The sequence below is a fragment of the Ixodes scapularis genome, unplaced genomic scaffold (assembly GCF_016920785.2).
Source record: "Ixodes scapularis isolate PalLabHiFi unplaced genomic scaffold, ASM1692078v2 PGA_scaffold5__190_contigs__length_132052651, whole genome shotgun sequence".
NCBI lineage: Eukaryota > Metazoa > Arthropoda > Arachnida > Ixodida > Ixodidae > Ixodes > Ixodes scapularis.
Genome location: NW_024609880.1, coordinates 14,700,962 through 14,773,050, shown reverse-complemented (window position 1 = coordinate 14,773,050; position 72,089 = coordinate 14,700,962). Strand labels below are relative to the sequence as shown.

General features: G+C 47.0%; 1 protein-coding gene and 1 pseudogene across 1 annotated transcript; both read right to left on the bottom strand.

Moving 5' to 3' along the window:
- Positions 1-22,014: 22,014 nt before the first annotated feature.
- On the bottom strand, positions 22,015-23,121 carry LOC120836136 (annotated as a pseudogene).
- Positions 23,122-26,604: 3,483 nt separating this feature from the next.
- LOC121045552 lies at positions 26,605-66,253 on the bottom strand (the record flags this gene model as incomplete). Its single annotated transcript, XM_042294030.1, has 2 exons — positions 26,605-26,709; positions 65,705-66,253. Coding segments are annotated over 2 exons (654 nt in total), but the record flags the coding sequence as incomplete, so codon positions are not given.
- Positions 66,254-72,089: the final 5,836 nt, after the last annotated feature.

Sequence of the window (72,089 nt, the reverse complement as noted above, 5' to 3'; positions counted from 1 at the left end):
CTGGGAAAACTGATTTCAAGTTCTCAATTGAAGAAAAACTTTTGAATCCAATTGTAGAACTCTAGCTGTTAGAACTCTAGCAACTCTAGGTGGCAATTGAATCCAACTGTCTTTTTACTATTTTTTTTTTAGCTAATTAGTTCATAGTAATGTGCACAACCAGAAGTAGTGACCAAACTAAACTTCTACTTAACCACTTTTGCACGACAGTCATATCATCTGCAGTCTTGAGATAGATTGGCAAATTCCAATGAGTAAAATAGTTTTGAGTTGGCTTTTATAAATACAACCAGTTTGGAAAACTTCTTTAATCTTTCATAGGAAGAGATATGCATTATGCTATTCATAATGGTGATGACAATGTCTGCTAAAGTCCTACCGTCACATGACATTTCTATTAAATGTGAACCATTTCTGAGCGAATTCTTCTCACTCTGCGCGTCTGTCGGTCACTGGGTCGGCTCGCCGTATACGAAAGGCGTCACAGGAAAGAATTAACTGAGAACCACTGACGTAACCTGATCACATATCACGAAAACACATTATATAACCTTGCATGATTAAGTGACACATGATCACATTCTTTTACATGATTGTTGCAGAACAAATAAGTTTCTGGCAATAGTAGAGTGATACTTAGGTATTATAAAAAAGAAAAAGCAAAGGCCAGTTATGGTGGCTGAAATTTGGCGCTCTCTGAAAGCGTCTATTACATAGCAGGAGCAGCAGCATGTCATGGTAGACAACCGTTTCTGCTATTTGCCAGCTTTCGGCAACAAAGACAATGAAAAAACTATTTTATGCAGCACGGTAGGCCCTTTTTAGTTAGCAAAAACTGTATTGACCGAACACTAACTTGTTTGCGTTTGTTGCATTGCGTTTTTTTGGTTTTATTAAAAAAATATGTGACTCTGTAGCAAAATATTAATTGGGTAGTATTCCGACACCATAATGAATCGCCTGACAACAAAGAAAATAAAAACTTTGGTGGGTGTCAGTGTCCCTTTAATGAGCATCAGAATATAGGCAAGGTCCCTTAGCTGCCTTTGGTCGGTAGAGAAATTAGGTAGTTGTAAGCCAATACAAATGGGCACAGCTATGCTTGGTCATACTTTGCACAAATCTCTGAAGTTTTTTTCATGCAGTTATCCAAGTAAGAGAAGTATACTTAATGCATTCTATCACCTTTAATTCTTAAAGGATCACCCTCCTGTGTGGCTCGAGTCAACAGCCGCCTCCTCGCGATTAAGCCCCCTCACTGTGTAACAAGACTGCCTAGGTCACTGAATAAGCGTAGCTTCTGGAAAGCATCAGAATGGAGACACTGGCTGTTGTTTTGTGCTGTGCCATTTCTCGAAGACATCCTCCCTCTTGAGTACTGGAAGCACCTCTCGAAGCTTTCAGAAGCAATCCACATGTTGTTACGTGAGACCATCACACCCCATGATACCAAGCGTGCAGGTAAGCTTCGAACTTTTTTTCCCTTCCTGCCATGTAATGATACCTTCAAAGGCGTAAAGGGTCAGGGTTCCTCAAATGGGAGCTTTGCTGCCAATTCAAACATTTAAAAATAGCGTTTATGCTGAAAGACTGCATGCAGTTTGTTTTGTATAAAGTTTCAGTATGATCTGTGGGACTAAACCAAAGCTGTTTTGCACGTTAACATGTCTGCCATCTTGTACCGTGCTGTGACACCGGACTTGGCCGCAGAGCATAGCCGTCAGTGTTATGGAGCATGCAAAAACTTTGTGTTTGTCCCTCCTGTGGCACAAATGGGAGTATATGCATATGCTACACTACTGCTAGCTCATTGGTGACATTCTAAATTGCGAAATTCGAGAAAACTTGCTGCTTGCCAATCACCTGTCAGCATCGTCAGTGAGGGAACTAGCTGCGCCCGCTACCTGCAGGAACATGGAATCCTTTGCCACTCCAGAGGTGCAATGGTGCAAACACATTTCTTTTTCTCATGCTGTAAACAGCTCCAGTTTAACGTTTCTAGAACTCGCCGTGCCTGGAAGTGACTAGGAGTATATATTTCCTGACACCTATACTCTATAATGTTGGCTGTCCTAACTCTCCGTTCAATGCTCCTGACAAGCGACTTGAATTCACATGGATGTTCTAGAGAAGCATCCCTGAAAAAGCAGAGGGGGGCCGGGCGAAATGCTTTGGCGGCTGAACCTAACCTTAACCTCCCGTACCACCGAACACATTCAATACTTAAAGGAAAATACCACCGCCGGGTTCTAGTTGCTGCTGGGAAAGACCTGTGAACGAATGTGGATACCTTGGCGGCTTTTCAATGCAAGCTGCCAAGGTATCCACATTAGATAACGGATAAAGGCCGCGTTAAAAAGTGGGAAGTTACAAAGTACAAGTGGGAACGATTGACTGGCAGAGGGATATAAACTCCTATGATATGATGGCATCACTGAATTCTCGACCTGTCATTAACTATATAGCGCACATCAGAACTTTGCACCATGGGCCAACCTACTCTCCCGATATGCCCTCAATTCCCTGAGCACTCGAGCACCCTACTGGAAACTGCATCACTAATAGAGGCGCCCCCTCCTAATCAAACTTGATAGCTTCTTCTGGCGCGGTAAGACGTTATAACTTTTGCAGGAAATTTTAGAACCATTCAGCATATCCCCTTCCTGCTTAACACAAAATCAAACTCTTGTAGTGTGTGCAGGGTAATGAATAGAGCCTGAAAACGGTGTACTGTATTTTCCGGACTATAAGTCGCACCCTTGTATAAGTTGCACATCTTTATCTTGAGCCGTTTTCGTGGAAACCGAAAACGGCTCAAGACAATTCACATGTTCCATAAAGGAACGCGTGAATTGTGCAAACCTCTTTGCACAATTCACGCGATGTGCTTTTCATTTACGCGCATTGGTATTGCAAAATCGAGGTTGCGCACAATCGGCTAGATCGCACATACCATTGGACGCTTCTATATCTTAAGGTAACAGCGCAAGATCATGCAATCACACAAAACGACACACAGAAGGACAAACACACGCGCTGACTTACAACTCTTTTGTATTCTGCTACTTCTTTGTTCTCTTCATTGGGTTGACTCCAAATCTCCATGACCAGCAAAATAGCACGAATACAGGAAACACTTCTAAATATGCTTATCGGTCAACTTTGGTGTTTCGCCTCGCGAGAAATGCCCATAGCCAACGCTGTCTGGCGTGGAAGCCGAGTGTTTCGCAGCTAAATGGGAAGGTAGCCTACTTTATTCGAACGAACACTTGCCGAGCGAACGAAAGTTTTTTATGTTAGACACTCGCGAACCAAGCTTTGGACCACTAGGCCTAGCCTAGGTCAAGTGCTGGAGACGACGCGAGCATCGATGGACAGGCAGATAGATAAATCTTTACATACTTCTTTCGGTACCTCTAAAAGATTGACTAGCCACAATCTTTCCTTTCGCATGTAGCAACACGGCTGGAGCATGGCAGAAAAAAACTGTTCATCAAATGGAAACTAAGAAAGACGCAAGGAAATATTCTGCAATGCATGTATACCAGGCCACTTACCTTTCAGTGTTACTGGACTGAAGCAAAAGAATAGAATCATGGCTGAATTAGGCAACGTCGATCACGTGCCGTAAAAGCTTTGTTCTCACGGTCTCGCCTATCCACATTTAGCCGCTTCGGGGAAATCGTAAAATTTCTCGCTTTCAGTTATGAAAAGTTTAGAAGAGGGTAAACAAGTGCGGCGACAGCAGTGCCTCCTGGAAGGGACAACACCACCTATGGCTACATAGTTCCGGTGCTCTACAAAAGATGGCAAGCGGTGCAAAAAAAAAAATGGCGTCGCACCGTGGATGAAAAAAATAGAACGCACTTAAGTTGCATTGTTCTCTAAGACGCACCAATCAAAATGTTTGAAAAAAAAACGCGACTTATACACTAGAAAATCTGGTAACATGTAAAAGTGAAAGTTGGAATGAACTTGCTCCTTAAATACCTTTTCTAAAAGAATAGGCACATACTTTTTCAAGGTTTGACACTCTTAAAGGACCCATGAAACGAATTTTGGGCTGGAGTAAATCAGTTTATATTGGGATTTTACTAATAGCACATCGTTAAGCGGGCCAAAAGAACAAAGGTAGAAAGTCAGAAGCCTGACTTTCGCTACGAAAATTTGCAAAACATAGCGGACTATTTCGTACCTCCTTCCCTTCGTAAACTCTCCGCCTTTTCACTGTGATACATCCGCGGACCCCGCAGCGCGTCATCGGGCTACTAGCCACCATACCCGGGCCCCCGCAGCGCGTCACCAGGGCCCAAGCGCACGTCACACGACACCGGACCTCACTTAATCCCTTTACCCCTAAGCTGACATTACGGTGGAAGCTACGCGCTTGCCGGACCAATCAGCCGCCTCCCTTTCATCACCTGACCTCATTCTCTGCGGGTCGGTATGCGCGAGAGAGCGTGATCACGTGGAAAATGTATGGCTGGCCCAACGAGCACGTAGGTTCCACAGCACTGTCAGCTTCGGGGTGAACGGGGTGGGGAAAGCAACTAGTCGGAATTTTGAGCGACGGGCTAATCTTCTAGGGGGACAATGGCTGTGTCCGGCTAGCGAGAGCGAGATTCCGAGCAAGAGGGGACTCCCCCCTTTCCGACTTCTTGAACTGTTTGGTACAATGCGCGATTTATGAGTTGAGGAGGAAAGCTAAACAGAAAAAAGTTGAAAAAGCGTTTCATGACTCCTTTAATGTATAGCAATTTCACTTGCATATCTAGCTACTTTTGTATTACTAATTATGTGGATAGTATTTCTGGTAATTTGTCCTCAGCTAGGCTCTATATTAGATTCTCATTTAAAGATGCAAATGCTTATTCTTTCATTTTTCAGAAGAGCTGCTCCACGACTTCGTTGGTCGCTGCGAGGGCCTCCACGGCGTGGCGTCCCTGACCTTTAACGTCCACCAGCTTCTTCATCTGCCGAACTCTGTTCGCCAGCTGAGACTGTTATGGGCTCAATCAGCCTTCGTGTTCGAGGGAGGAAATGGAAAGCTCGTAGGGCTAGTCTCCGCAGCCAAGGGGCTTCCAGACCAGATTGTTGAACGCGTCGTGATGTCGCAGCAGCTTGAGTGCGTGCTAGCAAACCACGGCCTTGCAATCACTGCCAGCGAACGAAGTGTGTGCGAAAGTTTTCTGAATTTTTCACATATTCAGAATGCCCAGTACATTGATGAGGTGTGTCTGTTGGGACAGGAACAAGTCACCACTCTGACCACTGCTGAGAAGCGCTCGCTGGAAGAAAAGGGTGTGAGCGTTGGCGTGGCTGGCGAGTTCCAACGCTTTGCATACAAGGGGCAGATCTTTCACAGCATGGCATATACAAGGGCTCCAAAGAGTGACACCACTGTGATTTCGACTTGTGATAGGGAGTACTTTAGAATTCAGAGAATTCTCCTTGTTCCTCACCTTGGATGCACCCTCCTCTGCAGCCGGCTAGTGCTAAGAGAGGCACCCCTCTTTCCTGCTCATATAAAGGAATGCTTTCTTTCTCAAGTAGACGTCTGTGAAGTGCTGAAACCCGAGAGCATTATGGCCAACTGCATTTTCATTGAGTTCTGAAACCAAAGCAAGAGCTTTGTGTGTGACATGGCAAACAAAATTGAAAGAGATTAATATTGAATCGAGCACTCCCCGTTAAAAATTTCCATTTGATTCCAATTGGAATTTCCAATTGGTATCAGTTAGGTTTTCGGACAACCAATTGGTCACTGCAATGGGAACCATTTGAAACCCATTAGCTTCCAACTTGACAGTTGTTTCCAGTTGGGCCAGTGTGCTTTCACTTGGAACCCATTAAAACCAATTTGTTCCAATTAAAACCAGATAAAATTCCAATTGGTTCTAATGATAATTTTTATCTGGGCTGTCACAAATTCCAGCGTATTCTCAGTTTTATTTTTATTTTCTCGTGCTGTTATTGTTGGTCACAACCACACTTATCTGTTGAGCTTTAGGAGTTGCGAGCGAAATACAAGGCATCTCGGAACCATATAAATGCACTTATACGCTCTGCTAGACGTAATCATTACACAGAAAAACTTTATAACGCTCGTTTCAACTCTAGGGAAACGTGGTCCATAACTAACGAGCTTCGCGGTGTCTCTCGAAAAAGTGCCTCTGACCTGTTGGAAAAGAGCTTTGGAACCAATTCAGTCACCACAGCTACTTCTTTGCTCAACTTTTTGCCTCTTCCATTTGTAATAGCACAGGGTTTGATGCGCCCAATGCTTATGATTAAAATATAGTCTTGTCATCTGCGTTTCTTCCAGCGATTTCAAGGGCCGAGTTACTTTCCATTCTTTTTTCCTTTAAAAGAAATAAATCACCAGGAATCGATGGTTTATCTATCATAGACCTCTGTGATAGTTTTTGATGTGCTTGCAGAAGTTTTAGGAGCCACGATAAATGGGTTTATATGTTCTGGCTGTTTGCCTGCAGATCTAAAAACAGCAATGGTAGTACCTATCCACAAAGGTGGCACTCGTAACTTGCTGTTATCGTACCGCTCCATTGCGATACTGCCGTACATATCAGAAAATTTAGAAAAACATGTATTAGTTTTCATGAAAGGATTTCTCTATAAGCATTGTATAATCTCATCTTCACAGCACGGGTTTGTCACGGGGCTCGGCACGTCACGCTTACTAGACTTCCTTCATTCGTCTTTCAATAACAACTCTTGTGTATGTGCTCTTTTCCTCCATGTTAGAAAAGCATTTGATTCTGTTAATCATACAATTTTGCTTAAAAAATTGTACTGTGTAGGATTCAGAGGTTCTTTCTTCGCTCTGCTGCATGATTACTTATGATCTCGTTCACAGTTGATGTCCTTGGGTAATGTTCAAAGTAGCAAAGTTCCTCTCCTTTATGGATTGGAGTGCTACAGGGTTCCATATTATCTCCTTTATTATTTAATATCTATGTAAACAATCTTACGGCTGTTGTCATTAGTAACATGCTACAATATGCGGATGACACTCCGTTATTTACCAGTCACACCGATATTGAACCCGCCATGCGTATGCTACAAACGGTTGCTTTCGCAGTTATGGATTGGTTCAAAGAAAACAGAATAACTGAATTCTTCAAAAACTAAGTTAAGTTTTCGCAGCCCTTGGAAAAAGCTCACTGTCTTCCCGAACTTATTTTTACATTGCTCGAACTGTGTTCCTTGTTGCTGCACTTCTGTCCAGTATGTTAATTATCTTAAGTATCTTTGAATCTTTTTTGACTTCGATATGGCTTTTGTTGCGAGGCATCTCCGAAGTGCTTCATGCCAGCTTTACAACTTAAAAATGTTTCTTCCGTTTGCAGTGAGAAAGTTGATGATGCATTCTCTGGCCTATAGCGTGCTCAGATATGGCATTACTCTTTTTAAAGGGACACTACAACGAAATTTCGGCGCTCATTTTTTTGGTCTATATGTGTTCAAAGGAGCAGCATCACATCGAACATACCAATATCTTCTTGAAAAAGTCTCGAAAAGGAATTTTAAAACGAATTAAACAATTAGCAAAGAGCACCTGGTGGATGTCGCTAACGCCTCGCTTGTAATGCCCGTCTAGGAACCTTGACAGCCAGTGACGGAGGTTGTCTCGCCTCCGGCCACGACGAGAGAAGAGGGTCAGGAGGAACTCCCATCTTCCCGAGAATGCCTTTTGTGTGTCGCAGAAGTCGCTATTGTGCCCCTACAAGATTACAGAAGATTAACCCGTCACTCAAAATTCGTACAAAAGCAGCCGCTTTTGTGGCTGGAACGACTAGGCCATCCTCTCGACGTCAGCCTCGCCATAGCTTTGCTTGTCCTGAGATGACCTACGTCATGATTGTGTTGGATGTCACGTGGTCTCCGCTGGGCCTTCTCCGAGCGCTTGCCAGAGTGGGCCGTTTATAACGAAAAATACAGCCACCCAGGCTCAAAATAAAAACTTGCGATTGTCATTTACGGATATTGTGGATCATATTCAACCTATTTTTAAACATGACGGGAATATTTCAAATTTCGTTGAAGTATCCCTTTAAGTTCGAGTATATTTTTGTTTGAGCACAAATGGGCATGTGACCCCTAGTGCGTGTACGTCCAGAAGTGGACCCTGTTTACGTCGGTATCCCCGTCGGTTCGCTTTCTATGCACATGTTTATTTTGTTTCAGCCTGAATATGCGTGCGTGCGCGTCGGTTTCTATTCGCCAATGTGCGCGCTTGTATTTCTGCTCATGCAGCCGCACGGCTTTCTGTTCGCGTCTTTAAAAGTGTTTGATCCTGACATAGCAGCTGGCTGCTTTTCTGGTACAGCTTTGAAGTTCTTAAATTTTGCTGAATAATTAGATGAGCTAGACACTTCACAAAAATGTTCCGCAAGAACATTTGCCTGGTCTTTCAAGGTTGGCGAAGCCGAGGGAAAAAGAGGCGTTCTAAAAGAGAGGTAGTTACCCCGAATTTTCCTCATTCGGTCCCACACCTCTTTAGTAGAGACAAAACTGTTCACCTTGGAAACATATTTCATTCATGAGCTTTTCTTAGCTCATTTCCTTGTCCAACGAGCCTTTGCTTTACATTTTGTAAACTCTATCTTGTTCCAGACCGTTGGGTAGCGGCAGAAAGTGCCCCAGGCCCTGTTCTGACGTTTAAGCGTAACAGAACAGTCTTTGGTCCACCAACGCTTGCAGCGCTTAGGAAGATTTTCAGATGTTTGTGGAATAGAGGCAGAAGCAGTATTTATTATACGGTCAGTAACGTACAAGGTGGCATTTTCCGGAGTCATAGCTAAAATTTCGGCTGGGTCAAGCACTGCTTCCAATGCAAAAAAAGCCCAGTCAGCTTTGTCTCATTTCCACCTGGGGATACGTGTTGAAAGTGATGGAGGTGCTACAGTACTTTCTAAAAAGACAGGAAAATCGTCACTCCCAAAAGGGTTATCTAAAACCTTCCAAGAAAAACAGGGAAGTAAAGTTGGGGATGAAAGAGACAAATCGATGGAAGTGAAAGTATTATGAGCTGCACTAAAAAATGTAGGATCATGTCCATTTAAAAGGCAAAGGCCGGATGACAATAAAAATCTTTCAATGACACCACCACGGGAGTCTTGGCGAGCACTACCCCACATGGGGTGGTGGGCGTTAAAATCCCCCATGATTAAAAAAGGTTGCGGAAGCTCCGCTACAAGTCCATGCAGGTCATGTAAATTCAGTGGAATATTTGGTGGCAAGTAAAGTGAAACAAACGTAATAAGGCGGTCAAGAAAATACGAACTGCCACTGCTTCTAGAGAGGTTGTGAGAGGAACAGAAGTACAGGCAATACCGCTCTGCACAACCACAGCTGCTCCACCAGAGGAGTTGCTATGGGATGCACGGTCCTTTCTAAAAACCTGATGACGACGTAGAACATTTGTTTGTGTGTCCTTCAGATGAGTCTCCTGTAGGCATATAGCGACAGGTCGGAGCTCATCAAGAAAAAAATTTATGTCATCAATATTAGGGAAAAGACCACGGCAATTCCACTGCATAATACTATAGTTTTTTGCCATTTAAACGAAAAAAAAAATATATATATATATATATAAAAGTGACCTAAAAGGGAGATCCGTTAAGGTTTAAAATCTATTTTTACACGTGGGCTATTCTGCTTTTTAGGAGGATCTTTCTGTTTCCAAGTGGGTCACTGGCAACAGAAAGAGACGACTCCGATCCCGAGAGGGGAGCGTCCTCCTCGGCCCTGGGCCCACTTACGTCCATGGGCTCGTCTGTTGCCGCCGGCAGCTGACCCTTGGAGGTCGTCTGCTTCGGCGACTCCCCGAGCTTCCTCTGGGGAGCAGAGGTGCGAGGGGGTAGGTCTCGGCCCTTAGGGGCCGAAGGGCCAGGTGGAGCAAGGGGGGTCAGCCCCTGCCCTGAGGTGGATGCTGAGGAGGCAGCATCCACCTTACGATTCGAAAGCGGTGTCACTGGCACCGCTCCCGAGGGCGCAGGAGACCTCGACGGGAGGCGAAGATTGTCTGTAGACGTCTGTGTTCCAGTCGAAACCATTGGCCGTACCGGTCCCCTATGTACGACCTGGGCATACGAGCCTTTGGAAACAAAGGCAAAACGCTTTTTGGCATCAATGTAGGAAATGTTTTCATTAACCTTCAAGGTGAGAATTTCTTTTTCTTGCTTCGATAACGGTCAAGATCGGGAGTATGCTGGGTGTTTTCCTTTACAGTTCGTGCATTGAGCTTCGTTTTGACACACATCAGCGACGTGCTCCTCACTAGAGCATTTGGCACAGGTCTCGCTGCCCCGACAGTTGCGCGACCCATGGCCGAACCTTTGGCACTTAAAGCAGCGCTGAGGGTTCGGCACATAAGGCCGGACACGACACTGAAGGAAGCCTGCCTTCACATTAGTGGATAGAGTCGTGGAGTCGAAGGTCAGAATGACATGCCTGGTTTTACGTTCTATGCCGTCGCGACGGATGGTGACGCGTCATGCTGCAACCACTCCCTGTCCGGAGAGACCTTCAACCTCTGTCAAGTCGAGCACGTCATCTTCAGAGATGACCCCTTGGCCTAAAGGAAAAGGGGTACTAAAGGAAAAAGATAAATGGTATCATAAATGGACAAACATAAAAATAATAATTACTATTTAAGCCAATTTAAACATTTCAGGAACAGATCAGTTTCTATGTTGAGAAAAAGAAAGAATATTACTCAATTAAAATTAGGCAAGCGGACGGAGACATTAAAATAATTTGGGACACAGTCAATGATGCTATTGGCCTTCGTCCAAATAAACATGTATTACTGATTTAATCGAACAGAACACGGTAGACACTTTTAATGATTATTTTACTAATATAGGGCCTCTCCTAGCAGCTCAGTTGCCGCACGTACCCGATCCCCAGCAGTCATTGACACCAATTACAAATAGCTTTGTAATGCAAGAAATTGAAGTTAATGAAATAATATCAGTAGTTCGGAATCTTAGAATAGGTAAAGCCGCAGGACTATATACAATTCCTATTAAACTATTAAAAGATAATATTGATATTTGAGGTATTCATTTTTTACATTTGTTTAATCACACGTTAGAAAATGGAATATATCCTAACGAGCTGAAGATAGCTAAAGTAGTACTCATTTTTAAAGATGGAGATTCTTCGGCACCGTCCAGCTATAGACCAATTTCAGTTTTAAGTACAATTAACACAGTTTTTAAAAAAAATAATATGCAAACATATAAAGGAATTTATAACTAAATACTCAATATTTTGCCACAATCAGCACGGATTTAGACAAAATAGATCAACGTCCTCAGCTGTTTTTTTCCTAACTCGTCATCTCAACAGAGCTCTCCATGAAAGTAAAATTGCCGTTGTTGTATATTTAGATATAAAAAAAGCATTTGACACAGTTAATCATAGTATCTTGCTTTATAAACTCCATCAGTATGGCTTTCGGGGGAAAACGTCGGAGCTGTTTAATAGCTATCTCTCTAACCGTCAACAGTGCGTAGTAATGAATAATTTTATCCCTACCCCCCAAACGGTGTTAACTGGTGTGCCACAGGGCTCAGTTCTTGGGCCCATTCTTTTTTTCTCTTTATGTAAATGATTTTCCATCGATTTTAAAATATTCAGAAGCATTAATGTACGCCGACGATAGGGCACTGATTTTTGTTGGGGATACGTTAGGCGAATTGCAGGATAAAATCAATGAGGAATTGATTAGGGTACTGTCATGGTTCACAAGCAATCAACTTACAATCAACCTAAATAAATCTAAGTATACAGTGTTTGATTCCAGGAAAAGGGTGATTAATTACGACGAGATAGTTATAAAATTAGATAATACGGAATTACAACACGTTACTTGTTATAAATATTTAGGTGTTCTGTTTGGTTCTGATATGCACTAAAAAAGCCAAATTAAGCACATGTGTTCGAAAATTGCATATGGTTGTTATACATTATTAAAGGCACGCGAATGTTTTGATTTATTTATTTTGCGCATACTCTATTTTGCATTCGTCCACACTCAGCTGGTCTATTGTATTGAATCCTGGGGTAATACTTACGCTACATACTTAGATCCGGTAACTCGCTTGCAAAAACGGGCGATACGATTTATAACATTTTCAAGAAACACTAACCCTAGTAGACCTCTTTTCCAATCGCTAAACGTGTTGCCATTCAGTTGTATTTACAAATTAAAAATAGCTCAAACAGTTCGTAAAATCATAGAATCTAATGAACCCCTTTCTTTGAATTTATTTCGATCTCCCAGTAGACAAACAAGGGCTGCAGCGAAATATATGTTTAATTTACCGCCATGTCATAATGCATATGGACAAAGGCTGATAGAATTTTGTGGTGCTCCAGTTTGGAATGAGATACCTATTATTATAAAGCTGGAAAACAACTTTCTGCCCTCCTTAAAAATATTCTTTCGTGATTATGAAATGCAGTTAAGCTAATTACTTTCTAGAACGTGATTTCTTTTGTTTTTTTGCGCATTGTATGAGTCTATTGTATTCTGCCGCTTTTTGAACCTATATTACGATTGGACCCCGGACTAGCCTGAACGGCTATGGGTGCAAACCGTTTTTGTGTATTTTTAAAGCAGGTTTGAAAATAAAGCATTGAATGAATGAATGAATGACGGTGTTCAACTTTCGGTAAGGGTACACACTGACCTTGTAGTCTGAGACCGAGTTCAGGGCTAAGAGTGATTCACTTTGTTTCTTTGTATTTACCTCAACAAGGTCGCCTGATGCCATCTTTTTGGCGCTAAAGTTGGCACAGATAATACCTTTAAGCACTTTGGATACTAAAAATGGAGAAAGTTTAGCCAGTGGCTTTTCACCCTCAGCGTGCAAAACAAGAAACTTTGAGAATTTAAAAAGATCAGGGGTCTTAGTCGGAATGTCAAGGACTTCGGTGCGGGTCCTTTTCAGGGCCCGATCAGTTGGTTTAGTTCGAGAACCCATAAAGATGGGCAGGAATTTCAGTGCCCGGGTGCACCGCCCACCATGGAGCCCAACGAGGGGGTAGGTAATGTGCCATAACAAGAAAGGCTTGGCTGACACAATTACTCTACTAGTGCTGCCGGGGAACTATAACCGAGTGTGGATGCAGGGACAGGACCTGTTTCCACTCAAGGTTAGCCCTTGCCGCCTAAGAAGGTGAAAAAGGAAGGAAGAGAGTGCAGAAGAAAAGAGAAAGAGGTGGAAGGAAAAGTGAAAGAAGGAAGAAGAGGGTAGAAGAGGCGACTGACTGAATAGGATGCTCTGGAAACACCTGTTCAGCTGCCTCAAGAAGATTTTAAACCGGTTCTCAAAAAAGCAGTTTATTATGCCTGGCAGCAAGACTGGGACAAAGAAATAAATAATAAGCTACATGTTATCAAACCACGTTTGGAGTTATGGGAGAGTTCGCACCATAGAGACCGTCGCCATGAAGTCTTAATGTGTCGCTTGAGAATTGGACATTCACGTATCACCCATCGACATCTTCTTTGTGGTGAGGACACCCCAGTCTGTGAGCATTGCGGTGAATCGCTAACTATACTGCATATTCTATGGCACTGCAAATTTTTTGATCAGGAACGCCGGACGAGTTTTCCTTTACTTTCTGGATATCTTCCATTTCATCCAGTCTTCTTACTGGGAGATGAACCTTTAGTTCCTTTTGATCACATTTTAGATTTTCTTAAAAAAACTGGCTACCTGCACCAGTTATAGATCCTCTGCATAGTGCATTGCATAGTAATTCCTTCCTTCTACTATAGAGTCTTTTAATTATCTCTTTGGCGCAGCATGGCCTATGTTGCTTTTTGCGCCATTAAACACCTAATAATCAATCAATCAATAATCAAGCGACTGACTGAATCATCCTGGTCGGGCCAAGCCAGGACACCCGTCTACGAGAAGCAGGGGTCGAAGCGGTGTATTGCCTCGCCCGGGGGGCCCCGAAGGGTCCAGACATACCCCGGGCTCAGCTTAACCACCAGGGTCCCCTTTTCCCCGGACACGGGCACGCCATGCACAGCCAGACGTGGGTGGGCGAACCCACATGGCTCGGGGTTCGTAGTGACGCCACTCACCAAGCACCTGCTAAAGTAGGTGCCCCCTGCGTGCGGGTATGGTGGCCCACGCGGCTGGGGTCCGTGGTGACGCTACTCACCAAGCACCTAGCACCTAAGGTGCAGGCTCCCCCTGCGGAGCTCGGGGTCCGTGGAGACGCCATTCTCCAAACACCTGCTTTCACAGGTGCCCCCTGCGGGGGCCAGGTGCGGTAGCTGAGAGCACAATGCCGACGACTGTCATGAAGACGTGAAATGTGCAAATTGTTAAGGCAAGCACCCTGCATAATCTAGGTCATGTGAACACTTTAAAAGAGAAAAGGAAATTCTGACCCTGAAGGTGAAAGAAAACATCTCCTATCCCGAAGCAAAGCTTCGCCTCTTGGGTTTCCAGAGAGGCTTTTTCGCCGAGGTGGTGCGCCGGGGACCTGCACCGCCTATGGCGTCTGTGGGAACGCAAGTGTCTTATGGAGACCTTGCACAACCACTTAAGTCCTCTGGTCGCAAAATAAAGGTGCAACTTCCAGGGCGTGCTATCTCAGCTGCCCAGGCAGGTGCCCTTCCCAACCGTGCGAAAGGCTCGAATTCATCAACCGAGCAGACGGGGGCCACCCCGTCGCAGAAGAAAGGTACCTCTGGAGCAGTGCACACTGCTCCACCCCGACATGACAGGGTGGATGCTGGTCCGTCGGGATCCACTCGAGCACAGGGGCCTGCGTTCCCTGCACGGTGTTCTGCACCCCTACTCCTCCGTCCCAGCCATCGCGAGGTCGGGGACTTGGTCCCTCTTCCCCTGGTGGATCTCGGAGACTGGGGGAGCCGTCGAGGTTACAGGCCTCCAAGGAGGGAGCCCCTTTTGGCTCTAGCTGAGCCAATGGACGAGAGTGGGTCAAGGTCCGACGAGGACCGACCTCACTCGAGTTCCGAATCTCTACTTCCGGCCTCCTGTGGCACCACGGGCAGGCCGAATGACACCTCTCAAAAGAAAAATGCTCCGTGTGTAAAGAGAGACTTTTAAGTAGTAGAAAGTTTGCTTAATTTTGAGTTATTTTTATTTATATTTATTATAAACTTTATAATGTTCCACAATTTTAGCATTATGCAGTGGAATTGTCGCGGCCTTTTTCGTAACATCGATGACATACATTTTTTTCTTGATGACCTCCGTCCTGTGGCCTTGTGGCTACAGGAGACTTATCTGAGTGACACCCACACAAAAGTGCTACATCGTCATCAGGTTTTCCGAAAGGACCGCATTTCATCAAACCCCTCGGGTGGTGTAGCAGTGGTTGTACAGACTGGAGTTGCCTGTGCTCCAGCCCCTCTACAGACTCCACTTGAGGCAGTTGCAGTTCGAATTCCTCTTGACCGTCTCATTACCCTTGTATCCCTCCACTTGCCACCCAACACTCCGCTGCATTTGCAAGAACTTCAGGGACTCGTCGGCCAGCTGCCCGAGCCCTTTTTAATTCTTGGCGATTTTAATTCCCACCACCCCTTGTGGGGTAGCCCTCGACAGGACTCTCGTGGTGGAGTCATTGAACGACTTTTGTTATCATCCGGGTTATGTCTTTTGAACCAAAAAGAAGCAACATTTTTTAGTGCCGCCCATAACACTTTTACAGCTATTGATTCGTCCCTATCATCACCATCGTTACTCCCATGTTTTTCATGGAAAGTTTTAAACAGCCCTTTTGGCAGCGATCATTTTCCCATTATTTTAGAAAGCGTTAAACCGATTCCATCGATTCCGACCCGCCTTCCTAGGTGAAAGTTAGAGAATGCCGACTGGTCTATTTTTGAGTTAGAGGCTGTGATTGATCCATCTTTGCTTCGTACTATGAGCCCTGACAATGCGACAGTTTATGTCACTGAATGTATAATTAGTGCAGCTTCGAATTCTATTCCTCAAACATCTGGACATCTTCCTAAGAGGTGCAAACCTTGGTGGACTAAGGAGTGCACAACCACTCGCAAGGACCAGAATAGAGCCTGGGGAGTTTTTCGTCGGTACCCTACCAATCAAATCCTAATTGCATTCAAGAAAAGTAGGGCTAAGGCAAATGAGACACGAAAACAGGTTAAAAGGGTTTCATGGACCAAATATGCCTCTTCTATAAATAGCCTTGTTCCAGCGAGGGAAGTGTGGGACCGCCTGCGAAAAGCCCGAGGAGACTACCAACCCTTCCGAATCCCTCTTTTTTCCTTGCCTGCATGCCGTATCTCTCAAAAATCAGGCAAATGTTCTTGGTATGCACTTCCAACATATATCTAGTTCTTCCAACTTTAGTGTAAAGTTTAAGAAGTTTCAGTCTACTGCTGAAAAGCCATCAAGCTCGATGTCGGGATATGACCGGGCAGCTTACAATAGACCGTTTAGTATGTGCGAACTGGAAGTGGCGCTGGGTGTAAAAAAGCAGTCTGCACCAGGTCCAGACAGGATTCATTACGAAATGCTGAGGCACTTGTCCCCAGCATCATTAAGTCATTTGCTTATGTTTTTAATCATCTATGGAAAGTAGCTGCTTTCCCTCGATGCGTCCCATTTCGTTCACTAGTTGTCTTGGGAAGACTTAGGAAAGGCTCATCAACCGGCGTCTGGTGTATTTTCTGGAGGAAGAAAATATTTTGGACATTAATCAGTGTGGATGATCAGCCACAGATCATTTGGTTCGTTTGGAGACATTTATCCGCGAGGCATTTGTACATCGGCAGCATTGTGTCTCGGTATTCTTCGATCTGCAAAAGGCCTATGATACCACATCGAGGTATGGAATTCTTCGGGATCTGCACAACTATGGAGTACGAGGCCGCATGCTACAGTGTATACAGAATTTTTTTAAATGACCGGACTTTTCAGGTCCGCTTGGGTTCTACACTGTCTGATGTGTTCCCTCAGGAAAATGAGTCCCCCAGGGAGGAGTTTTAAGTGTTACTCTGTTTGCTATAAAAATTAACAGACTTGCGAGTGTGATACCACGTTCTGTGTTTTACTCATTGTATGTGGATCACGTACAGATCTCTGTTTCTTCTTGCAACCTCTCCAGCTGTGAACGACAACTCCAACTTACAGTCAATAGAATGAGCAAATGGGCAGATGAAAACGGCTTCACTTTTTCTCCTGAAAAACCTGTCTGCGTTCCATTTTCGCTCTGCCGAGGATTGTCCCTTGATCCTTCCTTGCATTTAAACCATATTAGCATACCCGTTCGCCAGGAACACAAGTTTCTGGGCATAATTGTTGACGAGGAGCCCACTTTTGTACTTCATGTGAAGGAATTGAAGCGCAAATGCTTAAAATCATCAAACATTCTCAAGGTGTTGTCCCACAACTCGTGGGGGTCCGACAGGCGTTGCCTCCTGCGACTCTACAATTCCTTAGTTCGGTCTCACCTCGACTATGGTGCAATTGTGTAGGAATCTGCACGTCCGTCTCTACTAAAGATGCTGAATCTGGTTCACCACCTGGGGCTCCGACTGGCTACAGGTGCTTTTCGCACATCACCTGTGTTGAGTTTGTATGCAGAAACATTTCAGATGTCTCTCGATAAGCGTAGACAGTACCTTAGCCTTTCTTATGCCTGTAGGGTCTATTCTAACCCGCAACATCCCATCCTACGCTACCATCCGTGCCTGTCGATTCTCTCAACTTTTTGAAAACAAGCCACATATCGTGCGTCCTATTAACTTCCGCATTCAAAGCCTTTGTGCCTCCCTCCAGTTTCGACTGAATGATGCTGTCATACTAAAGCACAAAGAAAAAGTTGCTCCGTGAGACGAAGTGCCGATTTTCTGCGACTGGTCACTCACGATGTATGATAAACGGGCTATTTCCCCTCACGCCCTGCAGCAGGAGTTTCAGTCATTGCAGGAGACATATAGAGATTATACTGAATTCTGTACTGACGGGTCGAAATCTTCATCTTTTGTTGGTTGTGCCGTATAATCTGGTGCCTTCGCAAAAGCTTTGCGAATGGATGGTAGGGCAAGCATTTTTCTGCAGAGCTTTATGGTGTCTCCCTAGCCATTGAACATATCATGAGTAACAACATATTAAAGGCTATCCTCTTTGTCGATTCACAAAGCGTGATACAGGCTGTTTCTTCTAGACTTCCCACAAAGAACCTTCTTGTACTACAAATACGGTCTGAAATAAACCGGGCTCTCGAACTCGGACACGCCATAATATTCTGCTGGGTGCCCAGTCATGTCGGAATTCCAGGGAATGAGCAAGCAGATAAACTCGCTGCAGGTGCAAAGGACTCGGCAACATCTCTTGGGTTACCCTATCAGGACCTCAGGCCACTTTGGAAGAAATCACTTTTGAAGGCATGGCAGTCAGAGTGGGACGCGGAGTGTAACACTAAACTTCATGCCATTAAGCCCATCTTGGCTCTGTGGTAGAGCTCGTTCTATAAGGAACGTCGACTGGAGGTTCTATTATGCCGCCTGAGGATTGGTCATTCACGTCTGACTCATCTACATCTGCTTTGTTGCGAAGACAAAAAGCTCTGTGCCCATTGTGAAGTACTGACAGTTTTACACATTTTATGGCATTGTAAATTTTATCACCAACGTCGCCGACAAAGTTTTTCTGAGCTTTTTAGAGGTAACCTTCCATTTCATCCTATTTTTCTGCTTGGTGATCATCCTTTAGTGTCACTTCACCGTGTTTTTGACTTTCTTAAAAAGACCGGATATATACATCAGCTGTAACTTTACCATGAAAACTTTCTAATATCTCCTTCCTAGTATAGCCGTCTTAAGTAATGTTGTCTGGCGCAATATGGCCTAAGTTGCTTGTGCGCCATAAAACCCCAATCATCATCATCATCATCATCGCAGTTAAGGTTAAAGAAAAGCTGTCGTACGCAGATGCAAAGAAGCGCTTTTTCTTTCTTCCTAAGGGAGGTTATGCTGAGGTGGTGCGCAGGGGTCCTGCACCACGCTCGGCGACAAAGGCCACTCGGGTCTCTCCTGAGATCTTGGTCTCCGACCTAAAGGCCCCATCCCCACAACAGACGCAGCATGCTGCTCCCCTGGGCAAGGACAGGCCGGCGATAGCCGTGCCCGCCCTCCCTTTCAAGACGGTGGCGAAGGGTCAGCAGGCTCATCCTTCTCGCGGAGAGGGCGCTCCAGCTGACTCTTCTGCTCAGGACAGGCCAGCACTGGCTGTACCTGTCAACACAGGCCACACTCCTATGGAGGAGAAAAAGCAAGTACCTCAGCCTGTCTCTGGAGAGACAGCCAGGAACCAAGGAGCTCCGTGGGTCGCATGCAGCTCCCTTGTCGGGAAACAAGGTGGAACAGATGGATGGGGTAGAACCCCTCCCCAGTTCATCAACCACCCTTCCACCCAGTTCTGGTCGTGGCTGCGGATCGGGGCCTCGCGGCACAGACCCTCCCAAGCCGGCAGGCAAGTCTGCCTGCAAGGCTCAGGAAAACACTAGCGCTGCCTTGTCTGCCCCCTCGTCGACTCCGGGTTCTGACCAGGACGAGATGGAGTGGCAGACTACTAAGAAACAAAAATCGAAAAAACCTGTAATTCCTCCGAAGTGAAACAACTGACTCACCTTTCCCTGTGCTCCGGTTTTTGTCCCTAAAATGGCTTCAATACTCGTACAGTAGAACTGCCGTGGCCTTCTAAGAAACCTGGACGATGTAGAGCATCTTCTGGAGGAGTACAAGCCACGAGCGCTGTGCTTGGAAGATACTCATCTGAGTCCCAGTCGCACTAATTTTCTGAGACGTTACCAGGTTTTCGGGAAGGATTGCCCGGGCTCTGGCAATTCTTGTGGAGTTGCGGTGGTCCTCCCGAGAGACGTTCCCTGCACAGAGGTTCCACTTTCCACATCACTTGAAGCAGTAGCAGTTCGGTTCATGCACCATAAAGCTCTGACAGTATGCTCTTTATATTTACCACCTTCTTTCACCTTGAAATGTTCAGATATTAACTCGCTGTTCGACCAGCTTCCAGAGCCTTTCCTTTTGATGGGTGATTTTAATTGTCGCAACCCTTTATGGGGGAGCACACGTCAGGATGTCAGAGGAAAAATTGCTGAGTCAATTTTAACCACACGAAGTATCTGTCTTTTTAATACGGGCCAGCCAACCTTTTTTTTGGTCCATCATCTTTGTCATCAACTTCCATCGACCTTTCAATTTGTTCTGCTATTTTACTTCCAGATTTTTCCTGGAGTGTGGATTCCAATCCACATGGAAGCGATCATTTTCCTACTTTTTTAACCTGTAGCGTAGCCCTTCCTTTAATTGATACACGCCCGCGTCGTTGGAAGCTTGACCAGGCTGGTTGGGGCCTTTTCAAGCAGGCATCGCTTTTAGCATATTCTCGTTTCGAAAGTCTCACAATTGACGAACTCGATCATCTTTTAACTGAGCGCATTACCACAGCAGCCTTATCCGTAATGTGTGCTCACCAGGTTCACCCTGGTGTGCATGTCAGTCCACTTTAGTGTGCTGTGGTGTGCACATTAGACTGGCCTGATGTGGCATAATGTGCACATCAAGCCATTCTAGTGTGCTGGGGTGGGCACATCAGACCAGCCTAGTGTATTTTAATGTGCACATCAGACCACATTAGTATGGTGTAATGGGCACACCAAACCAACTAACGCGTTCTAGTGGGCACACTAGAACACGTTAGGCTGGTTTGATGTGCGCACCAGAGCACTCCAGGCCGGTCTGGTGTTCACTCCAGAAAACATTAGAACACACCAAACCGGTCTGGTGGATTTTTCAATGCAGAAGTGTGCGAGCTGCTCAGCGGAGTACTTTTTAGGAGATTAAGATAGCATTGTTTTAGAGTGCAAATATTTTATCCAAAATTAAATGGCTCGATAAACAAATCTGATTCAATGTAGAAGTAGACATGGCATTAGTTTTGCCACAAAGCACCCTTGTATTGCAACGAAGTATGCTTCACAAAAAAAAATATGAATAGCTTTTCATTTCTGCAATATTTGATAATATTAAGGTGGTTATTGCACATTATGCCATATAAAACTACAGGATGCATTGTAAATGTGATGTAGTCATGGCATTAGTTTTCCCAGAAAAGATTTCTGTATTGCAATGAAGTGAACTAACAAAATGGGCAATATGAACAGGTTTTAATTTTTGCTTACATCCAGGTCCTCAGATCAAGCAAAGGTTGACGGATGTTATGTATATTGTGCGTTGTGTGATGTCAATGTTCATCCCAGAAGATTCTTATATATGTCCTGTGGGAAAGTATATATTATGGCACTATGAATAGACCTACTCATTGACTTTGAATTTGCAAAAACTGCTCGGGAGATCTATAAGAACCTATTTTATCGAATTATTATTGAGCACTTTACTTATTTTCAACATGTGAAGATGCCTTAAGTGTACAAGGATTCTACACAAGTCTTGTGATGAGTCAGACACCAAGCGAAATAGAGATGTAGTCAATCGCTTCGATGACGCCTGGAAAAGTGTGCATTGCATAAAGTTCGTGAGAAACGACCCCGTATCTTGTCGTTGCTGCTTTTCACGTTGATGCCTTTTGTATTCTGAGTCTTATAGGCATGAACCAGCTCTCCCGAATCGCGCTTTTGACTTAGCACCATCGACATGGTTACTGAGCTACGCTAATTATCAGTGCTGCATGTACAGCTGTCTCTTTTCCACCCAAGGTGTGGGAAGGTGCAACAGCATAGCAGAAGCGGTGCTTCCAGCACCAAAAGAAAGAACTGAAACAAGAATTGGGCAAATGCTCTTTAACATGTAAACAAAACAAATGTTCACACATGGCTTTGTGTGCAGTCGAGTACATAAGAGAACTCTCTGCTCCAACACAGTGGAAGGCATCTGCTGAGGCAGCTCGTGCTATGACGTCTTCCTTAAGCTGGAACTTGTCAAAAGAGAGCACCACTTGTGCTGTTTTGCTCCCTTAGCCTCGCTACACGGGCTCGCCTGGCAAACACCTGGTTGATGAGTGCTGATCTTGCACTGGTCCTGCCATGGTGCTCAGGAACATGCTCGACTACTACATCTGAGAAGACACGTCGAAGACTTGCCAACCTCAAGTCCACGGGTGGTTCGGCCAGCTGGAGCGCCAGGTTGAGGACCACTGCCATGGCCACAATGCTGGACAGTGCAGTCTCCAGCTTGATGCGGAGTCCGAACTCCAGAGCGGGAAAGCGGCGCTTCCACACGCCGTACTGCCTTTCAACAGTACTGCGTGTGGGTATGTGGGCTCGGTTGTAGGCTCTCTCAGCTGGCGTCTTCGGAGCAGCAACTGGTGTGAAGAGGTACCTGCATCTGTCCACTCTCAAAGAGTGCTTCTAAAGCACTGTTGCCAACGATTGTGCTGTCATGGACCGAGCCTGGCCACCGGACCACAATGTTGCGGATGCAGAGTTGATGGTCTGACACTATCTGCACAATAATGGAAAAGTATCCTGCCCGGTTCCGATACAGTTCGGCATGATCACCTCCAGGCGACTGGATGGGGGCGTGCGTGCAGTCAATTGCTCCAACGCCTGGGAATCCTTGCATGCTGTAGAATCCTTCGGAAACAATCCTGCGTTCCGCCTCAGTCGTGGGAAAAGAGATGAAGTCTCTTGCCAGCGCAGCAATGGCGTGTGTGACCCGCTTGACGACTTGACACACAGTTGACTTGTGCACACCCCACAGGTCGCCTAAAACTACCTGGAGGTGCCTGTCGCGTAGAATCGAAGAGCGACCAGGAGCTGGTTGATGGGCGACAATGGGCAGTTGCGAAGGCCGTAGAAGGCGATGACGTGTTCGATTCGGCTCAGCCGCCGGATGGTAGCATTCTTGGAGAGTCGGAATCGCGTGATAAAATCTACGTCATCGTACCGGTAGAAGGGGTCGTCCCTCGGCCGTACCTGCCGTGGTCTGCCGCAGCCCTGGATCCAACGAACATCGATGGAATCTTGGTAATCTTCCTGGTCACTATCCCCCCCCCCCCCCCTAAAAAAAGTCGAATCGGCAAACATGTCGTCGTACAGTAACCATTCATATTTCGAGGAAGCACCTGCTAAAATGTAAATCGTGAAGTTGAAAATATTATTAAATAGAAATATGATATGAAATATATAACTAATGCGATACACAAGAACGTTTAAACATGTTTAAATAGTTTATTGTTCAAGCGAGATGTCTGCCACAATAAAAGTTCCAGTAGCAGACGTCGAGAATCAGCTGATCATTGCAATCGGACGTTGCTGCTAATCAAAACATCAATTGCAACGACTGGTCTCCGCTTCACGGCGAAGAATGAAAATACAAATATTTACACCTTGGACAGAAGATTCAGTAATCTTCCAAACTAAATACTTTCGATCGTGTACATACGCTGATTAGATCAAACACGAGTCGTGCAAAAAACAACAACCTACTTATGTGACCTGTCTCCGTGATCCCCGCTTTGCCCGGTTAAGGGGTTTAAGGAGCGCGTGCCCGGGAGAAATCCCGGGGATTTCTCCGCGAGGCTTTTGCACGTCTCAAAGCCTAACGTTTTCGTCGTAGGATGCGCGTGCCGGGGAGAAATCGCCTGGATTTCTCCGTCGTGTGAATCCCCTTTAGGGCTAACGCTCATTTTTAGTCGAGAGCGTATTTAAACATAAGGGTCAATAAGCACTTATCGTGGCCATATTTCGTATCCTTGGCACAATTGAAGATCATACTCTGGTCATCGTTACACAGTTGCAGCCTAAAACACACTTTAGGACCCCTTTTGTCCACCGCGTTGACCGCAACAAACCAGCCGCCATGTTTTAAATCCAGGATTAAGAAACAACCAAAAACTAAGCGCCCAATGTTGAGTGCTCACAATAAGCGTAGTTTAGAGCTAGGTTTAGCGATAAGCGATTTTGGTGCAACCGAACGAAACCGAAACTTAGCTTAGGTTCCCGGCTAAGCTCCGCTTTGCGCTAAGCGGCGTTGGTGCAACCGGCCCTAAATAACACTGAGTGTACTGCACGTTCAAAAGGCTGTTCAAAGTAATTCCACGTTTTACTCACAGAGAAGCTACAGCCTCAACCGCTACGGAATGCAATTTATGTTCACTATCGATTTGATACCTTAAAGGGATACTACAACGAAATTTTGGTGCTCATTTTTTGGTCTATATGTGTTCAAAAATGCACCATCAAATCGAACATACCAATATCTTGTTAAAAAAGTCACGAAAAGGAATTTTAAAACGAATTAAACGATTAGCAAAGAGCACCTGGTGGATGTCGCTAATGCCTCGCTTGTAATGCCCGTCTAGCAACCTTGGCAGCTAGTGACGGAGGTTGTCTCGCCTCCGGCCACGACGAGAGAAGAGGGGCAGGAGGAACTCCCCTCTTCCCGAGATTAATGCCTTTTGTGTGTCACAGAAGTCGCTATTGTCCCCCTACAAGATTACAGAAGATTAACCCGTCGCTCAAAATTTGTACAAAAGCAGCCGCTTCGGTGGCTGGAACGACTAGGCCATCCTCTCGACGTCAGCCTCGCCGTAGCTTTGCTCGTCTTGAAACGACCTACGTCACGATTGCGTTGGATGTCACGTGGTCTCCGCTGGGCCTTCTCCGAGCGCTTGCCAGAGTGGGCCGTTTATAACGAAAAATACAGCCGTCAGGCTCAAAATACAAACGTGCGATTGTCATTTACGGATATTGTGGATCATATTCAACCTATTTTTTAACACGACGGGAATATTTCAAATTTCGTTGAAGTATCCCTTTAAAGGGATACTAGAACGAAATTTCGGCGCTTATTTTATGGTCTATACGTATGTGTTCAAAGCAGCAGTATCACATCGAACACACCAATATCTTGTTAAAAAAGTCACGAAAAGAAATTTTAAAACGAATTAAACGATTAGCAAAGAGCACCTGGTGAATGTCGCTAACGCCTCGTTTGTAATGCCCGTCTAGGAACCTAGACAGCTGGTGACGGTGAGTGTTTCGCCTCCGGCCACGACGAGAGAAGAGGGGAAGGAGGAACTCCCGTCTTCCCGAGAATCCCTTTTGTGTGTTCCAGAAGTAGCTGTTGTCCCCCTACAAGATTATAAAAGATTAACCCGTCACTCAAAATTCGTACAAAAGCAGCCTCTTCGGTGGCTGGAACGACTAGGCCATCCCCTTGACGTCAGCCTCGCCGTAGCTTTGCTCGTCTTGAGACGACCTACGTCACGATTGCGTTGGATGTCACGTGCTCTAAGCTGGGCCTTCTCCGAGCGCTTGCCAGAGTGGGCCGTTTATAACAAAAAATACAGCCACCAGGCTCGAAATTCAAACGTGCGATTGTCATTTACGGATATTGTGCATCATATTCAACCTAATTGTGAACACGACGCGGATATATTTAAAATTTCGTTGAGGTATCCCTTTAAGGCGAATGAACGACTAGAAGCCAGTGCAATCATTTTGCTTTCAAGTGTAAAGCTTCAAAGCGTTGGGTTCACGCTCCTGGCCTTCACTGGAAGATCAGCATGGGAGAGGTTCGGAAATATTCGCGTGACGTAAAGCTATTTGAATTACAAAGATCAAAGTCTCCTTGATATGTTCAACCACGTGCGGAAAAAAACAAAAAAAAAAAAGAACACTACTATATTCTACTTTTTTTTGTAGTTTCCTTGAACTTCAAGCTGAGCTTCTCAAGCAGCTGAACGAAAGGTTCCAGCCTCTTTTAGTTGACAAACTCTTCATCGTAGCAAGCATGCTCAACCCAAGGCAAAAGCTGAGAATCTTCCAGACAACGCTCGCGGAGTGTGTACACAAGCCAACAGAGGGAGATGCGGTGGGAGCTGTGAACAAGCTGCTCAACGATTTAGAAAAGGTATCATATGTTTGCATCCTTTCTACTCTGTTCAGTGAGTTGTTGCATGATTTTATGTTATTACAGTCGAAAAAGCGCCCGAGCCACATAAACGTGACTGAGAAACTAAGAAAAAGAAAAAAAAAAGGACGAATCCTTGCCATCGCGAATAAGGCGCGTTCACACCGGCGATGCAATCTAGTCGCGCGATAACTGTCATCGCAAAAGCGACCATTGCGGGCGAAAAGCGACGCGATTTGAGCAGTTGCTACTCGACCCGCCTTTTTTGCGACGCGATCTAGTCGTGGAGCGGCTGAGCCAATCAAGGGCGTTCGGAGCGAGAGTTTTCGAAAAGCGACTTGCCAACGAAGGCCAGTGGGAATGCACCTTTAGATCTAACGCTAACTGGTACTTGGATTTGGAAGCCACATTCTTCGATCATATTCAGCGCATGAAACTGGAATACTCGATAGGCTTCGGAAAGTATTCGAAAAAGTAACCATTGCTCTTTTAAGTAGTGTCCAGTGACTTTCGTGGCCCAAATAACAGCGAGTAATTGTAAGTCTAAAAAAATGGTTTCAGTAACATGTACAATAGTGAGTGACGAGCCGTACTAGAACAAGGACTATATTGCAAACGTAACCTGATCAAGAAAACTTTGCACTCTCGATCAGTCACTCAACACTGATGTAAAAGTAGGAAGCTTCCAAATTAGGTGTTCGTTTAGTGTTCCGACGTGGAGCGGCAGTGCCGTCCAGTACTTTGGTCGATACAAGTGCCTGTAAAAATGCTAAATGTTATTAATGCTAGAGTAACCTTCCTGGAGCGACGTAGATAATTTTATTTTTGACCAAGTCAGATTTACAGGAAAGGCATCCGACATAAGAAACCCACCTGCATGTTGAAAACTTTTGTGCGTGCAGCCTTTGCTGAAACTTTCTTTTCTTCCTTTCTTAGGATCCTGGTGTCGCCAGTGTTCCTCAACCTGTTGCTTCCACCAGCAGCAGCGGCACGCAATCAGGAGCTGCTGTTACTGCTCCACCGCTTTTGGATGCTCATGATATGAATGAGGTTTTGTACCTCATTAGCCCAATTCAGACGGTTGGACAGTAGTCTGAGCAAAATGCTTATCTAAAAACTGAATATTCAAACGAGAAGATCCTGCAATTCTGGAGAAAAAAAATGAGACAAACTATCCGAAGCTCGCTCAGTTGGCAGCAGCTTGCATAGGCATTCCCGCATCTTCTGGAGCAGTAGAAAGGCTGTTTTCTACGTCCGGTTCCCTTCAAAGAGCGCGGAGAGCGTCCCTGAACCCGCAAACAGTTGAACAGATGGTAATGGTGCCTGAGAACGTGAGAGCTAATCAAAAATAGAATTCAACGTCGAATATGAACATCACTGTTTTAAAGTCGTGTTATCGGTTCATACAATTTATTATGTTTTTTTTTTTTCGAATATGCGAGTGTTTGTGTTTGTGAATAACCGAAACAAAATCAAATGTGCCAAAATATCTTGCTACTTGAACAATTGTTTTCCTATATCTCCAATAGGATTTTATATGCTCCTATAACTTTTTGGCACAAGTAAGTAATCTTCAACGAAGACCCGATTTCAAGTACCCTGTTTTAGGTCCAAGGCTCTCTGCATGCACAGGCGCCTCGCCTACAAAAGTTCGAGCTCCACGCTCTTGCACACGCGCGGAGCTCAAACCTGGCGTGTGCAGCAAGCACGAGCTTGTTTGTTAGCGAAGCAGAGTAGAGTAGGTTTAAAGGTCCCTTACAGTAAATTGATACCAAATTTTGACTTTACTAAATAAATGCGGCATAGTGAGAGTCGGGCGAACTGGCAGAAACGCAATTATAACAATCAACTTTCGAAAATAAGATCTGACGTATTAGTCAAAAATTTTGGTTTTTGTAGCCAGTTAGTCGGAGAAAGAAATTCACTGATTCGATCATGCCCAATGTGCCAGGCCAAAAGTTGTTTTGCACTTATCGCTAATCTACAATTGAGAGAAGTCGCGCTCTCGACGACTGATAACGGAGTTAACGATAAGACTGATGGCGCAGGAGGGCTGGTATAGATTTACCATTTTTTTTAACCACCCACTAATTACACCTATCTAGGATTGTGGACATCAGGGCGATACCAAGTAATCTTCCTCGAGGGAGGAGGGGTTTGTGCTCAGGATGTTTATATATAAAGAGGATTTGCTGATATCTTCAGGCATTAAAAAAGAATTGCCCCATCAAATTTTGAAGATTAGACAGATTTTGTTTTGCCCACTTGTGTACGGTCCTGAATAGCAAGGAAAAGGGCTTCATTTTCACTTCAGTGCGCATAGACCTCCACAGATTGCGTTTTATACCAAGTTTCGTTAGAGAGATATAAGGTGTCATAGCCTCATAGGACAAATACACCAAGTGCGCATGCACACAAGGCACGAGGGTCATTCACAGAAACAAGCATGCGTATACAGGCACATCGAAAACAAGCATACCGAGAACACGAACAACCCAATCACGTGAGAGTACCATCGGAAGACAAAAAACTAACGTTTACAACTACTTTCGATGATTTTAAAACTCTTCCAACTACCCTCAATAAGTGCCACTAAACTCCGCCACCACTAGCCTGCACAAAGACAGATGTGCATCGCAGTCACCATATCAAAACTGAATAAAAGGTTAAAAAGCGCAAACAAACGAGGACAATAAAGAAACACGGACGACAGGACAGGCGCTTCTACGAAGCGCCTGTCCTGTCGTCCGTGTTTCTTTATTGTCCTCGTTTGTTTGCGCTTTTTAACCTTTTATTCAGTAATGGACCAACTAGCCCAAACCCAAGTTTTAATGCACCATATCAAAAATCACAATCCAAACATGCTCGATCACACAAGTCTATCAGCGCGCCGCGCATTCGCACCGCTGCGGCAGGGCAGAAGACACGCGAAACTTACGAAAACGCCAATCAACGCGCCCCTGAGACGCATTTAAGAAACGGTTTAGTCACGTACAGGACAAAAGGCAGGGACGTTCCTCAGTCTTTCCGCCTCCAACGCGAGTTTCCTACCTTTAGGAAGTTCGTAGACCGCGTTTCCCCCCCTCTGCTAAGCCCTCCGCAACGAAGCAGCCGCTACTGCGCTGGCGCGCCGATGGCCTTGACTGCGGAGTTCCGGCTAGCGTAGCAGGTTGCAGAGGAGTTGCGGGACAGCGGAAACGGTCTACGAAAACTCGATTTTGACAACACTACCACAACAACGCTTCGCGGAGTCTCGTGAGCTTCGCGAACGAAGGTAGTTGGTGTGGCGAGCACCAATGAAAGCGAACAGCGCCCCCCTCCCACCTTCTTGCAGCGTAAACACTTTCCCGTCGGTCCGGCCGCGCTCTCCGGCCCCCGTCTCATGAGGGAGTTTTAGGGTTTTAGTAGGCCGTGTTTCCCCCTCCGCTTACCCTCCGCTACGAAGAAACCGCCAGTGCGCCTGCGCGCCGATGGCCTTGGCTGTGGAGTTCCGGGTAGCGAGGGGGAAACACGGTCTACTAAAACTCGCTACCGTCACATACGACTACGAGGGGGCAGCGAGCCGGCGCCAAGGCGGCGGTCACTAGCGTAGCAGCTATAGTCAGTTACAGGTTAAGAAGGTAGCGGCAAATGCCCCTCAAAGGGAATCGGATATCCCTCCGCCACCTCCGCATCCAACAGCATCCCACCGTTTCCGTGACGTCGCGGCCAACGCGCGAGGAGGGTCTTGCGTTTCTGTACATATTTTCTTTATCTTTCGACTTTGACTTAGCATTGTGGAAGCCACGAGAGGGAGATTAGAGTTCTCCCCTACCGACGGAAACAAATACGACCTTCGGGGATTAGCTTCCCCCCCGACGGATATAAAGGCTGCTTTCAGGGGCTCGGTTCCCTCTCCGATGAATACAAAGGTCGCTTTCTTAAAAAGTGGGATCGGAGACAAGTGGGAATCCATTGAAGCGGGACAAGGAGGGTTTCCAGTGAACTCTTCTTTCGACTGCGGAGAGATTTGAAACGGGCGCATCACACTTGTGGGAGGAGCTTCTCCTACCTTCTTGACTTGTAACCGACTATAGTGACCGCCGCCTGCTACGCTAGCAGTTCCGGCTAGCGTAGCAGGCGGCGCGTCGAGTACGCGGCGCAGCCATATATCGTTTCCAAAGAGACGAAGCCGCCGTCACGAGCAGGCGCACCTTATCCGGCGCCGAGACCATATCACGTGACCTGCCAGTTCCGTGCGGCGGCGCACGGAGCACATTCACGTGACACGATAGCAGCGCGGCATTGGCTGGGTTGGCGCTCTATCAATGTGCCTTTGCGTCTTGCGCACTCGAAATACCCCACTTCCCCGACGGAGTCAGGTCCTGGTTTCAAGTGGCTGACACAAAAAGGCGCCACAGTCCTATTCCGACTCTACAGTCCTATTGCGAAAAACTGTTTTTTTTTTTAGACTTCCAAAAAGCATTCGACGTAGTCCCCCATAAATTATTATTGCAAAAGTAATGTCTACTAACCTTCCTGATTGTCTTTTTAACTGGATTTTAGACTATCTAAAAAATAGAAAAAAGGCAGCTCTGGTCAACAGGAAAGCATCAACTTACGTAGACGTAACGTCGGGTGTCCCCCAGGGGTCTGTGCTGGGGCCTCTTCTGTTTTAGTGTATATAAATGATATTGCTGTTGGTACTGGATCAAGTATTCGCCTCTAAGCAGATGACTGTGTCATATATAGTAATATTAGGACTGAATCGGACTGCCTGGCTTTGCAAGAAGACATTAATAGAATTTCACAGTGGTGCGAAAAGTGGCGAATGAAGCCTAGTATCCAGAAATGCTCCCAGATGACGTCCACTAGGAAGCGCCAGCCAGTAACTTTTGCGTACTCGATCGGCGGCGTTCAACTAAAGAAGGAGGAAGTAGTAAAGTATCTAAGTGTTAAATTTTCTCATAATTTTCATGGAGCCCACACATCGACTTCGTCGCGGCCAAAGCCAACCGCATGTTAAACTTTTTGAAACGTAATTTCAGGGACTGTCCCCATACTGCGAAAGCAACTCTTTTTAAGACTAACGTTAGGCCGAGACTGGAGTACGCCAGTGTCCTGTGGGACATAAAAGAGAGTTACTTGGGGAAAAAAATAGAGCAAGTACAGAGCAGGGCTGCGAAATTTGTCACAAGAAACTACAATTACAGAGAAAGTGCTACTGCTCTTAAAAGGCAATTAGAGTGGGAGCCGCTTTCCTCCAAAAGAAGACGTCTTCGTTTGAAGTTTCTTCACGCAATTTACCATGATCAAACCGGGATTAATAAATCAAAGTTTATTCAACCCCCCAACTTCGTATCTAGGAGATTAGACCACTCGAAAAAATAAGGTATGGGCAGCCCGAACCAACGTTCATAAATATTAATTTTTTCCGAACACTATTAAAGAGTGGAACGCCCTGCCAAATGACACCGTTTCTATCTTGTCAAACTCACTTTTCTTTGACAGACTGTCACGTGACAGCTGTTTAGACTAACATGTCTAGGAAAATGTTTTGATCCTTGCGATGCGAATTTCGAGTGATTACTGGGCGTGATACCGTTGTATGTTTAGTTGTTCCTACGTCGAATATTTTATTACTCTTTGAACGAAGTTGATAAAACAACATCTGTGTATGTGATTTGTTTTACTCCTGTGTCACGCAACAAGTGATAGCTATTTAAGTTTGCTGTTACGGCATATTTTCCTCAGCTGATGCTTTTATCTGGCACGTACCTGGAATGCGAGTAACCGATGTTTCTTTTATCAAATTCTGGGCTTGCTTTCAATTGAGTGTGTTTTCCTGTGGGCTTGCACTCTTTTCTTATTTTTTGGTACATATGGCACGTGTGTATTTCTACCCTCACAACTATGTACCCCCCCCCCCCCCCCCCCCCTTCCCCTGCAATAATGCCTTCGGGCGCTGCGGGGTAACCCGAAATAAATAAATAAATAAATAAACTTTTACGACTCGGACACTACCAGTAACGAGTATTACGATCTCTAAAACGCTCAAAACTTGAAGAAGAACGGAAAGAGGCTCTAGAGACGTAGCCACAGGACAGGCCTTCCACCTTCGAGGCATGGCTCAAGCCGGTAGGAAAGGACGCGAGAAGACAGACCATTCTGGGCAGCTTACTCCTATTTTTGTTAGTATCTGACCTGGACATTCACATCTAATGGCGTGAATGCAAGGACCCTACTACCCACTTGCTTTACGCTTGACGCACACGCGTGCAAGGCGCGTGCGCAAGCAGCTTCGGCAAGCTTCCTCGCGTGGCTTGTGACGAGCCAACGAAAGTGACAGTGACGGAATCTTCAGCGCACCACCGGCGCAGCGTCAAAGCTTGGGGTGTGCTGGGCGAGGCTTGAACACACAATATCCCCCCCCCCCTTGCAGAACCCTGCTCTCCATCCCGCTGTTTTATCTGTTTCCAGGGGCCTCCAGGAGGCGCAGACAGTTAGAACTTGCGAATTTTTTACGCGTAGAAGGGCAGAATACAGACAGCACAGCTTGATCGTTACATGTGTCATCCGTCCTTCTTTATGATTCTTTCGCAAGATGTCACACATACCAACACACTCCCCTCAAAGCAATTAAAGCTCACATTAGGCATTTACTTTTTTTGTTGCACATAGAATAGTCGCATTTGCATTGTGTGTTCCTTTTTGTGTATTCGTAGAGATTCTCACCCATGAAAATCCCTCCAACAAACCTCGGGGACAGGGAACCCCAATAAACTAAAGGTAGTGTCCGTGGTCACTTTTTAGAGAACCGCACTTGTTTGCTGGCCAGTCCATCAAGCTGAATATGTAACCATCAGCATGCTAGGTTCTTCCATAGTGATCTATGCAGTCTAATCCAAGGTGAACTGTAACGCAAAACAAGAATGGCTTGCGCAAGGAGGATGATAAACAAAGGAAAGTCTTAAAAGGATTGTCTGGTAAATATTTGTCTTTGTTAAAACAGTTAAATCTTGTTTTAACTGTGTTTAGGAACACCCTCCGCGCAATATCCGAATCTTTCATTCTCCTCCATGCCAGAAATTGGATTTTTAACTCTTTCCAAGAAGCGTCCTAAGAAAAGTGCATTTTTGTTGGACGTGTTTTTGAGCTGCGGTCGACGTACGAGGCTAGGTACTTTTTTTCTTGGTATTTTTTGGTGCTTAAAGCGTGCATGGTATATTTGAAGTATGATTTAATTAGCGGCAGGGAGCGAGATTTAGGTTAGCCTGGGCGGCCGGACGGACCATGAGAAAGTAGAATAGGGTCGGTCTTTGTGTAGATTTTGCTGGGCTTTCTCTTTGTGATAGGCTCGCGGGTTCTCGAGTAGCTAGTCGATGAGTAGAAAAGAGAGGAAGATCAAGGGGCACCTGAACTGGTGCAGTGCGGAGTGTGCAAGCGGTGGTTCTTTTTAGAAGAAATAGAATTTGGGAATGTAGCTGACGCAGAAAAAAAAGTACCTTCGCTTGCCAACTTTGTGAGAAGACAGAGGAAGGTGCTAGAAGGCTAATACGAGAGTGGAAGGAAAAATTTGAAGAGATGAAGTGGGAACTGAAGGAAGAGCGGGAAAAGTAGGGTCCTGCTCGAGATGCAGGTCACTGATTTGAAGAGGAGGGAGCTTGAAGTGGGGTGACGGAAGCTTACCAAGCACTGTGAAGGCAAGCTAGATCCCATGGGGGCTGAGCATAACGAGGGAATGGAGAAGCAGGCTGAACTTCAGAAGCAGGTGGAGGAGCTCAGGCTGGCGGAAGCGTGGAAGGCAGGGCTAAAAGAGCGAAAAAACGAGTGCGAGGATAGAGTGGAGCGTGTCATCGGTGTGACTAGAGAATAGAAGGGGAAGAGCGAGGAAGGACAAGCAATGATGGCAGAATTGCAGGGTATTCTCAGAGTAGAGGTAGAGAAGAGGGTCGACCTAGAAGCACAGTGGGAAGAGATGAAGAGGGAGTCGACAGTGAGGGTAGTGCCATTGGTGCAAGGGAGCAAGGAACGAGCAGTGCGGGCACGAATGAGGTTTTTAGGGCCTGTAGTGAAGCCGCGCAAAAAGAGAAGGAAGCAGCGGAATTGGTAGAGCCCAATCTGCTATCGGTGGTAAATGGAGGGTATAGCAGCATAGTGCCAGAAGAGGGAGGGCAGCCGTCGGCAGGTAGGAGAGTCCTAGTAGTGGGAGACTCCAACGTGGCAAGGATCATAAAGGGAATGCTAGGACATGTGAGAGAGGAAAAGAGGGTGCGAGTAGAGGCCCAGCCAGGAAAGTACATGGTAGATGACATTGCTAAAGCGAAGGAGGTATTGTGGGACAGCATAGAGGGGGGGGGGACCTAGTATTGATCCGTGCAGGACTCAACGCCCTGTTGAACTGGAGGAGCCAGAATCTGGGAAAACAGAGAGATGCAGGACTGGTTAAACTAAGAGCGGTCAGTGAGTTGGTGCATGTGGAAATATACACAATTCCACGTGTCTGGGGACAGCCTCTTGACATCGAGAGGCGGATCACTGAGGCTAACCGGGGGATTAAGGGGATGAGCCGACGGCTTGAGTACGGCGTAAAAGAGATAAACTGGGAAGCTTATGCGGCTGGCTCCTGCCCTTTTACACAGGGCGGTATCCACTACAGTTAATAAACATGCAGTAGAATGGGAGAGAAGCTGGGTCAGCCTATTGCAGGTTTTGCGGGGGCCCAGAGAGCCCGGAAGGCACCGGTGCAGATGTAACAGAACCATATGTACCGGTACTAGAGTCAGGGGAAGCTCCTGGGTGCGAGTACCGCAAGAGCAGCAGGGAGAACAGGAGGAAGCCCCGTAGAAGTAAAAGAAAAAAATCGGCTGAATATAGTGTTTATAAACATGCAGGTAGGTAGACACAATATAAAGTGGGAGGAGATTGCTGAACAATTAGAAGCTGAAAATTTCACAGTATATGGGGTAGCAGAAACGAACCTCACTGGTGAGGAGGAACCACCATACGTACCAGACTACTCCTGGATGGTAAGCAACCGGAGGGGAGGTAAACGCAAAGGCGGAGATCTAGGCATGTTAGTTAAACATGGAGGTGGCACGCTTGGCGACATACAGTTAACACTAGTGTTAATCACGCAGGTACTTGCATCCCTCGAAGCAACTGCTCCGCTCGGCGCGGTCAGTAAAGGGGATGCTTTTCCATACTGTGGGCACCCTGGCGGCTCCCAGCCCAGTTGCCCGACTGCGAGGCAAAGGTGCCGAACTTTTCCCGCATGGCAGCAACGCACGCCAGCCACACGCACATCGGATGCGCCGCCTTGATAAGGCAGATCAGAGGCGGCGCACAGGGAGTCGCTGCCTGGACTCAGGCGCCGCTGGTAACCATGTTAATCGTCTCTTCCATGTTCCATTGAATTTAGTTTCTTGTTGTTGAAACCGTTGGCTCCGTGTTATTCCTCCGGGTCGGGTATGCAGCAAGGCGAACCGACCACAATGGCGCCCAACCGTGGTATGCTACCCACTCGCAGGGATTTCACGGGGCTTGGTTTCTTCTTTCGGTAAACTTTTTTTCCACACCCCGTGTTTCTTATCGTCGTTCCGTGCTTCCGTCACGTCCGCGTTTGTTGTATTGGCGTGTTTCTGACTGGTGGTTTTCTGACCGCGGCAATCGTTTTGCGCGCTTCTGTTGGGTTTTTGGGGGCGTTTCCTTTTTATGTGCTTGCAGGAATCCTCACGCGGGAGCAGGAAGCCGCGATGGCCGCAGCAGCACAAATGAACCTGCTCACGAAGGTCGCGGAGATGTGCGACTCCGTGATGCAGCGCCTGGTCCACACGCCTGGCCAGCAGGAAACTCCACCGCGAGAGCCCAGATTACACTTGACTGTTCCGGTCTACATGGGCTACGGCGACGTCAAGTCCGTGGCAGACTTCCTGGGCGAGCTGCAGACGTACCACCTTGCCTCCGGTGCCTCAGAAGCCTTCATCGTGGACCGGATTGTCCCCCTGGCGTTGCAAACCAGCGCCAGGTGCTGGTTGAGGTCACAGGCCCCCTTCACCAGCCTGACGGACTTCCAGACAAGGCTTCGAGAAGAGTTCCTGCCTGCAGGCTACGCGACGCAGATTCTCCGAGAGCTCGAGGCGAGGACGCAGCACCCGGATGAAAGTCTGGTCCGGTACGTTCGAGTCATGTAAGAGCTCTTCAAGAGGGCGGACCCGAAGTCACCGGAGTCGGACAGAGTAGCTCGGGTCAGAGGACAGTGTCACCCAAGGTACCACATGTACCTCACCAACCGCACCTTTGAGACCCTTCAGGAGCTAGCCCGGGGCGCCCGCCTCATCGAGGAAGCTCTTCATGCCGAACGGAACTACGTGCCGCCGCCAGCAGCCAAGTACGCGCTCGAGCCGGCATGCGCATGGCGGGGCCCCGAGGCCTCCACGCAAGTGGACTGTCCGAACCAGCCCTCCCTTCCCCACCACGTCAACCAGGAGAGTTGGCGTGGCATGCATGCTGATCTCCCGTGCGGGATAAGCGCATGTTCGCCTTACTCTCCCTGAGAGGCCCCCGGAGGTCACAGCGAGGCCCGTGAGGGATTCGGGCGGGGGTCGCCACGACAGGTGGGAGGTCGTTGGCCGTGCCCTATCGCAAGCTGGGGTCCAACGGAGATCACCACCCAAGCGAACCATCTTCATCAGTCTGCTCCTGCAAGTGCTAGCAAAAACTGGCACGGTGCGGTCGCAAACCCGCAACTCAGCAGCATTGACCCCCGCCGCAACGGAACAAACCCTCCCCACAACAGCCAGTCGGAAGCCATTGTGGAGGCCCTTCCATAGTGGTTCCTTACGCGATCACTGGAGGCGGTCCGACGGGCACCTCGGTGCGGGTGGCCTAAGCAGGCAACTGTCGTCGGACTGCTGCTACGAGTGCGAGCAGCTCGGCCATCACCGAAAGCAGTGTCCAAGGCTTCTGGACGCTACAGACAAGAGGTGGCACGAGACGGCGGCAAAGGGCCGGAACCAATACAACCAGGGAAACTACTACGGCCGACGACGCTGAAACCAGACAGCCGCTCGCCGACGGCCGGTGCAGTCCCTCGGGGCGGTCAGGCCGCGGCATAGATTCCATCAATATGTCGAATGCAGCCCGAGCCTTACATCATTGAACCGCGCATGACGATATCACTGCTTGATTTTCCCATTGCCGCACTTTTGGATTCTGGGGCCGCTATCTCGCTTATAAGGGATATCGTTTTCGAACTCTGCAAAACGAAACAGATAAGCCTCCGGGAGTGCGAAACCCATTTGCAGCTAGCTTCTGGTACAGCGATAACAGCTGGAGGAGCCGTGAGGTTGCAGATTTGGTTTAATGGAAAGAGGCGGCATCATAGATTTCTTTATCTGCCAGGACTCGGGGTACCTGTGATCTTGGGCCGAGATTTTATTACAGGCGAAAGCATGATGCTCGATGTTTCTGGTGGTGGATACCGGCTGGGACGAAAACCGGTGCTGACTCCGTTTACCAAACGGGAGTACTCTATCTCTAACCCGACCACTGCAGCCCACTTCACCACGGTGCCAGACGTCTTGCCTGCCGGCGTTCGAGAATCGTTGCGCAAGTGCCTTTGCAAGCAGCCAGCAGAAGCAGGAGCTGCAAGCCGTCCTGCAGTCTTTCTCACCGATGTTCACGGAAACACCTGGAAAGACTGACATTCTGATGCACCGCATGGAAACCGGTGACGCGCCGCCTTGGAGGTGCAACCCTCGACCGATCAGCGTCCACAAAAGAGCACTCCTTGATGCGGTGCTCGAGGAAATGATCGACACAGGTTCAGTACGTGAGTCGAAGAGCCCCTGGGCATTCCCCGTTGTTCTCGCTCCGAAAAAAGACGGAACAGCAAGACTCTGTGTGGATAACAGCACGCTCCGCCCCAACGAAGATAAGTTGCGCGCGCTAACGGAATACCCAAGCCCACGTGACGTAAAGAGCCTCCAAAGATACCTCGGAATGATTGCATTCTACAGAGATTTCATCCCACACTGTTCCGAGATATCGTAACCACTCAATCACCTTCTAAAAAACGGCGTCAGGTGGTGTTGGGCCGAACAACAACAATGTACATTCGCAGCCCTTTCAGAAGCCGTGACCGACAACGCTTGTTTACAGCTCCGAGACTTGAACAAGCCGTTTTTTCTGCAGACAGATGCAAGTGACTGCGGCCTGGGTGCTGTCTTGCTGCAGGAGTATGGCGGTGTGCTTGGGACAGTTTCTTTCACGAGCCACACGCTAACTCCAGCCGAGCGCAACTACAGTGTCGCAGAACGTGAATGTCTCGCCATTATTCATGTTTTGAAGCGCTTCGATATGTACCTAGATGGCGCAACGTTCCAGATTCAATCTGATCACTTCGCGCTATCATGGCTAAGGGTACTAAAGAATCCGGCTGGACGTCTTGCTCGTTGGGCGCTTACGCTACAACAGTACGACTACTCCATTGTGTACCGCCCGGGGTCAACTAACAAAGTTGCTGATGCGCTTTCTCGTGCTCCACTTCCCGAGGAACACTCGCAGGATACCCATGGCTTGGTGACCGTCGCGACCACGACACGAGGATCCCCAGATTCACGGTAGGGTACATTGGTGAGCCGCGAGGAGCTTCGCAAGGCGCAGCTGGATGACGGACTCTGCCAACGCGTGTCCGCTTGGCTGGCAGCAAGAGGTCCAGTCGACCGCCCATGTGACGAGGAGTTCGACTCCTACTTGATGAGCGACGACGGCCTCCTGCTGCGCTACATCCTCCAGGCCGACGACGATCCGGATGGCTTGGCGTTCCGGACCGTGATAAGCCGCAAGCTACGTAAGCTTTTAATCCGATACATGCATGACTCTGCCTTGGCAGGACACAGCAGTGGTAGCAAAACTGACGAAAAGCTATCCCTAACTGCTAACTGGCCAGGCATGAGGCAGGATGTGCTCCGATACGCTCGTAGCTGCTCGGTGTGCCAGAAGGCAAAACCACGTGGTGGTCAGCCCCCCGGTCTCATGCAACCAATCGCGAGTCAGAGCCCTTGACATATTTGTTGCTGTGACGTCATGGACCTCTTCCCACGTAGTACCCGTGGCAATGAGTACTTATTCGTGGCAACCGACCACTTCACGAATTGGGTCGAGTTATTCCCTTTGCGGAAACTAGATTCGCAAAAAATCTAGAAGTGTCAACTCAAAACATTCGCTAGGTTTGGCTTTCTGCACAACTTGTAAGTGATAATGCCTCCTATCTCACGAGTAAGGTGTTTGTGGACGCATGCGCGGTGCTGGGAATTAAGCACAAAAGAACTTCCCCCTACCACCCACAAGCAAACATCACGGAAAGGGTAAATCGGAACCCTAAGATGATGCTAGTGGCCTACACCGAGCGCCACAAGGACTGGGACGCGAAACTGCCCGAGCTGGCATTCGCAACCCGTACGACCACTAATCGGTCAACGGGTCTCACTCTTGCCCAGTTGAATTTCGGCAAGGAGCTTGCGTTCCCGCTTTTTAACAGTCGCCTTTCTACAGAGTCTGGGGGAAGGCTTCGCCCCTACGTGAAGTTTGCAGAGGACCTGCGAAAGCACTTCTCCGATAACCTTCGAGAGGCCCGAGAAAATCTCGACGTCACCCGAGTACAGCAGGCAGAGCAGTACAACCAGGGGCGACGTGACTTGCAGTTCGAGGTGGGAGATTTTGTACTCCGGCGTACTCACCCACTGAGTGACGCCTCTCGAGGCTTCGCAGCCTCCCTCGGGAACAGGTGGGAAGGTCCGTTTCGCGTGCATGAAAAGTGCTCACTGCTCACTTACAAACTAGTTCACTGTGAGTCTAGTGAGGAAACCGGACCTGTTCATGTCACCGACATTAAACGATTTTTTGAAGCAGAAGACGAAGATTCCTCGCTGTGCCGGAACGACACTGACGGCAGTCCCGTTCCGGAAACCCCCTTGTCTCCACCAAAGCGGCGGTATAACCTGCGACGTCGGTGACACCAAAGACAGAGGAATCTATTTTTTGTCTCCTTAGCCTCTCTCGCATTTTGGGGGTAGTTTCCTTCTTCCACGGATCTGCCCCCTTTTCAAGAGAGGGGGAAGAATATTGTATGCCCACCTCAGATCCGTTATTTCAAACTTTCTGGGAGGGGTGCGAAGATAACGTCAGGCTCAACCCTCAACTAAGCCCCATGTTGTCTGCTTCCTTGTTTTTCTGTGGAGCTGGCTCACGGACAACACCGTTACCACATCCGCCATTGGAACGACGCGGCGGCGGGTCTCATGTGGACCGGACCACCAAGGACGTCGGCGCGCCAGGGACGGTTCAGAGCAACAAGGTGGCCGCCAGCCGAGCCCTGACCCAGAACAAGGAGCTCAAGCGACAAGCTGGAGCTGACCGAGGCGCTGCAGAAAGAGCAGCATGTGACCAAGGAGCGGGGGAGAGCGGACGCCAAACACGTCAATCAACGTGGCGAGCGCGACCTATAACGGGGCATCGCACTCGTCCAGCAGCTGCTGGCCGGACTTGCAACGTCAGTCCGCCCACCAGCGCCTACCACCCCCTGACGCCCACAACAACGTCTCCGTCATCGACATGCCGGACGAAGTTTGAGGGGGGGGGGGGGGGATGTGTGGGCACCCTGGCGGCTCCCGAGCCCAGTTGCCCGACTGCGAGGCAAAGGTGCCGAACTTTTCCCGCATGGCGGCAACGTCACGCCAGCCACGCGCAAATCGGATGCGCCGCCTTGATAAGGCAGATCAAAGGCGGCGCACAGGGAGTCGGTAACCATGTTAATCGTCTCGTCCATGTCCCATTCAATGTAGTTTCTTGTTGAAACTGTTGGCTCCGTGTTATTCTTCCGGGTCGGGTATGCAGCAAGGCCACACCGACCACAATACGTACCCAAACCTTCCAGGATGGCTACTACCAGGCTGCACGTGCCAGCAAGCATCACCGAAGCCGATCTGTCAGTCATCACCGACTGCGACGGCTCCTTCGATAAGTCAATCGTCGAACTGGATTTGCCAATCTTTTTCGAGTAAGGTAAACCACGTGTCTTCGTCGGCGGGTATACAGGCTCACAGCACTTGGCTGCGTGGGATTTGGAGCAGGCACGCTTGGCGACATGCAGCTAACACTACTGTTGATCACGCAGGTTATTCCTTAGAGTGCTATCTATAGGGTGAAACAAGGAGACGCCAGGCTCTTTATATCGACCAAAAAATTCGGTTTCTTAACCTATCGCGCTACGACTTTGTGCAGCGTTGCCCACAGATGGTGCATTTTTTTTGTGAAATTCGCGAAGAGCGAACATACTTGAGGAAAAAGTAAAGAAACAAAAAGGCTTAGCTCCTTTGGAAACGCAGCGACGCCACCGGTCTTCAAACAACATGGCGCCGTTTCGCACGGGAGACAAGAGATAGCGTAACAAACGCCGCCAACCAGCCGCCAACGAACGAGCATACGCCGCCGAGAGCAGGCCTTTTTAGCAGACGATCTCTTCGACTCAAAGGCGGCTCGCGTTTTGCAGGCGGCGACTGCCGCAGAAACAAAAAAAGACAGGCGCGGTAACAGCAAGGAACTGCAGTACCTTGTCTGCTAAAGGGCCGGCTCTCGGCGTTGTTTGCTCGTTCGTTGGTGGCAGTTGGCGTCGCGACCGCTTGCGCCATCGCTTGTCTCCCGTGCGAAACGGCGCCGTGTTGTTTGCAGACCGGTGGCGCCGCTGCGTTTCCATAGGAGCTAAGCCTTTTTCTTTCTTTACTTTTTCCTCAGGTACGTTTGCTCTTTGCAAATTTTACAAAAAAAAAGAAGCACCATCTGTGGCCAACGCTGCACAAAGTCGTAGCGCGACAGGTTAAGAAACCGAATTTTCCGGTCCATTTAAAGAGCTTGGCGTCTCCTTGTTTCACCCTATATATTCGAAAGCTCCTGTTTATGTTGCCAGGATCTCCCACGTCAAGTGCTGATGCCGTCTGTGGCAAACGAGTGGCGTTGCGCATATCTCGCAAATATTTCCTCCTTGCAAGTCGCGTTCCTTACTTGGTTCTCTTGTTGTTACTTTCCAGAGATGTAGAACTCAAACCTGGCCTCCTCAATGTAGTAAAAATTTACCTTCTTAAAAGTTCGTAGAGCGGTCAAGCTTCCTCCATGAGCAAGCTAGACGCAATTGATAGTAGGTTTACAAAGCATGAAAACATGATCGAGAAAATAAATAAGAAGCTTGTTGTTACGGAAAGGCAAATTGGGGTCGTCAATAAATTAGTAACATAACAGGCAAAGCTAATTGAACTCCGTGTACGACAGATTAAGGAATTGAAAACAGGAATGTTCATCTGGAAAACAAAAGTCGTAGGTGAAACCTCGTTTTCTATGTTGTGGATGACACGAATAGCTCAGAAACGTGGAATGAATCTGAAAATTGTATTAACAGTATCTGCAAAGATAGTCTCGGTATAGACCTAGAAATTGTGCAATGGGCGAACCATGTAGGTTATTATAATGAAACGTTTACAAGACCAATTATTGTTAACTTTGCCTCGTACAAGAAAAAACAGGATCTTCTGTCAAACGCCAAAAAGTTCAAGGAATCATTCTACACCGTAAACCAAGATTATTCGCCGAAAACCCGTGAAATTTGTAATTTTGGAAGCATGTCAGAACCAGAAAAGCGGACAGTGGCAACCGTGTAAGGCTAAACTTTGATAAGCTTATCGTAAATGTTAGTTTTTACATGGGATATGGAAATAGAACAAGTTGTTCCTGTAACAAAAAACAAATCTCCATGGAAAAAAAAAGAGAAACGCGTTCGTCGTGACCTAGTTGTTGTTGTTATAAACTCCACAAACATTGTAAATAAAGTTGGCGATTTGGCAGGTTTTATCGACCCAGTGAAGGCTGATATTGTATTTGTAACTGAATGTGGTGACTGCAAAAGCCATCGTCTTCTTTGTCAGCAGAGCACGAGCTCGGACGCGGGAGCTCGTGCATTCCGTTCTTCGACAGCTGGAATCTTGGCAGCTGGTCATGTCTCTATGACGTGCTGTATTGGAATAAACCCTTACTACACCCCTCGACTCGGGCCTGCTACACTGGCGACGAAGGTGAAGACCACACCGGACTCAACGGGAGCACGGCAGAGCAGCAGCGAGCATGGTGGAGAACCAGATCCACCGCTTCCACGGTCCCGGGACATTCGACGCCGAAAAGGAGAACTGGAAACTTTGTCAGATAAGGTTTCAAGCTTGTCTCGACGTCGCTAAGATCACTGCCGACGCGGACAAGAGAAACCTATTGATCGCTTCATTTGGTCCCGAGACAATCAAGCTGCTCCCTAATTCAGCCACAGAGCTTTCTGGAGACTCCGTATCAAGAATCGCTCAAAAAGCTCGAAGAACATTTCGCACCTAAGAAATTCAAGGAATTCGAACGGGCGAAGTTGTTTTCGGCTCGCCAGGAAGAAAATGAGACAATCAAAGATTTCATAACGCGGCTTAGATCAATCCTCATTAACTGCGACTGTGAATCTGAAGCCGACGCCAAAAATTCCTCCCTTTTGACGGCATTCATCGTGGGTCTCTGTGACACGCGCGTCCGGGCACGTCTGGTGCTCGAGAAGGACCTCACTCTTGACGTCGCACTTCGCTTGGCCGAGTCAACCTTCACCGCCGAAGCAGAGTCCCGACGCCTAGACCGGGGAGACCACGCTGCGCTGCTCGTTGAAAAGGTGAAGCCGTCCACTTCTGCACCTGCCAAGTGTTTTCTATGCGGCAACACCAACCATTCGGAGAGTTTCTGCCGCTTCCGAACTGAGCCGTGCAATGCGTGCGGCAAACGAGGCCACATTGTAAAGGTATGTCGATCAGCGGAGCGTCAAAAGACAGCTGGCAAGAAAAAGGAAAAGGTGAAAACAATCGCCAACGTATTCCTCACTCCAAGATCAGATGGCGAATTTGTCACTTACATTATTCAAGGAACACCCGTAAGGTTGCTGGTCGACACAGGATCTAAGCTGACGCTCCTAGACACTGACACGTGGGGGAAGATAGGGAAGCCCACCTTGCAAAAATCCGACTACAACCTCTTCTGCTTCAACCAGAAGAAAATCACGGTCCAGGGACGGTGCATGCTTCAAGTCACGCTTGGAAAACGCTCCGAAGAGGTAGAAGCATTGGTGATTGACTAGCGACACACCAACCTGCTAGGAAGAACGTGGATCCACAGGCTGCAGATCGACCTCAACAAATTGTTCATTCAATCTGTGGAACTGGAAGTCGAAGCCTCGCTTCAGACAATGTTGGCTACATTTCCGACCTTGTTCTCCGGCGTCTTGGGCTGTTGCACTAAACTCAAGGTCCAACTTCAGTTCAAGCCTGACGCGAAACCAAAGTTCTTCAAGCCCCGCCCAATACTGTTTGCTATGCGAGAAGCAGTAGAGAAAGACAGCCAAGCAAGTCAAGAAGAACGTTCTGACACTCGTGGACTTCTCGCAGTGGGCCACTCCGGTTGTGGTCGTCCCAAAGTCGGATGGATCAGTTCGAGTCTGTAGTGACTTCAGTGTCACTGTGAATTTTCAGCTTGACATAACCCAGTACCCACTGCCACGTCCAGAAGAACTTTTCGCTAAACTAAATGGAGGCAACAAATTCACGAAGCTGGACTTGTCAGAAGCGTATCTCCAGCTAGAACTTGATGAAGAGGCAAGAACGGCTCTCGTGATCAACACGCACGAAGGCCTGTTCCGATTCAACCAGATGCCCTTTGGAGTCGCCTCCGTCCCAGCAGTGTTCCAGCGCACGATGGACAAGGTAACTGCAGGGCTCGAGGGCGTTGCCTGTTACCTCGATGATATCATTGTGACTGGGAGAGATACTCCTGAACACCTCCGGAATCTTGAACAAGTGCTCCAGCGGCTAGAGGAATAAGGCTTCACGCTCAAGAGGGAAAAATGCGCCTTTCTTCAACAAAAGGTCGAGTACCTCGGGCAGGTCGTTTCCGCCGACGGCTTCACGCCTTCCATGGCAAAGGTCTCGGCTATCCTGAATATGCCAGAGCCCAAGAACATCATCCAGCTAAGATCTTTCCTCGGCATGGTGTAGCATTACGGCAAGTTCCCTCCGAACCTTGCTGACAAATGTGCGCCGCTGAACAGGCTACTAAGAAAAGACACCGCCTGGCAATGGAGCTCCGAGTGCGTAGATGCGTTTGAAAACATCAAACAACAGCTGACGGCTACGGAGGCCCTAGTCCACTTCAACCCTGATCTGCCAATTTACCTCGCGGCGGATGCATCGTCGGAAGGTGTGGGCGCGGTGATATATCACAAGATTAATGGCAAGGAACGCCCCATAGCACATGCTTCTAAGACACTGAATTCGTCAGAGTGTGCTTGTGCACAAATAGAAAAGGAAGCACTTGCCATCATCTTTGGAGTCGGAAAATTTCACCAGTACCTTTGGGGGACGCAGGTTGGTGCTCTATACTGACCACAAACCTCTGACAACCATATTTGGCCCCATGAAGGGATTCCCGGTGATATCGGCGAACGAACTCCAGCGTTGGGCCTTTATACTAATGAACTACAGCTACACAATTGAGTACGTGCCAACAGCAAACTTCGGAAACGCTGATGGACTTTCGCGTTTTGCACAAAGTCCCGACGAGTGCTTCGACAAGGAAATGGCAAGCGGAGTTTTCACCATCTCCTGTGATAGAGAACATCTCTTTGCGCTTCGCACCCAGAGTTTGTCTAAGTTACCAGTGAAGGCAAAGGACATCGCCACGGAAAGTGCGTCAGATTGTCCTCTCCCAAGTACAACGGTACATCAGTCAGGGCTGGCCAGAAAAGGTGACGGACTCCGACCTCACGAGATTCCATAGACAGAGATCGGAATTAACCATCCTCAACGGTTGCAGCCTATGGAATTCGCAAACCGTAGTTCCACGCAAATTCCAGCACCAAGTAATGGAACGTCTTCATGAAGGACACGTGGGACAAACAAAAATGAAGATGTTGGCACGATCGTACATGTGGTGGCCACACATCGACAGACATTGAGCGCACGACACAGCAATGCGAGCCCTGCAGCAGTGTTTGCGACAACAAACCACACGTTCCTCTTCACCGCTGGGAAGCTCCGGAACTATCATGGCAGAGACTTCATGCTGACTTTGCACAGCTAGATCAGCAGAGCTATCTTATCGTCATAGATTCGTTCAGCAAATGGTCTGAGGTTATGTCGATGAAATTCATAGCAGCGACAGATACCATCAACGCTTTGCAGGAGATTTTCTCTCGTCAAGGCCTGCCACAACAACTTGTCACCGATAATGGGCGACAGTTCATCAGCTCGGAATTTAAAGGATTCGTGGACAGCGGCGAAATTACTCATCTCTTTACCCCGCCGTATCACCCCAAGTCCAACGGACAAGCAGAGAATTTCGTAAAGACATTGAAGATTGCTCGTCGACGTTCCTCTGGAAGAGAGAGGAAGGCAGCTATCCGAGACTTCCTGCTCAAGAACCGGATCACCCCCCACATCTCAACGGGAGAACCTCTGTGTCAACTGCTTACGAGCATGCCCTACCGGGCGGTTCTCGACTTATTGAAGCCTTCCAAGGTACGGACCCATGCCAAAACGGCAAATAAAGACAAGGGAACCGCTACCTCCACAAGCAAGCAGAAAGTGTGGGTAAAACATCCTCTCCACAAACAACACTGGATAAAAGGTGTTGTCACAAAAATAATTAGCAACGTCATCGACGAAGTTTCAGATGAAGATCACAAAACCCGTCAGGTCCATGCAGATCACCTGAAACCAAGGTTGACATATGACAACCCCGACACTCCAATATTCCCAATGGATGTGCCAGGGCCTTCTCAGGTTTACACCCAGCAGGAGGCCACCGACACACAAGTTACTTCGGGGTCTCCATTGCAGCCAGACTCCAGTAGGAGATACCCGACCCGCAGCCGCCTCAAGCCGGACCGGTACAAGCCTTTCTCAGAGGGAAGGATATGTGGTGATTGTAAAAGACCATCGTCTTCTTTCTCAGCAGAGCACGAGCTCGGACACGGGAGCTCGTGCATTCCGTTCTTCGGCGAGCTGGAATCTTGGCAGCTGGTCATGTCCCTCTGACCTGCTGTATTGAAATAAACCCTCAGTACACCCCTCGACTCGGGCCTTCTACACTGAATCATGGCTAGACGCTTACATAAATGATAGTAAGGTCTTTCCGAAAGAGTTTGTTGCTTATCGAAACGCTAAGTCACGCCTCGGCGGAGGCGTTTTCTTGTTGGCCTCATTCATCTCTGAGATCATCCATACTCAATTTTGGTCATGACGCCTTTTAATCAATCTGGTGCGCAGTCATGTTACCTGATAGCTCTTCCTTTGTTCTCAGATCGTAATACCGACCACCAAATTCAGATTTTAGTATGATCCGATCGCCAGCCGACATTGTGTAGAGTGGAGGGATGGCACTTGTGTATGCACAATTGGTAGCCGAATTGGTAGCCACTTTTTGTGCATTTGCTTGACAGTATTACCAGTACCCGGTCACTGCCGTAGACCCAATGGAGTCGATTTCTGGGAAAACTGGGCGCTCAGCAGCGCTGCCGTGGTCGGAGGCGCTCATTACTGCAACGAATCGAAGCCTCACTGCTCTATTAAAAGATTGCGAAACTAAAATAAGCAGCGATAATTATCTTCATAAAATGAAGCGCTAACGTTTTAATAATTACTTTTGACGCCGTCGAGCTAGCTGGAGCGGCTTCCTAGCCGCGTGCGAAGACGAAGCCGCTCAAAATCCTACATGGCGCAGCCCTTCCGCCGTGCCCTGCCGCTGCTCCCTACCGTGGTACCGCGGTAGGTTTTGTTGGGAAATTTACAGTTCGCGCGTGCCACACCACGTGTTATGGCAAAGAATTGTAAGTTCTGCTTGCCTACCTTGTGTCCAGCAGTTGACAGTCCGTTACTTGTCGTCAGCGTCTTCCAGGGAATCGAAACAGATGCAGCATTTTTCGCACTCGTTGACGCATTTATTCAGTCATTTGCATGACAAGGAAAAACAATTTACACTCACTTTATATAAGCGTTGCTGTGCGGAAAAAAATTAATAATGAGCGCAGTATCTACGTTAGCAAGAGGTGCTACAGTGAAGATACAATGTGCGACACTGTTAGCGCGAACATGACATAGCTTTTTCACTTTGAAAGGCTATCGGCGCGCACCAACTATTACTGCCTTAGTTCGCCAAGTGACTGCTTATAGTTTCGTAAACCTCAGACGCAACTATGGCGCGAGAATATCGGTCTTCGCGATTTAAAAACACAATAGTCATGTCTCGCTAACATGGTCGATCGTTTCGGTCACGCCGCTATAAATGTCATATTTTCGGGGACTGATATGTGTCCCCATACAATTCTAACTCGTCACATTAAATAAAGAAACCCGAAGTACGTACTATGGACAGCTTGCTTGGGAACGAAATGGATAAATACATGTTTTTTTTAAATCTTTTTATTGTAGTCTCTGTAAAGACAAACGCAAAAAAGTGGGGGGAAATATATTAGTGAGGCAAAAAAGAATGACGAGGGTAGAAAGTTGGGCGAGTTGGTGATTCATAATGATTAAAAAGCGCGACAGGGCAATGGTCACAGAAGACACAGCACTGTGTTGTCTATGTCTCCTTCTGTGTCCGTTGTCCTGTCGCGCTTTTTAATCATCATAATCATTTTCAAAAAAGAATAGTAAAGCTCTTTGGTTACGGAATTTACCCAGAGCTGCACATTTTTCAGATATGACAATGGTGACTCAATGGTTACAATTTTCAGGGGTTTCCAGCCTGAATCACTTGCTGTTCTTTCCCTTTCCCAGTTGCAGATGGCAAAAATAAACAACATACCACCTTCATTGTTTATTCTTTGTGATTTTGGCAGTGATTCAAGATGATGCATGACCAACATTATGGAGAATTGTTTTGGAAACTGGAGATGTCCATATTAAAGAGAAAATACCGTAACAGCAAACAGAAATGTCTGTTTCCGTGACATGAAAACACAATAATCATAATTTTTGATATGTGTTACATAGAAGCAAACCCAGTGTGAAGTAAATATGCAGCCTTGCCGGAGAATTGTACACAAACAGCCCTATTGGTGAGGCAGGCGCGTAGCCAGGGGGGAGGCCCATGGGGCCTGCCCCCCCCCCCCCCCCGAAATCTTCCATTTTGCTAGAACCTCTGCCCCCCCCATACAGCATTTTGTCATGAGCGCCCCCCCCCCAACGAAACAAAATGCTGGCTACGTGCCTGCAGTGAGGAATGTCTAAGAAGATATCTAAATGGTTGTAGGTTGTGGAATCTCAAATACCAACTAACGTATATTACGATAAAACATCAATTCTTCAACCTGTGTAATAAGACAATAATGCAAAATTTTAGTAGGTCAGATATTGTCCACCAAAACTTGCGATCTTAAAGAGTGAAACTCTCCAAATATGTAGTTTGAATTCTAGCTGCCAAAGGTCCTGGAATCACTGGTTCGAAGCAACAGATATTTCCCCCCTCGCCCTCCCACCCTAAAAAGAAAACTGCCTAGAGGTTGTTGGCCACCAGCAGGCTAACAACGTGTCTAAACAAAGTGGATGCTCAGAGGCTTCTGTTAGTCTATGACCTTGCTCCATAAAAATTGTGCAAGGAGCAACCTGCTGACGCACTGGACAACATTGTCTCTCAAGGGTCTCGAGAAGCACAGCCAAAAGATTTCATGCCTAGTTGAAAGCTCGTGTCATTCTGACTGGTCCATGCAAATAAACAGTTAACACAATGAATTGTAATTCGGGCAAACTTATTCGTTGCTTACTTACAAACTTGAACCAAAATCTTTAGAGACTTAATATAGTGTAGACCTAGCTCTCTCTAGATCACTTTGGTATTTCTCTTGGCCTCTTGGTGAGATTCCGATACCTGTCGCTTGCACCGTCAAGTTGAACCACGAGTTGAACCAGGTTTTCTTGGTGTGGCCACCGAGATCCTATGATGCCCATGGGATGGACCAGCCACTTCATTGCTCTTTCTCATTTTTGCTGTATGTGTGTTCTCTATCCTCTCAGGATCTGCACAGGGCAATGTAAGAACACACCAGTTTGTCTCGTCACAACACATACACTTGCACAAGAGAAACAGGGCTATGAAACATTGCAGAGGGCTGCTCCTACTATCCTTTTGTTTTTGTTGTAATTCTCTTTGCCCCAGCCACTCTCGTTTTACATTACAGTTGATCGTAGATTAGACTGCATAAATCAGTACGGCGGAACCTAGCATGCTGATGGTTACATATATTCAGGAAGCTTGATAGGTTGGCCAACAATCAAGTACACTTCACAAAAAAGTTACCACGGACATACCTTTTGTCTATTGGGGCTCCCTAACTGTCCCTGAAGCTTGTTGGAGTGATTTTCGTGCCTTGAGAATCTGTATAAATACACAAAAAAAAATAAAAAAAAACAATGCAAATGATGCTATTTTATGTGCAACAAACGAAAAAAAAATGCCTAACGCGAGTTTTAATTGTTTTGAAGGGAGTGCGTTGGGAGGTGTAAAAACTTTCGGAAGAATTACACATGGAAGGACGGATAGCACATCTCGCGATCATGCTCTGCTGTCTGCATTCCGCCTTTCTATGCGTAAATCTTTCAAGATTTTAAAAGTGTCTTTAAACATTATTTAACTATCCAGCTTTCTATTTATTTCTCAAAGAAATAAAACGTGGCAAAACTAGTCGCAGGGCTGTAAAAGAGTTTACACGAGATACATTAATAAAAACGGGCAGATATTAGAAGATGTGAACTCCGAAATATTATAAAACTGGGAGAAGAATATTTATATACAGACTACAGTTTACTCGACGGGGATTGACACTGCTGTGAACGAGATCGACGAGAGGTAGAGGAGGTGAAATTTCGCCAACAGTCTACAGACAATAAAATATTTGCAGGACGGTCTTCATCCACAAAACCGTGCTAAGAACGCTTGCCGAAATGGGTACATCGCAATGAAATCACGGTGACATTTTGTAAATTTCAAAAATGAAACGATATATTCAATTACCTAAAAGAGTACAAAACCCTCAAATGGTGCGATTTGTAGCTGGAAGATCAGCTTAGGAAAAGTTTCAATAGGGGTGAAATCTTTCAAACTCACCGTCTTCAGTTGGGATCCGAATGAACGGGTGCTTCTTGTCCCCGACGCTGCTTGGGCACGACTTTGCGTAACCGCACAAATGAGGTGGTTCAAAGTCCCGAAAGACTTTCCACTTGCCCGAAAGTGCGACGCTCGCGCAATGCGATGATCGGGGCGCCGAAGCTTGACGCTCCGAAGGCGAGCGAAAGCGCGAAAGCACCGAGCAGACCCACGGACGCCTCCACAACGGTCCACCGGTTTCAGAACGCGCAGAGCGCAAGCGCGCATGCGCACAGGCAGCGGTTTCGTTTTAGAAACGCAAAAAACAGAAAAAAAGCAAAATTTCGAGAGTGTGATGTTCACATGAACTTTTAAAAAAATATATTATGTTTTTAGGAATACGTAATTTGTATTTAGTAAAATAATATGCAATCATAACTAAAGTTGAATGAGGTTTGATTCATTATTGTTTTGTTTAGTTTTTAGTAGTGAGCGCCTCCGACCACGCGAGCGCTGCTGTACACCTCTATGGTGGCGCCATCCGTGTTCGAGCCGCACAACTCGCTCTGTGTCCGGAGGTTGATATTACTCACTGCAGATTCAGCTTGGACCTGGCATCAAAATGCGAGAGGCAGCATTTACACACGCCGTGGAAAAGGCTGCCACTCCTGGCCGCTTTCTCAGAATGGTCAGCCGATCACTGGGGGCCTGCCGACCCTCTTCGACAGGGGTGTGTCAGGGCAAGCCAGCAGGCGTCTCCTCTAGGATGGTGTGGTGGGAAAGGAGCCCCTACCACTCGAAAAAAAATGACGTTCTGACAGGTGGGTATTACTGATCAACCTGGAAGGGCACAATCTGTTGTGGCTGTGCTGTGCTTAGCTCTGAATATAATGTGTGTATAGTGTGAGTTATGATTTTCTATGATTTGAGATATTTTTAGAGCGCAGCTCTTAGGGGCCCGTTTCCGGCTTGAGCGGCGTCGGCGTCGCCGTCGCCGTCGGCGTAACTGCGCGCTGCAACAGGGGTAAATTTCCCCGCTAAATCTAGCGGAAAAATTTTCCCCTAAATCTAGCGTAAAAATTTCCCCCGCTAGATTTAGCGGAAAAAATTCCCCGCTATACCTAGCGGAAAAATTTGCCCGCTAAATCTAGCGGGAAAATACCCTATAGCGGAAAAATTTCCCCGCTAAACCTAGCGGAAAAAATTCTCCGCTAAATCTAGCGGGAAAAATTCCCCCCTAAATCCAGCGGAAAAATTTCCCCGCTAAATCTAGCGGAAAATATTCCCCGCTAAATCTAGCGGAAAAACTTCCCCGCTAAACCTAGCGGAAAATTTTTCCCGCCAGATTTAGCAGAAAAAATTCCCCGCTAAATCTAGCGGAAAAGTTTTCCCGTTAAACAGCGGAAAAATTTCCCGCTAAATCTAGCGGAAAAAGTGAAAGCCGTTTACACTTCCCTGTAACGCCGGTTAGAGCGCAGCTCTTGAGGAGGAAGATGGAAGCGTACTGAGGGATAGGTGACTCCTTGAGGTCACGTGACCTAAGGGGGCTCGCGTGACGTCAGGGGGGTCACGTGACCTCACGGGGTCACATGACCTCACGGGGTCACGTGACCTCAGGGGTCACGTGACCTGAGGCGGGTCACGTGACCTGAGGTGGGTCACGTGACCTGAGCGGGTCATGTGACCTGAGGCGGGTCACGTGACCTCAGGGGGTCACGTGACCTGAAGGGGTCACATGACCTCAGGGGGTCACGTGACCTCAGGGGGGTCACGTGACCTAAGGGGGTCACGTGACCTGGGGGGTCACGTTACCTCGTGGTTACGCCGACGGCGACGCCGACGCCGCTCAGGCTGGAAACGGGCCCCTAAGAGCTGCGCTCTAAAAATTCCGCGCTAAATCTAGCGGGAAAATTTTTCTGGGGGATCACGTGACCCCCCAAGGTCACATTTCCCCCCCCCCCCCCGAGGTCACGCGACCCCCGAGGTAACGTGCCCCCCCTCCCCCCCCCCGAGGTCACGTCAACCTTTCCCACCGAGGCCAGGTGACCCCCCCGGAGCATATTAAAGAATGAGGGGAGGAGGAGGAGAAGGAGGAGGAGGGGGAGGAGGAGGAGGAAGGGTCTACTCTCAACACCTCCTAGAAGACAAGGCCGTAGTGCTCTTCTCGTGACGTCGCAAAGGAAGGCCATCGGGGGCGCGCGTCGAAGCGAATGCAACGCGCGTAGATCGACCGTCGTAACGCGTTTTTAGTCATATACGCGTGTCATATTAGATAAAATGAAAGCTGCAGATAGCAACGCGTCTAGAAAACATTTTATTACACGAGCAAAATATTACACCGCTAAATAATCGGTACGAAATGGCACGAGGTATGCGTACAAGACGTCTATCGAAAAATGTGATTGTTTTAAGTCGAAAACATTGAGTCATGCAATTATTGTTGTAGGAATGCATATTTTATACAGAAATACTTCGACAAAATGGCGAGACACGCAGTGATTTTGAAACAACAAAACAGAACAGTTAAAAATCAGGTAGACATAGTCAACGCGGACAAGGCAAGACAAGCGTTTCTCACGATCATGTAAGCGACGTTATCGCGTGCAGTCACTGAATTCTTGCATCATACCCCGGCCACATGGCAAAATTAATGTAATTTCGATCGAATGACGTTATAGGGTCGACAAATCCGCTTGCGGCGCTCGTATAATCACTCAAGACCGCGAGCTGATTAAATCCTATATCACTGAATGAAAATATATTAACGTTTCCCTGTGGCAGGGGTACTAAACTTACTACTTAGTCTACTAATTTACTTCTCCCTATGGGCTCGAGCTGCCTTAGAACAAAACATAACTTGTTTTGTATATAATAATACTATCACCTTAATACAGTTAAGATTCTAGTATAAACGCGGAAAAGGCAATAAAATAACTTTAGTATAAATAAACACAGAACCACAAACAACTCACTTTCAATAATCACACAAACTTGATTTTCATCTTCCAGTGAATACTAGATTAGCGCGCATATTTACAAATGTCGACGCAACTGCATACGAACAAGGAACAAAATTGCAATTTATCATGCGATTAAAAAAAAAACGATTGCAGCATCTTACTTGCGTTCTACATGAACGAGAAAGCCCGTAAATAAGTTGTTTCTCACCTGTCGATCGTATCCATACGTCCCACAATATCCGTGACGAACACATTTGAATACGAACTCCAAGAAGCCTCTCTCTGTCGAGAGAGAGGTCTATCGATTAGTCGACCAGAGCCTTCGTTGGCTAGTTGTCACACGTCACTCAAACCATAGCAGGACTTGTTTCACAAATGCACGTAAATGCTGTAGTATCAAGCGAACACAAAAAAAAAAAAAAACTACCCGAGACTACGGTGATGACAGAAATACGACGGGAAACAAATCTCAAAAGTACCACACACGAGAGCAGCGGCAACGAAAGGCTTAACGTTGTCGACCCATCTCTTGCTGGTGTGCGCTCCCTGCGACAACGACTGGATTTCTTTTCGGTTTGCTTCCCTTCTGAGATGTCTCAGCGTTCCTTTTCAGACAGTCAGCAGCTCACACACAACGTAAATTTACCAGAATCGGAGCCATGTGGCATCAGCAGCATCGCAGCCGGCCCTTTCGAAAAGTGTGGGGTGCTGCGGAACTGCACGTAGTCCCGCGGTTACGGGAATACTCATAAATATAATTTTGGTACTCTCAACCTTGGTAGCGCGTTATATAATACGTTTATATTATATATATAATAAATTGTACAAGACTGCGCCTTTAAAACGTATATTAATGTCTGATAAACGCGCATGAACGAACACCACCGCGCCGCTTGTCAAGGGACATTGTTTTCACGTCGATAGCGTATTCTCACGTAGTTGCGCCATGGACTTCCTTCCTCCGCCATTATGACGTAACCTCTCAGAGCGCTCTGGCCTTCTTCTCTAGGAGGTGTTGCTACTCTCCTCTCAGTACCCTTCCCTCCTCCTCCTCAAGAGCTGCGCTCCAATTCGGCGTTACAGGGAGTTGTAAACGGCTTTCACTTTTAGAGCACAGCTCTTAGGGGTCCGTTTCCAGCCTGAGCGGCGTCGCCGTCGGCGTCGGCGTAACCGGGGGAAGGTCACGTGACCCCCCTCCCCAAGGTCACGTGCCTCCCCCCCGAGGTCACGTGACCCCCCGCCCGAGGTCACGTGACCCCCTGAGGTCACGTGACCCCTCCCAGGTCACGTGACACCCCGAGGTCACCTGACCCCCAAGGTCACGTGACCCCCCCCTCGAGGTCACCTGACCCCCCTCCCCCGAGATCACGTGACCCCGCCGGGGTCACGTGACTACCCGCAGGTGACGTGACCCCCCTCAGTACCCTTCCCTACTCCTCCTCAAGAGCTGCGCTCCAATTCGGCGTTACAGGGATTTGTAAACGGCTTTCATTTTTTTTAACCTATTGTTGATTTTGCCTTGTGCAGCACACATGTACAGTCAGAGGCACTATGAGGTCAGACAAGGTGAATGCGGGTTGACCAGGAGAAATGCAGCGTGGGGTGCAGCGCTTTCTTTGCACACTGGGAGTGAGGCCACGATGTTCGATCTACAGTCAAACCCGATATTATTGAACCCGGTTCATTTAAACTATTTGTAAATGGACTGGTAGCTGCAATAAAGGTGCAGAGCGACAAATTCAATTACATCGAACGAAAATTGCAGCGCCTCCCATAAACCGATCTGCCAAGATTGCTGTTTAGCTCTGCAAGCTGGCTTTCCCCCAGGAAAGAGAATAATCCTTGGGGGAAAGCCAGCTTGCAGAGAAAGCTGGCTTTTTTCTTTTGGGCGGCCGCGTCCACCGCCCAGGATGAAAGAAAAAAATCTCTTTTGCGGGGGGAGAGGGTGAGCCGGTAAACGAAGTAGCGGCCACTAAATAGCTGCGGTCAGCGTCCCCTATGACGTACAGATGCCCCTTCGAGCGTAAACTACTTTTCGAAATGTGGCGTGCTTGTTCGTTGTCAAATTCATTAAAACGTTTATAGAGAATTGCCCGTTATAGCGAAGTGGTAGACGGTTTTTTGAGAGTTCGATATAGTCGGGTTTGACTGTATTATGTTACCCACAGGTAGGGGAAAACAAATTGAATGCGGGAGGGCGGGCCGAGTGATAAATTGACTGATTATCAGGCTGGACACGACAGAACTTCTTTGTTTTGCTGTTGTAGTTGAGAGTTTAAATTTTTAAGTTTTTTGTGAATAACTGCTCTTGTATTTCTTTTTAACCACTGCAGGTTTTATCATGCAATACCACCTTGCCCAAGCCATCACTTTAACCATCCAGATGCGCTGGCGAAAACGGCATGGAAGAAAAGAGCCATGGACAGCCCTGCCTGCAAGGGAATATGTGCGAGTGGTGCGTGTTGGGAAAAAATAAAATAGTAAGTTTCATTCTTTTCGTCTGTAGTTTTGTTTCATGGCAGAATGAACACCTAAACTTTCGAAAAATAGGTATTCTTTTTGCACAATTTGCTAGCTGTTGTCATCAGCGGTCCTTTCTGCATCTAAATGATATTGTGCATGCATGACCAGGTCACCCCAGAAGACACTAGAACCGCCGGGTCACATCAGAACACACTTGACAGGGTCTCGTCAGGACAATAGAACACGTCAAGACACTAGAACACGCCAAGACACTAGAACATGCCAAAGACACTAGAACACGCCAAGACACCAGAACACGCCAAGACACCAGAACACGCCAAGACCCGCGTCTGAATTTCTGATCTGGTGTAAACGTCAGATACACACCACACCCGGGCTGGTGGATTTTTCAATAGGGATTGTAAGGTGACACATCAGTCCCTGAAGATGTGGCCTATGTCTACTGATCTCAATGACAATTGCTGGATCGCGCATCCCTGCTTGTTCGCCGCAGCGCGAGTGCGGCCACCGGATGACCATATCTTGCATGGTAATTTTTGTTCGTCTTGCTAGCGTTTTGCAGCGGTTTTCCGGCGTGCTATAGACACGTTTTCTACTCCTTTGTTGTCATTCGCCGAAGACTTTCTTTAAGATCCGGGGTAAGGCGTGATACTTGCCATTGAGAACACGTGGACATTTTTACGAAAGCGCAGTGCCGCAGGAAAAATACATAACTCGTCGAAAGCAAGTTTCGCCGCTCTGGCGGAGTGTTCAAAGCTTTCTCGGCACGCCGAATTGCTGTGTCTCTGGGCCTTCGCACGCTCGATACCGTTCAAGAATCAACGCCGTGTGAATTTATTTTGCGAGTGGAATGTGCGTGAAGCCGCATATGCCTCTCGATCAGCGTCTTTCTTTACCCTGACGACTGTACCCAGACAACGCAAAGACATCCTATGCACATCCTCAGGATGTCGAAGTCGGGATGATTCGACATCCTCAGGTAGTCCCCAGCTCATCCTCAAGCAGTCCAACCAGGATCCATTTGTCTATCCATTGCACATCCTCCGTATGTCCTGGGAAGGCCCCCTCAGGACATTTTTCGTTCATTCTCAGGACATATGCTGATGGTTGCTTTTGTTATTTAAATGTGTAATTTGATGCATATGTGCAAGCATATAACCAGAATAAGGGACAGAAATAATTTAATTGTGCTTGAGGTTTTAGAACACAAGCACAAGGGACAAACGAAACCAAGCAGGTACGTACAGCATTCAGCTAACAAATACTTCGACTTTTCTGCATAATCCTCATACCCTTCTTTTTTTTCTGAGGGATGGTGTGAAGACCACGCCAAAAGAGTTGGCATAATTGTGAGTTGAAGGACGTCCATGTCTGTCTTGCTTTTCTGTTTGTCCCTGTACTTGCGTTTAAAAACCTCAGGCACATTTAAATTACTTCTTTCACTCAATTCTGGTTACATGCTCAAGAATGCTAACTAATATGCCCTCATGCTTTCAGAATATCCAAGAGAGGACGTTTCGGTTTAGAAGCGTATAATCTGCAGTTAATATACGAGCATATAGCCACAATTAAGCTGTGTGTGATTTTGCAAATGCACGCACGAATGACTAAAAATGACTAAACATAAATTTTATTTTCAGGAACAGGAATATAATTCTAAAAGATTTTCCAGCCTTGAGGAAGACTAAAAACTATGAAAAAGATATCACAAAAAAACATATCCCGAGAGTAGAAACTTCAGACTTGTATGTCGTTTCACACAGCTCAATCCTCAGTCAGAGAAGCGCCCTGGAAACAAGATATCTGACAATTATGAGTCCGAAGCTACTGCATCAGAAAATAACCTTCACGTTCCCATTTACTTTAAATGCATACCAATCCATGCAGGAGACACACAGAGGTTATCTCGATGAAAACGACATGATTGAATGTTTCTCAAGAGGCCCTAAAACTTATTGGAGGATTTGTGCACAAATAAATATTTCAAAAACTAATTCACCTTTGTTAATTGGCCACAAAAACTGCAACAAAAATATTCCAAATTGTTCCATGCAATGTTCCGTGCTTTGCACTCTGGGAACCAGTTGGCCACGGGACAGTGTGCCATGGTTTGGGTTTCAATCGAGCAGCCCGTTTCTGCTCATGCGGCGAACCACTTGCAATTTCAAGGCTGCTGAAGTTGCCTTCACGTGCATGACGATGTGCTTTCGAACTATTATTCTACATTTGCCTACTTTTGCGCCAAATTTGACACGTCGGAAACCAGTAAAATGGTGCCCAGCATTTTTTTTTTTTGGTATCGCTCGTCAACACCTACAGTATTGTACACTTGTGGGAGGTTGGAGCAATTAAAACACAAGCAGCGTGTCCCGTCACGAATCTCATGACATGATGAGCAAAGAAAAATTGGAAAACGAAACCGAAACTAAGTGGCCAACTGGTAACCAGAGGGCATTTCGTGACACTTCACCATCAGGGGCGCTTTGATTCAGGAAAAGGTTTTAAGGTAGATTTAATAAAGTCATTGGGTTTTAGAGACAGCGAACAAAGAGTGGACTTCAAGAAAGTAGAGATTACCAAGCAAAGATGAAGTGAATGGTGGCAGAAAGCAAGAGAAAACTTGGTATTTTCTATTAACTGATGGCAAGGGGGTTTTATGGGGGGGGGGGGGCAAGTTTGTCTGCTTCTTGCGCAGGGGGTAGCGGTGACGTCAGAACGCCGAGTCCTGATTGGCTGATCGCGACCCCTATCTGAGCGTCGTCTGCTCCTTTGCAACGTCGTCTGCGTCTGTCTTACCTTTCCTGCGACTTTCGGAAGTGCAGGTCTCTACGAGCGAGCTCGACTTCGCCTTTCAGAGAGGGCAGACGAAATAACTCGAGGGGTACGTTGCTTTTGTCTAAAAATTAGCAGACGCGCATCAAGGAGAGAAGTCGCAGGACTCACTGGCGAGGTGTCCCGAGGCGCCGAGGTTTGTTTGCTAAGAACCGAGAGGTGAGGGTAGTTAGCGTCCGCAAGTTCGCTCCCAAATACGTTTTCCCTCCTTTAGTGTGCGGCGAGACTCCTCTCTCTTTAACGGCGCCGGCGGGTTGGCGCGGTTCGCGCGGTTAAGGCTGCGGTACCACGGCGGCCATCTTGAACAAAACATTAGTTGAACCACCAGGGCGGCGTTGGCTGTCCGTATGAGCAAATGCTGCAAAACCTGCGCGCCAATTTCGAAACCCTTTTTCCCGTCGCTTGCGACCTTGAGTTTCCTTCTCCACTCTTACGCCCCTCCTTTCACGTGTTCACCCTCTGGCGCGTCGCGCCCACGTTCATTGTTGGGAGGACAATGTACCGGATAATCCCCAACTTGAGGCCCCCTGCCCCAAATTGTCCGGCTGCCAAGTGATTTGAGCGAGATGGGGTTTTGAAGCGGTATGGAAAAGTGGGACCGTCAATTTTGAACTATGCCTTTTCGATACTGCATAAGTTGTGTACGGGGCTGGCCAAGGCACGGGCGCGAGGACGTAACTGTATACAATGCTTGGGTTGTATACGCGCGCAGAAATGGTAGGACGCGCTTTCTGAAATCACACGCCTACTTTCCGCAGCGTTGCAATCCTACGAGTAAAACACAGTACATCTTCGGACTGTGCGTGAGTTGATGCCGGCCGTACGAAAGACACACCTCGCGCTTCCTGTCACTACTGCCGCTGCTTGCACGCACTGCCGATTGGCGGTCCTTTCTTTATTTTGTTTCTTCGCTCTTTTGAAAATACTGAAACTAATATTTTCTCAGACCCTGCTCATCGTACCTCTGCACTACAGTTGTGTAAACACATTGTGATGTAATTTGAGATATGGGACGGAGTGTCGACATTCTTATTTCGTGTGTAATGCCGGCATAATATTCCGTTGCTGCCAGAGGGTCAAAATAATGGTAGGGTCGGCAGCAAAAACTATTTCAATGACCGAATTATGATCAAACACCAGTAAGAACATAAAAAAGAAATCACATGGGGACAATAAAAATATTGCTACAAGAGGATGGTGCGCGGGGCACAAACAATATTCGGAGTGACGTTGAGGGAACGCGACAAGCCAGATCTTTCCTGATGGCAGCCGTAAAAGTTGATCTGGTGCCTCGTTTTGATCGGCTTTGCACGGAAACTCGTCGACTACCGACTACCTTGTCAGTGGTAAACATAGTGAACATGAACTGGATGATTTTTTTTTTTTGTTTTTGTTTCTGTAGTTAAATGAGAGTATGGAAATATGAGACGTCCGCTGACGCTTGCGTCGGCTAACGGAACCTCAATCGCCGAACGCGGCCGATGTCATGGGCGTATACAAATACATCAAGTCGTCTGGGCGGGAGCAGTTGAAGCGCCGCACTTTTTTGGCCGGTCAGTAGAGACTCCGCGAATTCTGACTCGAGGCTACTCTGTGCGGAGGGAGCCGCTACTGAGCGCGACCAATCGGAAACCAAGGATGGCTGAAATTTCCTAATTGCCATGAGATTTGCAAATTCGTTCTTCCCGTCGTAGTAAATTCGTCCGAATCGCTATTCCATTTACTAATCGATTATTTGGATGAAAAGATATATTTCAAAATTCGTACGTGGCTCACCAAATGGCAATAAAATTGGTATAGGATTTCAAACCTATATAGTGTCACCCTAATTTACAAACTTGTTTCACTTGAAATTAGAGTTCACGCGCAAGCGAGCTGGTGGAAGCCTATACTAAAAAGGCCAGAAACAAGAGAAACAAAAAATAAATAAATAAGAGCGGGATAACCGCAACACAGTCTCAAATCACAGCTGAAAATGGTTACTTGGTAAGTGTAAATGTCCAGACATTGTATTAGTAAATTATATATATATATATATTGTCAGGAAGACAGAAGCTCAACGACCGCTTTCAGTGATGATTATATTCGAACTGGCCCGCGGTTGCGAGCACGGGCCACACGAGCTATCGGTGATGACGATGATGGGGTAGATATGACGATGCCCGATGACGACGATGATGGTCTTCATCACATTACCCCCCTCCTCGGGGGGGGGGGGGGGGGTGGGAGCTATTGCAGTGGTGGGTGGTATGGTTTCAAGCGGTTCACGTGTAGAACTTCCGAAGGTCGACGGCGGCCATCCGAGGAGGAAGAAATGGGCTCAGCGAGGTAGGAGACAGGTGATGTTTTCTCGGTGATTCGATAGGGACCGATGTACTTGTGGAGGAACTTGTCCACTCGGCCAGGTTGTCGGGCTGGTGTCCAAACCCACACAAGGTCCCCAGGGGAGTAAGAAGTGTTCGTGTGGTGCTTGTCATAGCGGTCCTTGGTGACCTGTTGATGCCGCGACGTGCGGAGCTGCGCGAGCTGGCGGCATTCTTCGGCGCCAAAGATGAAGTTATCTAGGAGTTCACTTTGATTGTTGATTGAAGGAGCGACAGGAAAGATGGTGTCCATTGTGCATGATGCTTCGCGTCCGTACACTAAATGGAAAGGGGAGTAGCCCGTGGTAGACTGGAGGGCAGTATTATAGGCAAAAGTTACGAACGGGAGTACAGTGTCCCAGTTCGTATGGTCGGGGGAAACATACATGGATATCATGTCTGCAAGGGTCTTGTGAAAACGTTCGGTTAAACCGTTTGTCTGTGGATGATATGATGATGTTGTTTTATGAATTACGTTACAGGCTTTCAGAATAGCTGTAAGTGTACTCGAAAGAAACTGCCGTCCTCGGTCGCTTAAGAGGACTTGTGGCGCACCATGACGTAGAAGTATGGTGTGTACAAAGAATTGAGCAATTTCTTCAGATGTCGCAGAGGTAAGCGCGGCAGTCTCGGCGCAACGGCCGTGACTATCCACCGATGACCATGAGAAGAAACGGGGAACGGACCGAACAAATCGATTCCCACTCGTTCGAAAGGCGCACTGGGGCAAACTAATGGTTGCAGCAAACCAGCAGGGGCAGTGGTTGGACGTTTTCTACGCTGGCATTTCAAGCAGGACTGAACATATTTAAAAACAGTTGTCTGAAGCTGCGGCCAGAAGTAGCGTTGCCTAATGCGAGCGTATGTTTTGTTAAACCCCATGTGTCCTGAAGTAGGGTCATCATGAAAAGATCGAAGAATGTCAGTGCGCATATTGCGAGGAACTACGAGAAGCCAGCGGTGTCCTGAAGGGGAAAAGTTGTGCCGGTAGAGTATACCATCTTGGAGAGAGAAGTTCTGTAACTCTTTTCGGAACTTTTTGTGAACGAAGTTATTCGGTTTCTTAAGGTGGTCTATGATGCCTTTGATCCATGGGTCTTCGGATTGCTCATGTGTAATAGAGTCAAAATGGAGTGCTGAGACATCAAAAACGTCATCCATGTTTTCAAGCCGTTCATCTGGTTTGTCTACTGGACATCGAGATAGGCTGTCAGCGTCTGTATGTTTGCGCCCAGATTTGTATACTACTGTGTAGTTGTATTCCTGAAGCGCAAGCGTCCATCGACCAAGTCTGCCAGTGAGATCTTTCAAGGAAGAAAGCCAACATAACGCGTGGTGATCGGTCACAATAGTAAAATGTCTTCCGTAAAGATATGGCCGGAATTTGTTAATGGCCCAAACGACAGCTAGGCATTCTTTCTCGGTTATAGTGTAATTCTGTTCGGCGGCGGAGAGCATTCGGCTCGCATAGGCCACAACATATTCTTTTAGTGTGTTCGGATCGCTCTGCAATAGAACAACACCAAGGCCATATCCACTGGCGTCGGTGTGCAACTCTGTAGGGGCAGAGTCATTAAAGTGGCCCAGGATTGGATCGGACTGGAGAGTGGCTTTGAGAGAGTGAAATGAGTCTCGACATTCAGGGGACCAGATGAATGGTGCATTGGCCTGTAACAACCGTGTAAGTGGGGCAGCCAGTTGGGCGAAGTGAGGTACAAAACGGCGAAAATACGAGCAGAGTCCTAGGAAACTACGAAGTTGTTTGATATTAAGAGGAACAGGAAATTCGTTTACTGCCTTGAGCTTGTCTGGGTCGGGCCGAATGCCATCTTTATCTACTAAATGCCCAAGGATCTTAATTTGTCGAGAGGCAAAGCGGCACTTTTTTGTGTTGAGTAGGAGGTTAGCTTTTGTGAGACAAACGAACACTTCGGAGAGGCGAAGGAGATGGTCGTTAAACGTACGAGAAAAAATAATAATGTCATCAAGGTAGCAAAGGCATATGTGCCATTTAAGGCCACGGAGAACGTTATCTATCATGCGCTCAAATGTTGCCGGCGCATTGCAAGGGCCAAAAGGCATCACGTTGAATTCAAAAAGACCGTCAGTTGTAATGAAAGCTGTTTTTTCTTTGTCTTCTTCCTTCATTGGTATTTGCCAGTAGCCGGTCTTTAAATCCAGGGATGAAAAATATTCGGCTCCTTGTAGGGTGTCTAATGTGTCATCAATCCGTGGTAAAGGGTATACGTCCTTGCGAGTGATCTTATTGAGTCTACGGTAATCAACGCAGAAACGTATGCTGCCGTCCTTCTTTTTTACAAGGACTACTGGTGAAGACCAGGGGCTCGAGGATTGACGGATGATCCCCTTACGCAGCATTTCTGACACCTCTTGGTCAATAATACGGCGTTCTGAAGGAGACACGCGATATGGGCGTTGGTGAACTATTTCTCCAGGAGGCGTATTGATCGTATGTGCTACCGAGTTTGTTGTGCTTGTGAAGGACGTGTAAACGTCAAAGAACGATTGGAAACGAGTTAATAAATTAATTAATTGCTTTTTATGAACCTCTCCCAGGTCAGAGTTAGTGGCATTCAAAAGTATTTGGTTGGATATAACAGGCAACGTTGAAGGGTCAAAATGATGTGTTGATTCGAGCGAAGCAAGTTCCAAAGAATTATGTGGTTCGATACTTGCGACGACTGTGTCCTTTACGAAAAGAAGTGGCTGGTGTGTAACGTTACATACAGGGAGTACTGTCTTGCCATCGGTAAGTTTAGATAGGGCATAGGGTACGATGAACCCGTGCGATAGCAAGACGGTAGATAGAGGAGTTACTAGAAAAGTCCCCGAAAGGCTTGGTTCGCTCGAAAAATTTATCAGGAAAGATGCTAGCGGAGGAATGACAGTATCCTCACGAGCCCGTAATTTGGTTTCAACGATTATGGAATCAGACTCGCGGTTATTTGAATCCCCCAAACTGACGCCTTTGCAATTAATGACAGCTTCAGCAGATTGAAGAAAATCCCAGCCTAGAATCAGGTCGTGTGTGCAAGACGACAAAACCATGAACTGAATGGTGTGGCACGTACCTTGTATGAAAACGCGAGCCGTGCACTGAGCGGTGGGATGAATGATGTCTGTGGACGCCGCCCGTAATGAACAACCATGTAGGGGTGTTCTAACTTTGTGAAGACGTAAGCAAATGTCCTCTTTTATCACGGAAGTAGCCGCCCCTGTGTCAACTAAAGCGTACAGGAGTAAGCCGTCGAAATGTACCTCGATGAGATTGGATGGGTCAGAGGGAGGATGATGAAGACTCTCCCGTGACGCAGTTGCTCCTCCAACAACTGCGGAACCTAGTTTCCCGTATTGGGCCGCGCGTCTCTCCTCGAGATCATGGGTGAGAAAGAGCGAGGATACGGAGATGGGGAGCGGCGCCGTGGAGCTTCTGGACGACGCGCTGGATAGGGATCCGGGGGTGGAGACTGATCCCGCGGCTGGTTCCAATGCCCTCTGTTGTTTCGCTCTCGACTGTAGTAGTCGCGGGTTTCGTAGTCCTGTTGTCTTCTTCGGCAAACTCGTGCCACGTGGCCGGTAATCCCACAATAATGGCAGATTGGACGCGGCCGATATCCCCAGGATCCGTAGTTGGGATAAGTGGGGCGGCTGCTCCAAGGGGGTAAAGGACCCCTGTTAAAAGCAGGCGAGATAGAAGCCAGAGCAGGAAGGTCCGGAATCAGTTGAGGAACTCCCGAACGAGAAGTTTCATCAGAAGTTCGAAGTCCATCGGTGACATTAGGGGAAGTCTCTTTTGGTGTGACGACAGAAGCAATCTCCTGTTGGATAATGCGGCGCAACCCGCTGTCGTCGCTCTCAATCGTCTGGTGGCTTGCAGCAGGTCGGAGAAAATGTGAAAGTTCATCTCGTACAATTTTCTGTATCATTTGCTTCAGGGTATCGGTCGATAAAGAAGGCATGGTAATTGATGAGCCGTCATGCAGTGCTCGAACCTGAAGACGGGAGTTGCGGGCCTCATCCAGCCTTTGGCAATGCGTGGTGATGTCCTTAACAGTCGTGGGATTTTGCACAAGAAGGACGTTAAATGCCTCTTCTGAGATCCCTTTCATTACATGGCGGACTCGGTCGGCCTCCGACATGTCCTTGTCGCAACGGCGGCAAAGTGCGAGGACATCCTCGATGTAGGAAGTATACGTCTCGCCAGAAGATTGAATTCGTGCTGCCAACTTTCGTTCAGCTACAGCTTTACGATTGGCGGGTTTGCCGAAGATTTCGGCTAGCTGGGTTTTGAATAGCAGCCATGTCACGATTTCATCTTCATGGTTGGTGAACCAGATCTTGGCCACATCGGAGAGATAAAAAATAGCATTCCGCAGTTTCGCCTGGTCGTCCCACTTGTTATAAAGACTCACTCGCTCGTAGACGTCCAGCCAGTCCTCCACGTCGTCCTCTCGGAGTCCGGCAAAGGTTTTGGGATGTCGGAGCTGGCTGGGGGCAGGGCTGACTGCAGCTGCAGAGGCACCGGAGGAGGATTGGCCACTGCTGGTCATTGTCACTATTCGCCTTCTGGGACGAAGCTCCAGAGTGATGGAACGTCGCTACTGGGATCGTGACCCCGCACCTCCACCAATAATGTCAGGAAGACAGAAGCTCAACGACCGCTTTCAGTGATGATTATATTCGAACTGGCCCGCGGTTGCGAGCACGGGCCACACGAGCTATCGGTGATGACGATGATGGGGTAGATATGACGATGCCCGATGACGACGATGATGGTCTTCATCACAATATATATATATATATATAAAGTCAAAAATGCGTACTGTCGGAGTTATTAATTCGAAGTTTATTCCGACGTTTCGAGCGGGGACCGTTCTTCATTAGGTGATGAAGAGTGGTCCCCGCTCGAAACGTCGTAGTAAACTTCGAATTAGTACCTCTGACAGTACGCATTTTTGCCTCTGTGTATATTTATATATATATATATATATATATATATATATATATATATATATATATATAGAGAGAGAGAGAGAGAGAGAGAGAGAGAGATAGGTAGATAGATATTTTTCACTATTTGCTGACGGCCGAAACCAACTATGCAACACAAGTTTCGCTAAAGGCTACCGTTATTTACAATATATGACGAGCGTAGTTATTATATCTGCAATAATTTGATAGCAGAAACATAATTCGATCAAGCTACTTGATGAGTTGGCGTTCAATGAAGCGGTGTTCGATGAAATGTCCACTATTCGATGAAACGCCAATCAGTAAAACAGAGCTTCATCGGACGAAGATGCCTAGCTGTTGTGATCCGCAATATTTCGCGCAAAAACGAAAGACACCAGAATAAACAACAAGTAAAACCACAGAGCTGCCCCGCCTCATATCACCCTCAGTTGGGGCTCGACTGACACATTGCGCCGATCAAGCATCACCAACAGCTCAACACCTAAACGCCACGGCGTTCACTATCTTTGTTTGGGTGATTCCACCCACTAATATAACAACTCATACAATGCGCCGTGATAAAGTGCTTTTTGTCTTTGTGTATGTGTTTTCGTGACATTTAACCTCTGTTTGAATTCTGACTAAGAATGAAACCATGTATACCGAAACATCGATAGTGGTCTCTATTTTTAGCAACGCTCGCACACGTCTTGTCTTTGACGCAGTGGCATTCTCATCTCCCATACACGGACAATTGGACAAAATAGGTTGGTCGGCCTTCACTCATTAGCTGCGGAACGTTTTGACCGTGACGTATGTATAATTCAAAGAAGCACCGACAGGCGGGTGCCCCTTTGAAAACAAATCATGCTCGCGTAGAGATACTTAGCGGCTATAGTATAGTCCGTGGGTATTTATTTCTAGACCAACTCGTCGGCGTCAGTCGGTACAGGCGCTGGAGGCGTGATGAAAATGCTGGCAGATGTCGGCTTGACGAGCCCCACACTCTCCCCTTACACCAGATGGCAAATAAACCAACATCAATATTTGTCGACGGGCAATTGATTGAAGAGGCCAATCGGTAGTAGGATGACTCGACAAAGGATAATTCATCAAAAATTCCAACTCGTTGACAATTGTCTGTGAGGCCATTCAGTTTCCACATTGCACTCATCTTCTGTATTAGAACACATACACATGTTAGACATTTTAATATAAGCAAGTTTCGGGCACCGGATATTTTTTTGAAAAGCTGTTTAACCGAATTTCGCTTCTCCCGGTTCGTCGAATTTTGATATGAAATCATAATATAATTATTATACTGGTCACTTTTTCAATTAGAAATGGTTACAGATAATTATAAAATAAAAGTAGGCTTTCGCAAAAATTATGTCGATTATAGGCTATGCCAACGTAGCCGAACAGTAAAAAAAAAAAAAATGTTATGAGGGTGTTTTTGTTAGGGTTCAGGAAAGACAAAGGCGATTCTTCAAATGAGCACTGGTCACACAGGCCGACTGGTAACATTATTAAAATAAAAGCACCGACTTCACAGAACAGGAAAAAACAATTTCACTAGACGTTTCGCCTCCCTTGCGGGACGCATCTTCAGTAGTTACACAACAATGCCTGTGTAAGCTTCGTGGAGAGGGCCGCGTTTTTTGTTACACACGGATGTGTGTGTCCCTGCGAACAAACCACGATTCTAGGAGCTTTCGGGACCCCCATCTGTCCTCCCTCGCCAAGGTCGTCGCGGCCGGGACGTCAAAATAATGCCCTATTGTCCACACATAGTACACCAGTTCAGACTTCAGTTGGGTCGCGTGGGATGCGCACGTGACGTCACGCTCGTGTTTACAAAGCAAATGAAAAGTTCAACCTCAAGTCAACCCTATTTATCAAATATGTCCGTACTTCGTGGAGAGGGCCGCGGTTTTTCTTACACGCGGATGTGTCTCTGAGAACAAACACGATTTTAGGAGATTTTCGGGACCCCCATCTTTGTCATAGGGTGACTCGTCTATCGGACTGTTCGTCGCAGCGAGAGTACAGGGAAGGATATTAATTCATACCCTATATCGTGCACAAGAGAAGAATATAAAAAAAAAAAAAGAAAACGAAGCGAAAATTTCGATTTCCCTTCTTGTGGACAGGGCATTGTAGGTGAACGTGGCTTCCTTGTTTGATTCGCCAAAGTAGCAACAAAGCGGCATTTTACGATCGAGCGAGCACCGTCGGAAACACTGCCCAAAATAATTTTATAGGGAGTTTCACGGCTTTCCACGGCGACATAAGCAAGAAAAGAGTCAAAGTACAGGCTAGCTGGTGGAAGTCAACCATTTCGTCGTTTACCCTGAGACTGGGGTTTTTTTTGAAGAGCAGAAGTAACAGTTGCGTTCAAGTTGCGTTCAACGCTCACCCTTAAGTTCTTTTTGAAGGATCATAAGATTGAAATGCCCCTACGTACCGTTGTTAACGAGAATGGGACGTGGCAGAAGGTGGTCTCATGCTTCTTACAGCGGGGTTTGAAGTTAGCTAATTTGGAGAAGTCAATTGCCTTAAAGAACTCTAGTGAGTTGATTGAGGTAATGGAAAAGTTTCACGGAAGGAAGTGCGCGGTATTCTCCATGGACATCAAGGACCTATATTACTCTTTAGAGAAAAGCAGACTAATGGATAGAGTGAGGATCGCCTTGGAAGGGAACCTTATTAAGTTTCAATCAGGAACAGGAATAGCGGTGGATAGTTTTCTTTCGGTGCTAGACCTTTATTTACAGTCAACGGTATTGGAATACGAAGGTCGCAATTTTGTGCAAAAAGAGGGAGTCTGTATAGGTTCGTCTGTAGCGCCTTTGTTAGCGGAAATTTACTTGAACACGGTGGACCAGCAAGTGTATAACAAGGTAGAAGAGTTGTCTCCAAAGTGTTTTGTGAAAAGATTTGTGGATGATATCTTAGTTTGCTCTGTTCAGGAAGGATTGGACCACGTTTTAGAACAAGTTGTAAGGTCAGCGGCGCCAGAGTTGAGATTCACGTTAGAGAGGCCAAGGGGCGAGGTCCTGCAATTTCTCGACCTGCGTTTACATTTGGAACGAGGTCTTTGTTGGGAGTATGGGAAGGAAAATCCAAAACCGGTTCTGTCAAAGAGTAGCTGTCACTCGAAAAATGTAAAAGCCGGGGTAGTCAGATCTTTGATTAGTAATGCTTTGGTGAGATCATGCATGCATTTCGGACCGGAGGCACTAAAAAACCAGTGGGAAAGACTGGTAATGGCAGGATATGGGGAAGAGTACATCAAAAGGCAGATTGCCCTACAGTGCAGGGAGAAAAAGGGGAAGACGCAAGAAATCAGGAATAGGTACGCTGTGGTTCCGTATTTTCACGAGGTGTCCCACAATCTTAGAGCATGTGCAAACAAATATGGCGTGGATGTCGTATTCAGCACGGATTTTAGGTTAGATAGATTGACACCTTTTGAAACGGCTCAGAGGGGCTGTCAGAAGGCGCATAGGGAAAAGTCGGTGCCGTGTAGCGTAGGCGTGGTGTATGAGGTTCCTTTGGCGTGTGGTTTTAAGTATGTAGGCCAAACCTCTCGGTGTTTAAACGACCGTTTAACAGAACACAAAAGGAATGTTAAAAATAATGCAGCAAATTCGGAGTTGGCTAAGCATCTGGAGGAGTGTAGAAACTGCACAACGGATTGGTCTGGAACGGATGTAGTTGTTAAGGAAAGGAACGATGTTAAAAGGGTGGTAAGAGATACAATTAGGATTAGATCGTTGGGAAATTGCATTAGTCAACCTTCCATGCAAATAGGGAACAGCTGCAAGCAATTTTTACAATTTTAAGTGCTTTTTTTTCTTTTTTTTTTAGTTAGTCATCTTGAAAAGTTTCTTTGGTGTGTATTGTCTGTGGTGTGTACTGGTGTGTATTGTCTGTTTTCTACAATTTTGGAGGTGACCAGTTTTGAGTGGGATGTTGTTGTGGGCTGTTGTCCTGTTTATTGTGAGGACACAAAAGAGTTGCTTGAGGCTTTGTGAGGCATATCTTCTGCTAGAACCTTTTCACTTGGAAACGTTGGGAGTGTCCGCTTCTTTTGTGATATAGTGGAACCTGTAAAGTCACGGTGCAAAGGACAAGTCGTATGTGATTGGTTGTTGACGACGAAAACGAACTATATAAGAGGAAGTTGTTGAAATAAACGTATAGCTGAGTTTGAGACCTGTCTGTTTTTTCTGTTACTTCTGCTCTTCAAAAAAAAACCCAGTCTCAGGGTAAACGACGAAATGGTTGACATAAGCACGTGGATAGAAAAACAAATATTGACAACAATAAATGTCGAATATTTTTGGCAGGCTCACACCTGGTTTTTCTTCATAATTTGATGACTCATATGTTGATTTTGTTTGCGGAACCGTACTTCTGACCGGCAATTTTATTGCGTACGCGAAGCTTTTGCGTGCGATCCACTAAAGTTAATTATTTTGGGGTGTCCAAGTTGAAGCGGTGCGTGTTATTTTTCGATCTCTGTCCGAATGATACAAAGTTTCACGTTTTCACCCTGTGAGTGAAGTGAGTTGGTCAGTGCTAGCATCGAAGGCTAACTTCGAACTCTAATTTGGAAATAATCCCTATTGAAAATCGCTCTGATGGGACTTCAGGATTTTTTTAAAGGGTGTGAAAGGGACTTCAGGAATTTCTGAGATGTTTGACGGGGGCACCGATATTTCCTGGTGGGTTCACTGGCCCCGTCAGAGGCTCTCCTGAAATGTCTAAAGTCCCCTTTACGATGCCTTGAAATGTCTGAAGGCCTGTCAAGAACTTTTCTAATGGGGTCGGGAAAACCTTCAGGCCTCTTGATATGTCTGTGTGGGCAACGGCCCAGGTGGAAAAAACACATTTCGCAGAATTAATGAACATAGCTGCTTATTGTACGCTACGGGGGAAAAAATAAGTATTTGGAGAATGCCGATCGTGTGTGAGTACGGTCAGATTTTTTTTACTGCTCTTCTATCAAATACGAGTGGGCTCCTGGACCCGTCTGTCACTGCCCGGGTGTTCGGTCGCGAAAGAGCTACTGAGGGCGACCGCCCATGTGGAGAATTGACGAGCCGCGGGCCGAGTGGTGTTGGCCGAGCGGCGTTTTGAGGCGAACGCAATCCTGTCCGCTCGAGGCGAAATACGTGCAACCATGTATAAAAAAAAAAAGAAAAAAAAAAGAAAAAAAGAAAAAAAAAAAAAAGAACAAGCCGAGAGCAGTGCGCGCTTTCCAGGAACAGGGACGCACGCGGGAGCGACTCATTCCGGGAACCGCTCCCCCCACGGGGGACTGTCCCCAAAAAG